The 71,173-nt window shown below is 42.9% G+C and overlaps 3 protein-coding genes and 1 long non-coding RNA gene across 6 annotated transcripts; 3 read left to right on the top strand and 1 right to left on the bottom strand.

The window, feature by feature from the left end:
- Positions 1 to 16,312: 16,312 nt before the first annotated feature.
- Positions 16,313 to 18,514, bottom strand: LOC121630677. The gene is made up of 2 exons (XR_006008574.1): positions 18,095 to 18,514; positions 16,313 to 17,394 (listed from the first exon to the last, which is right to left on the bottom strand). It is a non-coding gene; the product is annotated as an uncharacterized LOC121630677 (long non-coding RNA).
- A 12,455-nt stretch (positions 18,515 to 30,969) lies between these two features.
- Positions 30,970 to 60,837, top strand: galcb (galactosylceramidase b). Of its 3 annotated transcripts, XM_041971568.1 has the most exons (19): positions 30,970 to 30,977; positions 35,132 to 35,138; positions 47,964 to 48,131; positions 48,206 to 48,274; positions 48,352 to 48,415; positions 52,266 to 52,379; positions 52,447 to 52,586; positions 55,066 to 55,104; positions 57,685 to 57,815; positions 57,987 to 58,142; positions 58,221 to 58,345; positions 58,676 to 58,803; positions 58,899 to 58,988; positions 59,068 to 59,157; positions 59,225 to 59,369; positions 59,828 to 60,008; positions 60,081 to 60,244; positions 60,322 to 60,398; positions 60,473 to 60,837. In XM_041971568.1, exons 3-19 carry the CDS (start codon positions 47,985 to 47,987, stop codon positions 60,611 to 60,613), a joined length of 2,001 nt encoding a protein of 666 aa, XP_041827502.1. In that variant the 5' UTR covers positions 30,970 to 30,977; positions 35,132 to 35,138; positions 47,964 to 47,984; the 3' UTR covers positions 60,614 to 60,837. The 3 variants fall into 3 exon arrangements, with proteins under 3 accessions (XP_041827502.1, XP_041827501.1, XP_041827503.1); XM_041971567.1 differs by lacking the exons at positions 30,970 to 30,977; positions 35,132 to 35,138 and having other exon boundaries at positions 47,939 to 48,131; XM_041971569.1 differs by lacking the exons at positions 30,970 to 30,977; positions 35,132 to 35,138; positions 57,685 to 57,815 and adding an exon at positions 55,250 to 55,377 and having other exon boundaries at positions 47,941 to 48,131.
- Positions 32,187 to 42,360, top strand: LOC121631557. Its single transcript, XM_041972564.1, has 5 exons — positions 32,187 to 32,619; positions 37,997 to 38,963; positions 39,332 to 39,347; positions 39,431 to 39,443; positions 40,916 to 42,360. The coding sequence occupies exons 1-5, from the start codon at positions 32,598 to 32,600 to the stop codon at positions 41,677 to 41,679; spliced, it is 1,782 nt and encodes a 593-aa protein (XP_041828498.1). The 5' UTR covers positions 32,187 to 32,597; the 3' UTR covers positions 41,680 to 42,360.
- A 607-nt stretch (positions 60,838 to 61,444) lies between the features above and the next one.
- Positions 61,445 to 69,779, top strand: ak7b (adenylate kinase 7b). Its single transcript, XM_041972858.1, is given in 22 exon segments — positions 61,445 to 61,552; positions 61,633 to 61,791; positions 61,867 to 61,975; positions 62,449 to 62,543; positions 62,637 to 62,747; positions 62,841 to 62,924; positions 64,397 to 64,479; positions 64,561 to 64,651; positions 64,737 to 64,790; positions 64,792 to 64,800; positions 64,889 to 65,038; positions 65,115 to 65,243; positions 65,326 to 65,457; positions 67,132 to 67,237; positions 67,322 to 67,393; positions 67,492 to 67,689; positions 67,797 to 67,846; positions 67,848 to 68,058; positions 68,406 to 68,471; positions 68,474 to 68,535; positions 68,537 to 68,551; positions 68,637 to 69,779. Coding segments are annotated over 22 exon segments (2,103 nt in total). The 5' UTR covers positions 61,445 to 61,471; the 3' UTR covers positions 68,673 to 69,779.
- The last annotated feature ends 1,394 nt before the right edge of the window (positions 69,780 to 71,173 follow it).

Below are 71,173 nucleotides of genomic sequence, written 5' to 3'. Positions count from 1 at the left end.
CGGAGCGTCCAGTGAGTCAGAGCCAGGAAGTGATGTAGACCAACATGGTGGATGTCTGGTTGCTTCTGCTGCTGCTCATACTGGACACATTGTGGTGAAAACCGGATCAACACCAACATAAAACCAGAAACCAGACCAGAAACCTATTGTTGCTCCGTAGTTTACTGGTGGTGAACAAGATGTTTTCCACCCTGACCAATCACTGAGCCGGCTTTCTTCTTCTTTCTTCTTGATCAGCAGTTGTTTCAGGTAATATCGCCCCCTTGTGAGCAGCTGATGTAACTGCATGTTTTGTCCAGGTGGTTGAATCAAACCAAAGGAAGGTTTGACATTTTTCCAGCCAGTCGAACCAAATCCCCGGAACTATCCAGGTGTGAATGTCGGATGGCTTTCGCTTCCTGCCACCCTGTCACACCTGCTCCTCATTCGCTGCCAGTTCCTTCCTGTCCTTCCTCATCTTCCCTGTCCTGGTTTTCTTAGTGTGGTTCATGGTTCATGTCTGAGTTCCAGTTTCGTTTGCAGCGATTTATCTTGTGGTTGTGGGACCCACACGCAGGATGAAGGAAATTTAGATGCATTTTCTTAAAATTAAAAGAATTTTCTAAAGCTTGATGAAATTTATTTTCTGTTTTCAGTTTTTGGGCAAAAAGACTTGTCACCTTAAAAACCAGGATGTATTTATTTGTTTTTCTACAGTTGAATGATGATAAAGATCAGAATGTGAACTGTGGACTGGAATAAAATGGCAAACATCCAGGCTGGAAGGGGCTGTGTTTTCCTGTTATGTTGGCTGTGCTGCAGACAGCGACTCATTCGGAGGCCTGGTGGAGATTAGATGAACTCCTGGTCCTCCTGGTCATGAGGTGATGAATTCAGCGGAGGAGGAGATGCTGCACAGCAGGAATCAGCTGTTCGGGTGTGTTTTTTATTTCAAAAGTAAATGTAAGAGTAAACACACCTGAACTGTTGGTGGAAAAATCTCTACAAACTTTTATAATCACCAGAGGCTGAACTTTATAGAAGAGGCAGGTGTGTTTCAGCTGTGTTTGTCACATCTGTGCAGTCGACTCGACCAGTATAAAGTTATTATTACCGACAGGACTGATGGACGGAGCCACAGAAAGAAGATGGAGGCTGTAATAAAGCAGATTTAAAATATTCATAAAGAGAAGCCAAGTCGAGGAAAACAGCCAGCAACTGGATTTATTTGTGGGTGAAAGAGGCCGAAGCTTCGCTGCACTCGGCTGCTTCCAGGACTCGCAGCTAAGATTGATCTTTGTCAGGTCCGGGAAAATTCTCATTGTTTCTGAGAGAGGCAGTCCATTTATCTGAAGGCCTGCACAGAACCCAGACCACAGAGGAGAGATTTAAAAGTCAACCTAGAAACCACCACACTGATGGGTGTGTGTGGCCAAACACACGAATCAGTCACTGTTTCTGCGCTGAGGGAAGTCTGGCTCACATCTGGGAGCAGAATTTTTAAAAAGGCTCTTAAAGAGGACTGTAAATAATTCCTTCCATCAGACCTAACTCAGCTTTATTTATCATTCTCATCCTTTTCACAGCAACTTCAGTTTTTTCTACAACACATTATTGTGATGATCTTAAAATCTGAAATGATCTGATGCACACACACACACATCATTTCAGTGTGTCTGTTGCATGAAAATCCACCCGCTGTTCGTTCATTCATGTGGGAATTCCCAAAAGCTCCAAAAGGTGCTTTCCTTTTTTTTTTTTTTTGGTTTTGGTTTGCTGGAAAATGGGAATTTTTTTCTCCAAATGCAAGTTGGATACAGAAAGTCTGACCCAACCGAGGATGCATTAAGGTCCCATTTGCTCGGTACTGCACTTTTACAAACTGTGGTGCACCAACTAAAGCCACTCAAGCTGCACCAAATGACAAATCAGAGCGAAAAGTGAAATGTGCAGAAACTCAGTCGGGATCATTATGGAGCAACATCCCCTTTTACTCCTGGATGTTATCCAAAGTTTTAATGTCCTCGTGTTCCCCCTGGAGTGTCTCCAAGTCCCCCAAGGGGTACATGAACCCCCATTTGAGAAACACTGTGCTAAAGAAGGCTGGTGGACCTGCAGGAGAACCTGAACAGTTTTTGGAGCATATAGATGAACTTTTGTGTAATTATTAAAATCAGGTTCGAGCTGAGGACAGAGATGCTGCAGCAAACTTCATGTCAGGTGTTTTCTTTTTTTTTGTGGGTGTTTAAAATGTGTCAGCTTGTTACAGGGATGGAAGAGTCGCCTGCAGTCTGGCTGTGGGAGCGCTGGGATGTGTGGCAGCATGACCAATCAGGTTTAATGAGAATCCATCACAGCCTCCAACATCTAATTTGACGTTTTAAATGTGAAGGTTTACAGCAGAGCAGCTGCAGCACAGATGATGTTCAGATGATTGCAAGCGGAAAAAACACCAGATGATGTTTGACTGTCTGAAAGTCTTTCCTACAGGAATTTGTGAAACTAATGAAATTTAATTTTTTGATACACAATTTCCTTTTCCTATTACGTAAAGTGACACAAAATCACAAGACAAGCAGATGTCAGCTTCTGAAAGAGGAGCCTGTAAAGTCATTGCTTCCTTCTGCGTCGCCAACATCCTGAGAAAAATAAAACCACCAACATTTCATGTGCTGGTCAGTCTCCAGATCTCTAACCAGCTCAGACTCTCTCTGAATGTTTGGTTGCTGCTTCCAGGCTTTTCTGAGCACCCAGCTCCTTCATCAGAGTTTCCTTTCACAAAAACCGAGGAGGATGAAGATGGAAAATGGGGAGCAGAGACAAACAGATCCAGATGATCTAAGGTCCTGTGTGAACTCCCACTTTTTCCTTTAATGTGTCAGTTCCTCTGTGTCATGTCGAGCAAAACATCCCGTTTATCCACCGTTTCTTCTCAGTTTTTCTAACCTGGTGAGCAAGTCTGCAGGAGTCTAAAGAAAAGATTTCCAGCTCCTTCTCTGAAGTACTTCATTTTATTTAGAAAACAGAAACTCTGCTGCAGCATCACACTCAGTCAAAGCTGTCCTGGACTCAAATAAAGACAGAGGAGTTTCTGGAATATCCAGTAACATGGTTCTGGAAGATTCTCCGACCAGCAGAATAACTGGTCGCAGGTGAGGGTGTCAGGATTGGGTATAAAAGAAGCATCAACCAAAGTCGTTCCAACAAGGATGTGTCATGACTCACGACTTTGGTCCAAACTCCATCAGAGATTCATCAATAAGTTCAACAAATATTTCTCAGTGACACGTTGGAAAGAACTTTCAGCGTCTACAGAGCAGATTGTTGGGAAAAGATTCAGGGAGTCTGGAGAAATTCCAGTCCTCAGAGAAACTGAGACACAGACTCAGAAGGACCAGGACCACTTTCACTTACAGTCCAGCACTGGATCCAGAACCAGAACCTGAAACTGGATTATACAAGACAGATATGAACTCTGCTGAGTTCTGTGGACACCAGCTCCTCTCAGATGGACAGAAAGACAGTCGACACGTGTTGTGTGGACAGAAGCGTCCACGTTTCAGCTGCTTTTGGAACAAACTGACGTCTGCTTCCAGAGATGAGGAAGATCATCCAGACTGTTATCAGAGAGGCTGTGATGGTGTGGAGGACTTCAGTGTCCATGGAGGAAAACTTCCTAACTATTCTAAAGATGGGGTTTTGTATGAGATCACAGTGATGTTCAAACAAACCTGAAGCTGGAGGAGCTGCTCACCTGTCTTCAACCTGAAAAAGAAACAGGGTTAAGATTTCAGGAGAAGCAGTGCTGTTTGCCTCTGAGGGTCCACATCAGGTCTCATTCAGTCTGCCATCTGATGCTGAGTCACTAAGTCCTCAGTAATGAGCTGCATCGCCTCTCTGCTCCAAATTACTCCACCGAGGCTGGAAGTGAGGACAGGTGGGAGGAGGAAGACGCCTCCAGGCAGAGTTCTGCTTGTTGAAGCACTCAATCACCCCACATTAACATCCTAAAACTCAGCACTAGCCTCCAGAGAGATCCACACACCCACTGCTGCTCAGCACTTACAGACTCCTCTTCCTCTGAAAGACTGAGCTCAGGTACCCACCTAAAGAGACCACAAAACATCATCCATCTCCATCTGCTGCTGGAAGAGCTTTGATTAGATCCGAAAAGAAACAGGCTGGATATGAAATAATGACTATACTAATTAAACCCAGTAAAAATGCAGCAGAATGAAAAGTAAAATAAAATTAAAAATAAAGATCAATGTAGAAGTTTAAGTAAAATAATGTTTTGTGAAAATGTATGCATGAACGAGTTAAAGACACGTGAGGACGTTTTATCTGAGGAGGAGAAATGTTCCATATTAATGCTGTCGCTGGTTGGAGCATCGACAGGAACACTGAGTTTCTAGAAAGAAGCTAAATATTATTTACATTTAATCAAAGCATTCTGCTGTTGGTCCATCAGCATCTATAAATCCTTCTGACCCCTCAAATGAGGCCATTTTGCTTTGGGGGACCCTACCAGCAGCTGAAATTTGAGTAGTGATCAACAGAATGAGATGGAGGATAAAAGCAGCTGGAGAGCTTCATTCTGAAGCAGGTCGGGTTCAGAGAGGCGCTCACACCTCTGAACGGAGGCTGGTTGGAGTTAGCAGAGGAACTTCAGACATCTGATCAGGATCCACACAGGTCTCCTACCAGGGTGTGCTTTACTGAGAGGAGGATGGATGGATGGATGGATGGATGGATGGATGGATGGATGGATGGATGGATAGATGGATGGATGGATGGATGGATGGATGGATGGATGGATGGATGGATGGATCTGTCAGAGATTGAAACGACAGCCCTGAGTGGCTTTCTGATGTCGGTGATGCGTTCAGGGACCAGAACTTTTACATTTAAATATCATTTCATCTTGAATCTGGCCGTGGGCTGTTTCAGTTTGTTTCATGTGTGTTTACCAATTTTGTTGTCAGTAAACATCCAGACTTTCACTCCTCTTTCAGCTGCAGGAAATCAGAAAGTTCTGAAGATCAAATCAGGACACAACAAAAAGATGCTGTTATGGTTCACATTTCCACCGTGACATGTCTGTGTTTAATACGTGTTTTCACTTCTTTTATCTCACCGTGTTACTCATGCTAAGACTCTGTGTTTAACCCATTTCCTTTAAACATTTACTCCTGTGTTGTGAGTGTCTGGGTCCTCGGTGTTACCTGTTACAGATGCTTCCTGTGTTAGACTTTGATCCCAGTCGTCCATTTTCCTTTCATCCCAACCTCAGCTGATGGCACCTCCACCTCCTGCAGCTCCACCTCCCTCCTGTGAGACGGAGGCTTCCTGCCGGGCCTTGGAGCGCCGCTGCAGCTGAGCTGACCCCACTGTGAGGACGTTCCTGACGATAACACATCCACTCGCTGCGCCTCGCCTTCACACATCTGAGGAAAGAAGCCATTTGATTTCTGCTCTGCTCCCTGTGCTGTTTTTATTTTTACATTCTGCCCACATACTGACGGCTGCTCTGCAAACCGCGGGGGAGAATCAGGAGGAGATGAGCAGAGCTATGAAAAGACAGATGCTCGGCGTGCAGCAGGAGGAGATGGAGGAGGGACAGTCTGAAAGTTGTCGGGCTGTAAATATTTTTCCTGCCAACAATCAGCCACAGACAGCTTTGATAAAAGTTCATATGCAACATTTAAATTAGAAATTTTATTCTACTTAGGACGGTGGAAACAGAGAAGCTGCAGCATCATCCAAAAGAAAACTTCGGAAGCAGGAAGATGAAGATCAACCTCATCATGACATCCGCTCTCAATCAAACAAGGTCCACGTTCTGGTACCGCGTTGGATTCCTTTTTCCTCCAGAACCACCTTAATTCTTGGTGTCATAGATTCAACAAGGTGATGGAATCATTGCTCCTCCCCACAAAGTGTGCCAAGAAAACGTTACACCAGCAGCAGCAGCCTGATCCAAGACATGATGCTTTCATGGACCAACACTCAAATAACCCTAAACTAACTAGAACATGACCCAAAATCGCCGTTCCATCTGCTCTCCAGATGTACTTCAGAACTAAAGGAGACAGCTGGGAGTTTAGCGTCTGCTTTGAGGAGTTTCAGACGTTACTGCTAGGAGGACGCCAGCACAGAACATCACTTACTGGAGAGATTATGTCTCTTGGCCCCTGAATAAAAAACATATCGATACGCTCTACTGGGTTTAATTCTTTAGTGATTTGTAGAACCATCAGGTAAAAAAAAAGAACTCTTTAACCATGAAGCCTAAAATCATCTTTTCTAGAGTAAAAGAAGAAGAAAACTTTGAATCTGCTAAAAAATGCTTTCTGAAAAAACTTGGTTTCTGAAAAGCTTGGAAAATTCTGTCAGGTCCCCCTTCTAGTACCCAGTCATCCTCTTCATCAGGACCACCTTCTAGTACCGAGTCATCCTCTTCATCAGGACCACGTTCTAGTACCGAGTCGTCCTTTTCGTCAGGACCACCTTCTAGTACCGAGTCATCCTCTTCATCAGGACCACGTTCTAGTACCGAGTCGTCCTTTTCGTCAGGACCACCTTCTAGTACCGAGTCATCCTCTTCATCAGGACCACGTTCTAGTACCGAGTCGTCCTTTTCGTCAGGACCACCTTCTAGTACCGAGTCGTCCTCTTCATCAGGACCACCTTCTAGTACTGAGTCGTCCTCTTCATCAGGACCACCTTCTAGTACCGAGTCGTCCTTTTCATCAGGACCACCTTCTAGTACCGAGTCGTTCTCTTCATCAGGACCACCTTCTAGTACCGAGTCGTCCTCTTCATCAGGACCACCTTCTAGTACCGAGTCATCCTCTTCATCAGGACCACGTTCTAGTACCGAGTCGTCCTTTTCGTCAGGACCACCTTCTAGTACCGAGTTGTCCTCTTCATCAGGACCACCTTCTAGTACTGAGTCGTCCTCTTCATCAGGACCACCTTCTAGTACCGAGTCGTCCTTTTCATCAGGACCACCTTCTAGTACCGAGTCGTTCTCTTCATCAGGACCACCTTCTAGTACCGAGTCGTCCTCTTCATCAGGACCACCTTCTAGTACCGAGTCATCCTCTTCATCAGGACCACCTTCTAGTACCGAGTCATCCTCTTCATCAGGACCACGTTCTAGTACCGAGTCGTCCTTTTCGTCAGGACCACCTTCTAGTACCGAGTCGTCCTCTTCATCAGGACCACCTTCTAGTACCGAGTCGTCCTCTTCATCAGGACCACCTTCTAGTACCGAGTCGTCCTTTTCATCAGGACCACCTTCTAGTACCGAGTCGTTCTCTTCATCAGGACCACCTTCTAGTACCGAGTCGTCCTCTTCATCAGGACCACCTTCTAGTACCGAGTCGTCCTTTTCATCAGGACCACCTTCTAGTACCGAGTCGTTCTCTTCATCAGGACCACCTTCTAGTACCGAGTCGTCCTCTTCATCAGGACCACCTTCTAGTACCGAGTCGTCCTCTTCATCAGGACCACCTTCTAGTACCGAGTCATCCTCTTCATCAGGACCACCTTCTAGTACCGAGTCGTCCTCTTCATCAGGACCACCTTCTAGTACCGAGTCATCCTCTTCATCAGGACCACCTTCTAGTACCGAGTCGTCCTTTTCGTCAGGACCACCTTCTAGTACCGAGTCGTCCTCTTCTTCAGGACCACCTTCTAGTACCGAGTCGTCCTCTTCATCAGGACCACCTTCTAGTACCGAGTCGTCCTTTTCATCAGGACCACCTTCTAGTACCGAGTCATTCTCTTCATCAGGACCACCTTCTAGTACCGAGTCGTCCTCTTCATCAGGACCACCTTCTAGTACCGAGTCGTCCTTTTCATCAGGACCACCTTCTAGTACCGGGTCGTCCTCTTCATCAGGACCACCTTCTAGTACCGAGTCGTCCTCTTCATCAGGACCACCTTCTAGTACCGAGTCGTCCTCTTCATCAGGACCACCTTCTAGTACCGAATCGTCTTCTTCATCAGGACCACCTTCTAGTACCGAGTCGTCCTCTTCATCAGGACCACCTTCTAGTACCGAGTCATCCTCTTCATCAGGACCACCTTCTAGTACCGAGTCGTCCTCTTCATCAGGACCCCCTTCTAGTACCGAGTCGTCCTCTTCATCAGGACCACCTTCTAGTACCGAGTCATCCTCTTCATCAGGACCACCTTCTAGTACCGAGTCGTCCTCTTCATCAGGACCACCTTCTAGTACCGAGTCATCCTCTTCATCAGGACCACCTTTTAGTACCAAGTCGTCCTTTTCATCAGGTCCGCCTTCTAGTACCAAGTCGTCCTTTTCATCAGGTCCGCCTTCTAGTACCAAGTTGTCCTTTTCATAAGGACCTCCTTCTAGTACCGGATCGTCCTCTTCATCAGATCCACCTTCTAGTACCGAGTCGTCCTCTTCATCAGGACCACCTTCTAGTACCGGGAATTTTAAGCATGTAGGTACTTTGGTTTTTTCTTGCAGAGATGATGGCACATTTGGATTTTTTTATTCACCATTCACCAGCTTTCAGGATAAAAACATGAGAAAAAACTTGCTTGGATGGTCTTTTTCAATGAGGAATTATTAAACTATCTGAGGTAGAAACCAGGCTGAGGTAGGAAACAAAGGATGGACCTCAAAATGCAAAACATTAAAACTTTATTTATCTTTTCATTAAGTCACTTTTCAGTTTTTTGTGAATGTGTTTTTTCTGACTTGTTTGCCCAAAGAAAAGTTCTAGAACTTGTGTCATAAAAGTGCAGAATTCAGCCCCAATGAAGAAGTAAAAAACAAGACAAGAAAAGACATGCAGACCATATGTCTCCATTTGTCAAGTTTCTATAAGCTGAGGGTATCTCTTTGCTCAAAGGCTGCAGGTCTCCGACACTATACTGCAGAAGGTTTTCCAGCTGAGGCTGGAGATGAAGACAGCGGAGCTGCTGCTACTGGACACCGTTATTTAGTTTTGGCTGGTAGCGGATGTGCTTTTGCCACCGTTGCCATGTCTTTAGATTGTTTTAGTGAGATTTAGTTTACGTAACTTGAAGGCTAGCCAGGTGCTTTAGTTCAATCTGCCGTTCCAGGTTTGCTGTTGATGTTGTTGATGTTCGGAGTTGCTTCTTGACACCCTGCGGGCAAAATTTACACAAAAAGGCCAGATTTCTCCTTCCTGGATAATCACTGATCTTTTCAGAAAATTATTTTAATGATCTTACAAAGACGCTGTTGTGATCATTGAGGCAGAGGTGGAGCTGCTGCCCTCATCAGATTTTGCCTCCATGTTTCGCAATTTGATGATGTTTTTCATCTTTATATTAAGGCCCGTTTATGATGTGTTTTAGCCGGGATTTTGCCTGGAAGGCTTTATGGAAATCTGTGAGAGAACCGTTCACAAATGCCAGAATGAGTGCGCTCACAATAACATTCAGAAATAGAATACGTTCATTCACGTTCACCCAAAACATGAACCAATTCATGAACCATCATTCAATGTGCTCGTTGAGACAGAATATTAATGTTGACCGTGGGCTACCTGGCAGCTAACGCTAACACTGGGGGCTCCCTAGAAGCTAACGCTAACACTGGGGCCTCCCTAGAAGCTAACGCTAACACTGGGGGCTGTCTGATTCATTGACAAAGATTTTCCATCTTACAGTGATGGATTTGGTCACATGATGCAAACATCTGAGCTGAAAGGATTTGACTGACAGGTGTTTATCAGAGTTAAATTATTAGATGGATTTTTCCTGATAAGAAGAAACTAGATCTCAGATTTTCTGTTTTTATTAGATAAATCTGTTTGAAGGAAGCTGTTTGAGCTCCTGATTGCAGATGCAGTTCCTTTTATATAAAGACTTGAGATGTTTCTGTGATTCAGATGGAAGCAGCTTTGTTTCAGCATGTTATCTCCATCTGTGAATTTGTCATTTCTTCATGAAAATGTTGAAAAGGAAGCGGTGAAAAAATGTTGAAAAGGAAGTCTTTGCCCGGCAGCAGTGAAGTTTCTGTCGTCATCTTCGAACATTTTCAGTGTTTTTTAACATCTTTATTTGACAAGCTCCTCAGTTGTCGAGCCGACATTTGCCATCTAAGAGCGAGAAAAGAAATCAGCCCAACTGAAAGTTCATACACACCTTTTGTTTTTACATGAATGACAGGCTGATGGGAAAGTAAACAACCTGCAGAACCACCTTTTTAAAAGCACAAATAAATCTCTCCGTGGAGACGTCTCCTCTCATGTGGCGGGAAGGGAAGTCTGACTTCACCGCGTCTGTTAGGGAATTATCCGGAAGAGCTGACGCCACGGCTTTGTTCCCTGACGGAGTTTTTACATGTTTTAACATTCATGAGATCAGGGGAAGGAAACAAATCCTCACAAGTGTCACTTCAGGGCAGAAATCTGATTTATTCCTCTGGTTCTTAATCTTCTTCTTTCTTCCAAGTTCCAACCGGATCTGCTGGTGCAGCACGTTCCACAATGAAAGAATGGGATTGGGAGAACAATAAAAAGCATCCGACAAAGAAGGTGGGTAAAATAACATTCCCACATCACTGTGGAAGCAGGTTTCCTCTGCAAGCACAGACGCAGAAGTCGGCATCCATTCATAGCCGAGTCAATAAAAGCAGAACCACCTCAGGACCACAAAGACTTTATGACCCTAATGAAACATTTAGAGCTGGGGTGCAGCCCGCCTGCTGAATGATGGCTTCTTCTAACCTGTGGCTCATTAAACATACAGCTCAGTGTCATGTTGGTTTTCCAGGGACTGAAATTAAAGCTGGATTTTACCCATGGAGTCAGATCTCTGAGATGCACACACGGATCCTGTGGACACGCTCAGAATTACACACCAAAGTCTAAAGGCCAATAAAACATGCAGATGAATCTGTTTAATAGTAAATGACGGGTGGCGAGTTTTCTCAGACACAGAGTATAAAGAGCTGCAAGTGTTGGATCCGAACCAGCATACAGGGATTCCTCCATAAAATCTGATCTACTAATTTAAACACAGACATGAAGCAGAAAAACCAGAGAGAAAACCGAGACTGCAGTTTACCGTCTGTTTATTCTCTGTTTACTGTCTGTTTACAGCCAGTTTATTGTCCGTTTAATGTCTGTTTACTGTTTGTTTACAGGCTGTTTATCATTTTTTCCATCTTTTACAGACAGAAATCACTTCAATTCAGCTTTATTTATAGTGTCAGATTTTTCATTCTTTATGGAAACCATCAATCCAAACTCGTCCTTTTTATAATAACGTTGTTCATGTTAAACTAGGAAAACCTCCATCAGGACCAGAACCAGGAAGGAAAACCTCCATCAGGACCAGAACCAGGAAGGAAAACCTCCATCAGGACCACAACCAGAATGAAAACCTCCATCAGGACCAGGAAGGAAAACCTCCATCAGAACCAGAACCAGGAAGGAAAACCTCCATCAGAACCAGGAAGGAAAACCTCCATCAGGACCAGAACCAGGAAGGAAAACCTCCATCAGGACCAGAACCAGGAAGGAAAACCTCCATCAGGACCAGGAAGGAAAACCTCCATCAGAACCAGAACCAGGAAGGAAAACCTCCATCAGAACCAGGAAGGAAAACCTCCATCAGGACCAGAACCAGGAAGGAAAACCTCCATCAGGACCAGAACCAGGAAGGAAAACCTCCATCAGAACCAGAACCAGGAAGGAAAACCTCCATCAGGACCACAACCAGAATGAAAACCTCCATCAGGACCAGGAAGGAAAACCTCCATCAGAACCAGAACCAGGAAGGAAAACCTCCATCAGAACCAGAACCAGGAAGGAAAACCTCCATCAGAACCAGGAAGGAAAACCTCCATCAGGACCAGAACCAGGAAGGAAAGCCTCTATCAGAACCAGAACCAGGAAGGAAAGCCTCTATCAGAACCAGAACCAGGAAGGAAAACCTCCATCAGGACCAGGAAGGAAAACCTCCATCAGGACCAGAACCAGGAAGGAAAACCTCCATCAGAACCAGAACCAGGAAGGAAAACCTCCATCAGGACCAGAACCAGAACCAAGAAGGACGGCCTGGACAGGTTGAGGCTGGACGGGAACAAGGTGTCATCAGGCATTTACAGTGTGTTTACTCTCAGTTTGTTTACAGTATGTGGCCGATGTAAACACAAGCAAAGTTCTGCTTACAAATATCTAACTGATCCTGGAAGGAGGAAAAGCGACAGAAAAGATTAAAATCAAACAAAGCTGGTGTAGTGAAGTGAGCCGTCTGCTGATTTCCTGTCAACAGGAAGTGAATTTAAGCATTTCACAATAAAATGACAAAGGTGCATCTGGAATCTGCTGCTCACCTTCATTAATTTAATCAGTTTTATTGTAAATAAACATCAGTTTGGTCTTTTTATTTGCTGTGGGATGGAAAATGTGGGGATGATACAATAAGTTTAGGCTGCATGTTCCAGTCCTTCCAGCTGTGATTGGTTGTTTGTCTTCTAATAAAAATCCTTCTGATGAGAAGTTGAAGATGTTCTGACTGCTGCGGGCCAGTGAATGCACCATGACGTGGAGATGAAGATGAGGAGTCTGGACGGAGGTGATGTCAAAGTCAAAGTCAAAATTACTTTATTTGTCAATTCTGCAATATGTACAAGTCATACAGAGGATCGAAATTGCGTAACAGATCCCTGATGTTCAGACTGATGTTACATTGGTGAGATGCACCATCAGGTGTTGGTTTTATTCTCAGGGAAATTTCTGCTGAATGATATTTGGCCATTTTAAACAACATAAATGTGATTTTCAGATGGAAATCCAATTACAGCTGACTTATTAAAAGAGAAATGAAGTCACCTCGGCTGCTTTCTGTCCTGCTGTGTGAATAATATTTCAATTTTAAGCTGTGATTTACTTTAGAGGACAAAACTGGAATTTATCTGCTCATAAATATAAACTCTTATATATATATGACTATATATATATATACACAGTCAAAAGGCTCTTTTAATATTCATCAAACAGACAGCAGCACCTGCCGTACCCCCCTTTTATGTCCTGGGGCTCATTTGCACATGTGATGCATGGTGTTCATCGGTGCTCTGTGCGGGGGGCCCACTGAGATTAACAGGATGCTTTGCTTTAAATGAAAATACTTATTAATGCTGATTCTTCCTGGGGGCCTAATAGAGGTCATTTTTCATCAGAGGAGCCCCCACTAAATCGCCCACTACTATCTATCTCTCTATCTATCTATCTATCTATCTATCTATCTATCTATCTATCTATCTATCTATCTATCTATCTATCTATCTATCTATCTATCTGTCTATCTGTCTGTCTGTCTGTCTGTCTATCTGTCTGTCTGTCTGTCTCTCTTTCTGTATTTCTTTTGGACCTGTATGGGTCTTGTAACAATCTGTCTATCATTATCCTGGAATTCCGCAGCGAGAAGGAAAACTTTCGGTTTGTTCCCTGTTTTCGATCAATACAATGTGAAGTTGCCTCGATCCAGTTCATGATAGAAGTTTGATTCTGTTTCGCTTTTACTGCTGTTTATTAAAAGAAATTAAGGAATCATCTGTATGTGCATATGTGTGTGTAAGTAGATATTTTTTGCTCTTTCGATCAATAAAACACTCAGATCTCCTCCATCTTCTTCCTCCTCTCAACTTGGCGCTGCCCGGAGGAAGCGCTGATGCTGCTGAGGTGGAGGACCGTGGGCGGTGCAGCTCAGCAGGGTAAAGATAGTTCCTGGCCCCAGGCAGCGGCAGCGCTGAGCTCTTCTACCTCCAGCTGATCAGAGAGCAGCCTGACACACCTCCCACCGACATCCGGCTCCAACAGCCCTGCTCCGGATCACAGCTGCTGTCAGGGAGGACCTTTGAATGGAACTTCAGCTCCGTCTGCTCTGTGGATCTTCTCACAGCTGATGTAAAGGATCCAGCTCCTCCTATCGCATCCTTTCTCCTCCTGGAGGGGGACCTGAGACAGAATCTGTCCCAGATAGGAGGATGGAGGAGACAAGGGGGCGGAAGTTAGAAAAACAAGCTTGGATAGAAAAGGAAGACCTCTATCATTTTCTCCTGAGCTCTTTCCTTCACTGTGTTGGAAAACACGATGGGATTAAGGAAAGGAGTTTGGAGCTGATGCAGCTGCAATGAGAACCAGAGCAAACTTACCTGTGAAGTTGGTCTGCATAAAGGAAGAAAGCAGAATTTATTACTAACAGAACTTTGTAGAAATAACACACAGATCAACAGTGACCAAACCTTTTCTCATCTCATCGTTCTCTCAAGTCTTGGCTTTCAGGAGAAAAATATTGTTATTGAAACAAACACACAACAGAAACTATTTCCATGTTTCCACTTTTTCCTCATTTCCAGTTATTCCTGCTACTATTTACCTGCTATCCTCACTAAACCAACTCCAGCTCAGCTGCTTTGTGGCGCCACCGTGCATCAGAAACGTCTTCTTGGCTTTATTCCAGCCATAGAGGAGCATTATTTTTCTTCTTTTCACACACACATAGAACTTTCTGCTCACTGGTTGATCTTTGGCTGCTCCTGATTGGACGTTACCGTCAATCTAAGCTCTCTGATTGGTGGAAAGTCTGACAGGAAGTGGCTTCATCATCATGTCCAGGTCTAAATAGAGGTCTCTTAGCAACATAGTAGTGATGGTGATGTTTTTATGGTGAAATGTGATAAATAAAGCTGTTATCATGGATCATTGTGGATTTACCAGATAAAGTCTCTGAATAAAACTACATTTAGTGGCTGGATTGTAAACCTCCTGGACGGGATAGAAATGCTGGAAAACCTCCGTAGATCAGCTAAAAGGTAGCTATCCATCACATTTACCCCACAGAGCTACACACTACCGCTCCTGAGACGCTGGTGAGAATAGAAGCGTTAGCAGCGATCTAATGAAATATGTTCTCACCCCACTGTCCTCACATTATCAGAAACATCATCCAGCATCCAGAAAGCTGCAGCCGCAAGGAATTCTGGGATGGAATCATCTCCTTTTTTAAGGATGCTCTGGTGTTTCCTTAAATAGACAATAAAGGAAGCATCATTTCATGGCTGCTTAGATACCTCCAGGTCAACTCATTCAGGAATGTTCCAGAACAAAATAAACTATTCAATCCCACCAAAGGGTCTAAAAGGAGGCCGTGCCGTCCCACAATGCACTCTGCTCTGAGCTTCCAGATCGGGACGGCTGTGTTCCTCCTGCAGGATCTGCTGCTTTCTGCTTCTCTGTTTGGAATTCTACCTGCGTAGTTCTTATTGTTACAAGTCTGAACATGACATCTGCAGGAAGACCTGGATGGGCTTCATCAACTTCCACAGAAAATAGATCTTCAGGTTTTGGTGACCTCTGTGTTTTTCAGCAACCTTTAGTGTTTTTTCTTCATGGTGTCTGAGCGTTTCATATTTTCTCTGTGCATGTCACATGCTGCAGATCTTCTTCCTGCTGCAGGTGCAACGGATTTCTAACAGAACCGCTTATCACCCAGCTGCTCGTGCACCGTCAGACCTCGGTCAGGAAATGTCAACACAGCTCCCACAAACCACAGCTGCTCATCTCCATCCATCATCTTGGGTCAGATGTGCCGTCCTCAGGCGTCATGTGTTCTGTCTCCTCTCACTTAATGTGATGAGAGATATCACTGAGGTCTTCTCTGAGACCTCAGAACAGATTCTCTTACCAAAGTGTTCACACATCCTGATTTAAAGCTCCGTCTCCAAGTTTCTCTTCAGTGTCTGATGAAGATTAAAACTCTGAAATAATCCTGGAATTTGTAGATGATCTTGTTAGAAGATAAAGGAAACCCTCAGAGCTTCTAAAAGATGTTGAAATGCTGAACAGTTCTGAGTGAAAATAAAAATGAATCCTCTTTTCAGATTGATGATGGGACATGACGGGAAAACTAAAGGGAAGAAGTATCTGACACACTGGGGGAGATGATGGAGGAAACATTGGTCAGGTGAGGCTAAACTAAAGATCAACAACTGTGGAGGACATCCACTGTGGAATTGCTTCGAGCTGTGGGAATAGCACTGATCTCAAATGACGTCACATTTACTCATCAATATTCATGAGCTCCGGCAACAGCGCGAGTTCGGACAAACAAAGAGTTAGCTTACAATGACGACACCTAGTGTACGTGTAGTTTTGGAAGAAAAAGACGTCCCGGGAGCTTCATTTCAGTACAGTTCAATCAATAAACACAGTGTTGTTGAACTTAAACGTTGGTTGACATGTAGAGGCCTCAAAGTGAGCGGAAAGAAAGCTTTATTAGTTGAAAGGTAAGCTGTTTTTAAGCTAGCTCTCGCTCAGTTATTAGTGTTGTATGCGGTGTAACTAGTGTGTTTCACATTTCAGCAGACCTAAACACACTTTAGCCACCAAAATGTAGTAAGAATGTTATAGTAGGAATTTATTTTAAATCTAGGCTATTACCCATCATTAACTCTGACAGTGCAACCCTAACTTGTTAAGGAGCTAAACGTGATATTAAATCAGTTACAGAAGTTAACTCCACTGTCCGAAAAAGTGGCCTGCCACTACCAATAAAATTGTTTTGAGTTATTTTATGGCCAAATAGTCTTTTTCTTATATTTGCCCCTTTCTCCCTTGTTTAAAACTGTGGCCTTCTATTGCTTGTTGTACTAACAAAACTTAACACTGAACAAATAATTATTATGGAAATGGATAGGAATGGAAAACAAATCTTTTTGTGAACAAAAGATGATTTGTTTTGAACGTCATCTTCATTGATGCATTACATGCAAATCAATTTTCCTTTTTTCTACATCGATTTCCATTTAAACCAGTTTGAATTGATTTTAAATCAATTTTCGATTGTTTCCTTACATCCCTAGCAATCAATGAGTCATTCGGTTTTATGGACTTACCCCTTATACCACATAATATACTATGTAAAAACCATTCTTCTTAGACATATTAAAATAATATCAGGTATAGCTCCTTTATGAATTATAAATACAAAGGCAAGATATATTTATTTTCAGAGACATTGTTCTGTTTGATTATTAGATAAATACATTACTCCATGCATTGTGTTTGTACAGATGCCAGCATGCTGTGGATCAAAAATTACCAATTGATCCAGCTGTAGACGGTGGTGCATGGTATAACATCAAAGCTGCATTACAGCGAGGGTCAAGTCCAGCAAATGAGGATCTTCAACCAAGATCACAGTGAACATTATCAGTCACAATAAAAAAAACAAATGCATCTGAAATGTTTTTATTTGAACTTCATTTCTATTACAATTAATGGACGATGGAGTGTTGTTGTGGGTCAATCTTTTCCTCTTTCTCTTTGCTTCAGAAACAGCCTCATTTCTTTGGGTAGGAGCTTTCCTTTTGCGGGCTATTTTCTCCACCTAGAAACAGAAAATGAGTTTTATAAGATAATACCTCATTTGGTTTATAAACACAATCACAAAACAAAACATGACAATAGAACATTGGCTGAGCAAGCTTGGCCTGTTTTATTGACACCCAGCTGACAGGCAGGTCAAAGAAAAATAAATAGTGGCCCATTAGTCTTAATACTTTGGTGGCTTTGAGAGGTAAGGTCTAAAAAGCCTGTGTTACAAAATGTGGAGTGTTCAGCTACTGGATTCCATGACAACTGCCCACAGTAAAGCAGAGTTTATCATCTGTTGTTCATTCTTGTCTCATGAGACTAGTTTGAGCTTCTCATACTCGTATCATTCTGTGATCATTTGTTGCTGAATTACTTCTCCTAAGGTTACCATAGAAGCAAGAGGTAAGCAAAAAAGGGGAAAAGACATCATTGAGACAAAGGAGGTTGAGTTGAGATAACTACTTGAGCAATACTTGAGAAGTGGGATTAACAGGTGGGATCTCACTAATGTCTCAAATTCATCTGAATCCGAGACATTATAATTAATAATAGTTATAATAGTTCGTCCAGTAATGAAAGACAAGAAGTTGCCTTAAGTTCAGTAAAGAGTGGAGCTGTGCGTAGAGGCAATTGTCTGGACAACCAGCTACGGAAAAAGGATATCATGAACTGTATGAATGACCATTCTGCCGCGGAAAAGGCAAAGAACCTACCTGTCCAGATGTTGTTGCTGGTATTGGGTCTGGATCATCAATTGTTGGCCCTTTTCCACCGAGGAAATGCAAAGAGCAAATGTATGTATCCTTTGTCACATTTTTCTCAGTGAATCCCTCCCGTTTACAAGCTCGTACCCAACGTTGGCATTTCTCTGGTTCTCTTCCGGGCTTTGGAAATGGAATGAAAAACACTCCCTTCATATGTTCACGGTCACTATATTGCGAGTCACTTCGGCAGACACCGAAGCAGCAGTGTTTAGTTGTTACCATAATGGTTTTGTTAAAGAAATATTCGGCTATTCGGAATGCAACTTTGCTCGTACAAACACAGTATACACGCTCTACAGGTTGTTTGTCCGAATCCAATATGGCGGCGGCGCCTGCGCAGTACGCTGTTCTAAAAATAGCATTTTGACGTCATTCATGATCAGTCCTATTACTGGGAGGATGCTGACTTGGCAGTGGGTTAGTTACCGGCTCATTTGTACTGTTTCCATTCACCTGCTTATGTTTTTTTTTTTTTTTTTTAAACACGTCTTCTAAACACAGATCCAAGATGGTGAGACAAACCCTTTATTCTACAGACCATTGACCACTGACCACTAACAGGCATCAGCCTCACGCCCAGTCGTGATGTTGGAACAGTTTTTCTCGTCGGTCTAATGTAACGTTTAGTTAACACGTCACATTGCTGTAAGAGTCCGAGCTGCTGGTTTTCCTGCCGGCTGTGAAACATACTGGATGTTTTACGATCTTTCTGTCCTGTTTCACAGGCTGGTGACATCCTCCACAATCACACCTTGGTTCTTTCTTTCTACAACTAAACAAATCTGACAAGACAAAATCCTTCAGAAACAAATCAACACAAGCTGTAACACACGGCCTCTTAATAAAATAACATGGTATCGGATCCGTACTCGGCATCCTCAGATACCTAAACCCCAAGTATCGTAATCAGTATCAGACAGAAAAAAATGGCATCGGAACATCCCTAGTTCACAAATGAACCTTTATGGATAATATTGAAGGGTTTTTACGATTAATCAATCATAGTGTTTAATACCTCCATTAACAGCCCCGCGGGCGCTGGAAACATGGCAGCCTGCTGCTCCTAGTCTAACTAGCGAGGGGTTAAAAGCAAGGGACCAATTTTGATGTGTTTTAGGATATATTCTGACTTCTGATTCTGATTTTTTTCTTCTCGAGGACCGGAGCTGGAAACCCATGTCGTAGACAAAGCGACAACCTGAGGTTGCGAATGGTTTGACTTGTTGGAGGCTCTGCTGGTTTTACAGTCAATCGTTCGTGTCTTCAGCTGCAGAGCATCATCTCTCAGAATCAGTCATGACTACAGAAGCATCTGCCCTTGATTTATCAGTGAGCTAATAAAAACCTAAAATATCATGAATCGATTAAATCATAAGAACTGTATTTAACCGCATCACAAATAGAGACAGTGATGATCTTTTAGAGGTGAAGGACGCTGGTTTAGTTCAGTCTTCAGATGGAGATGATGTACATTCTGCTCTTCTACAGCCGACTAAATAAAACCGGCTAATAGAGGGTGAATGTTAGAGCTGTAAAGTTCTGCCAATATGAATCAGAACCTAATTCCAGCGGTAATGATGTATACCTGGAAGCTGACTCCAGGATTCAATTAAATGTACCATAAACTGCTCAACGGCCTGATTTAAAGTCCAGCCAACTCGAGTTTTACTGCAGATCAAACAGAGATTACAGCATCAACAAAATGTGAAATGTCTCCATCCCACACAGAGAATCAGCAGCCCCCTTCATCAGCTGCAGATGAGGTAAAAACTGCAGCTTGGTTTTTATTCCAGCATTAGACCCTGTCGTTTAAATCCTAAAAGAGGTGGGTTGCTGCCACCTTCATGTTGGTTTTGGATTACAAATTGTTTTCATATACAGTGTTCCAGCTGATTCTGCATGTAGGATTTCAGATATCTGGGTTAAGTTAGTTTTTCTGTGTTAGATTCATCTTGTGGTGTTTCTCCATCTGTTTAGATCATCGATAACAACCTTAGACAGGTTTGATCTTTAGTTTCCTGATGAGCTTCATTAAAGACAAACTGAAGGAGGTTGCTCCACATTATTATAACAGTGATAGTTTTCATGCAGTCTGGGAAAAGAGAAGGATCTTTCTGCAAATAAGTGAAAAACTACTAATGAGCCTGTGGAGAGAACCTGTAGAGCATCCTTAAATTCTGGTCTCCCCAATGAGATCCAGGCAGAAACTGTCAACTTTTGCCTTAATTTGTGCAGCTTCTCCACTTGAAAGAGATGGACACGTCTACACCAGGGGTGCCCAAGTCCTGTACTGGAGAGCTACTATCCTGAAACTTTTACATGCATCCCTTCCCCAACACATCTGAATGAAGTGGTTGAATTCCCTCCTCCACATGTCATTCAGCCCTGCAGAGGCTGGTAACGAGACTTTCATTTGATTCAGGTGTGTTGGGATGCAGGATAGAAGCTCTCCAGGACTGTACTTGGGCTCCTCTGGTCAGTGTTCAACAACTGGATTCAACTCAAAGACCAAACAGTTCTATTCTCTTTATCTTCCATTTATTTTCTAATGCAATTGAAAAAACAATTTAGAATAGAATAGAATAGAATAGAATAGAATAGAATAGAACAGAATAGAATAGAAATACTTTATTAATCCCTTCAGAGAGCTCTCAGGGAAATTTGGGTACCAGTAGCAAAACAACACCAACAGTAAAGCAGGACAAGCACAAGACACAATATATACAGGTACAAAGCAAAATAGAGGCAAATAGAATGCAATAAATATAACAATAATAACAATAAGATAAGTTAAATAAAACAATATAAACAAGCATTGCACACAGTAGAGGTGGTACAGATTCCCAGTTCACTATTACACGTATAAGTTATTGCAACTGTTTGTATGGGTTATTGTGCATGTGTTGTATCAGGCGGACTGCACACCTCCCTCTCCCCCCTCCTTCTCCCCCTCCCTCTCCCCCCTCCTTCTCCCCCTCCTGCCTAATGCAGAGTTGTACAGTTTGATGGCTCGGGGGACAAAGGAGTCTCTGAGCCGGTTGGTCCTACTCTTGGGGAGGAGCAGCCTGTTACTGGTCGGGCTTCTCTGTGCACTGATGACAGTGTGCAGAGGGTGACTGGCATCATTCACAATAGCCAGTAGTTTTTTTAGTGTTCTCCTCTCTGCCACTGTCACCAGGGAGTCCAGCTTCATGCCAACCACAGGTTGTTGTTTGTGCTAACACTACATTACATGACAGTCTCCAAAGCAATTTACAGTGGTTAGGCAGTAGCCTTATATATACATTCATACATATATATATATGTATGCATGTATGTATGTTTCTATGTATGTATGTATGTATGTATGTATGTAAGTATAAAGGCCAACACATGACAACAGGTCTTCATCAGAGTCAGGGTCGCTCACACACACTTGCATTAAATCTCACTTATGAGCTAACCCACTCCCATGTGCATGCTTACCGGTGAACACACAAGGAAAAATATAGAAAATAAATTTTTCAAATGATGAACTTGGAACATGAACTCGTTCAGATTATTGAGGCCCTGCAACAATCTCTGCCTACGTTTCCCCAAAGCTACTTCACACTACAATACCCAAGATGTACTGCACACTCTAGAAGAACAAACACACCGATGCAGAGAAGCTGCAGACGCAGTGTGACCGTCTGACACATTACAGGAAAATTACCTTCTGTCTGAAAATGAAATCTAAGAATTCTATCTAAATTTTGTCGCCTGTGATTTAAAGCAAGTCAGACCATCATCTTCATCAACTTCTAATTTTAAAATACGTGGGGCTGAAGCATCTGCCCAGTGGGAGAAGATATCTGTTATATTTCTACAACACTACCCCCTGCAGCAATTTTTTAGACGATCACCTCCTCTGATGTCCCTCTCAGTAACTTTCTGTACATCAGCTTAGAAAGAATTTTGATCATCGCGTCCCTTTTCCATTAAAACGTGATGCCGCTGCATAATCGGTGTTTTCTGTCCGTGTGTGTGCTTCACCCTCATCCTTGCATCTTCTCCTGGTGCATCCACCAAAAGAAGCAAGAAGCCCTACATTAAGTAAAAAAGAAGTCTGTACCTGAAGAATAGAGCACACTGAGAAGAAGCACATCCAAATCTTTGATTTGTTCTGTGTTTTTATATGTTGTGTAGTTGTCTTGCTTTATGGTTTAGTGTAGATGTTAATGTTATTGTTAAAGGTCCCATATTATGCAAAATTCACTTTTTAATGGTTTTGGAACAGTCATACTGGTCCCCCCGCATGTGTAGGAGACCCGTAAGTGTGAAACTCTTTCAGGCGCTCTCTCTCCCCCCTGCTCCACCTCTAGGGAAGTAAGCGCTGAAATGAGCTTGTTTGAAAGCGTGTACGTTATGACGTCATAAGGGACAATAACCACTCCCCACAGAGCGATGGACCCGTCTACCGGCTCTCAAAGCCCGCCCTCTAAAAATCACCTAGCGCCCAGTGTTTTTCCCTCTTCAGCAACCCTCGTTAGCGGACATGGCTAAGCGACAGAAGCACTGTTCTGTTTGTGGCTGCATAAATGAACACGAAAACGTTTTTTTACTTCCATCCACTGAACCCACGAGGACTGAGTGGATTAATTTTATTTTTGGAGGAAATGTACCCGGAAAATTTCCAAAGGTTTTGCATGTCTGTGGCCAGCATTTCAAAGAGGACTGTTTCCACAACATGGGGGCATGGAAAGCAGGCTTCGCCAACCGTTTGAAGCTGAAGCCAGGTTCAATACCAACTGTCCGTGACACAGCTGGAGAGGTAAGAGCTGGCAGTTATTTTATCGTTTCGGCCTTATTAGTCTGATAGCTTGAAAATATATTAACCTGTCAATCACCTCATGACGGGCGATGCGATGGGCGGAGCCAACAGCTGAGCTGCTCCACCAGGGTTCCGCCCACCATAAACGGCACATTTCTGAAGCTGCTAAAAAGAGGGAGGTGAAGAGAAGCCGCTGCACTCAAACTGAGGGTCGATTTGTCCATACCATGGCGGAAATATTTCATTTAGATATTAATGAATGGTCTCAGATTGGGAATAAAGTGTATAATATGGGACCTTTAATTGCTGTTTTTGGTCTATCAAGTTTGGTCAGTTTTATGTCATTGATTAATATAATCTTTGTAAGACCTGGTCAGGGACCACAGATGAAAACTAGCCCTTTTGCTAAATCTGGTGTTGTTTTTTTAAATATGCCATCTTCCTTACAAATAAGTAAGTAAAATAAAAACAGACAGGAAGCTACTCAGTCTGAACGAACTTCAGATATTTCTACATCCTCTTCCCTGATGCTCTGGTGCTGGGCAAGTTTCTTCTGATTGATTCTGTAGGAGGGGATTTACTTGTGTGGAAAACTCAGCTGCAGTCAAACATCTGTGAGCTGCAGACGGCTGGTTTGTGTTTGTAGAAGCAGATCATCCTGCAGGTCACAGTCCTGCTGCCTCCTGTCATCCAGCTGTTAGATATGATGCTTGAACCTGGTAAACTTTCAGTTTGGAGGTTTACAAAGATCTAATGTAATAATAATCAAAACTGGTGAAGCAGTCAGTGTGTGCACAGTTTATAATCAAACACTGAGTCCAACCAGAACCCGATAGCCACAAACATACAGAACATCACCACAGCATGCCATTCTTCTTCAATTAAAGCAGGTATTTTACAAATAAACTATATTTTCATACTGACCTCTATTCACTGTAGTAACCAAGATTTACAGGAACATTCAATAAGATAAAAAATAAAAGGACGAATAACAACAACAACAACAACAATAATAATAATAATAATAATGAGCAGTGAAATCAGAGACAGCAGATAATTGGTTAAACTCAGCAAATGGGAAAGAAATGGATGAATGTTCCTTTGCAGCAGCTTCTACGTGTCTCTGCAGGACTTTCTCAGTGAATCTGGACAGATGGAGTAGATTTACTTTTTGCTGCAGAGCAAAAGCAAACTTGGAGCAGACAGACTGAATCTTCATATGTTAAACATTAACCATCATCCAGCTGGGACTAAAATAAGAAGCAACCTCCAGCATCTACAGCAGCATTCTGAAGAAACTTTGCTTTCTTTCAGCTTAGCTAGCCCTCGCTCAGGGATCACCAACTCCGGACATCTTGGGCTGTCCTGCAGGTTTTCAATATTGGCTGCAACACCTGCTTCAAATGAAATGGTTAAGTTCTATATAATGATTCCAACGTGAAATGAAAGTCGTCCACTGCTTTGAGCTGACTTGTTGCTGCATGCAGAAGTTAGGAGCTACAAAAGGAGGAGTTACAAACCTGCCACAGTTTAGGCTCCATTTTCGCCTGATAAATTTAATTATTCACATTTTTTACGTTTTAAAACTTGATCTTACAGCTGCATTTCAGTTTAATCCACCTTCTTAAGAATTAACGTGTAATTTGGACATGTGAGAAAATCTCTAAGCTACTGGCTCCATCTGACGGGGGCAGCTTTACGGGGCTTCGTGCAGCAGTTGGAGCTCCTCGTCTGGAAAACCTGAGTTTCAGAGGGTCTTTCACCTTCTTACATCATCCCAGAGGAAGATGTGGATCCATCAGATCCTCCTCTGGGAGCTGGAGTTCTCCCAGCAGCTCATTCTTCTCCTCTCTGCCTCCCCAGTAGGACAAACGTAGGTTTAGAAGATCTGTAGAGACAGAATAATGTGAGAGAAAGAGCCTCCTCCCTGCTTCTATAATGAGGCCATGTGACAGTGATCATGTGACCAACATCAGCCCCACAGTGAAGCATGGGGGTGGTAACATCATGATGAGACAAAGTGCAGATCTGAAGTATTTGTGTGTGTGTGTGTGTGTGATGCCCCAGTGTTTCAACACTTGTTTTTGCCTAAAGTTTCATTAAGGTGTGGTTGTCATGGCAACAGATGGACCAACAGAAACGTGAGCTGCTCAGCTCTTTTGAATAAAACTTTTCAGCAAACAAATGGGATAAAACTGTTCCAGGTTGGATTTGATACCACTGAAACCTGCTGAAAGAATCTGTTTTTAAAGTAACAAAAAACTAGAGACACAGATTCTGAAAAATAGAAAACCACATGAAGGTTTGACTGTAGTTAGAAAAGCAGAGCCAGGCTTCAGGTCCTGACACGAGAGGCTGGAAACCCAACTCGCACTGCTGCTTCTGAAATGTCACCGTATGCAGATACTTCATTTTTACTGGCTGCTCGCTCAGCTTTCAGCCAGGTCCTCTCTGAATCTGGGAGGATTTCCATGGTGTTCAGATCTTTCATTTAATTCCTCAGCTCCATATATTTTTGCTTTGGCTCATCGTTAAGAAATAAATGTTTATTGCAGAATTTAATGGGCATAAAATAATGACACCATCAGCATTTAGACTGGTTCCTGTGTGACTTCTTTCATTATGCAGCTCTGCTCTCTGCTGGGAAAGAAATCTCCTGGGAAAATGAAGGCTACAAAGGAAGAGGACAGAAGTGATGTTTCCACGGTAACTACGGGTAGCTCTCCCAGGTGGATGAGATGCTCATCAGTAGGAACGATGAGGGTGACAAGAAGTTCTACTAAATGAAAAAAAGACTAAACATTGTTTTATAGGATCAGTAACAAAGATGTCCAGTCAGTAGCACAAATCTGACTGAAAACATCAGGTAAATGTTGTAAATTCTTTACCAATCGCTTTAAAATAGTGTTGGAATTTCTGTCAATAAGTTTAAGTTTTGACTTTAACAACTTTTTTTTTTTTTTTAGCATTTTCTTGTTTAGACCCCCTGTAACATAGCAACATGACTAGCAGGAAGCAGCAATGCTAACATGTAGCATAGCAGCATGACTAGCAGGAAGCAGCAATGCTAACATGTAGCATAGCAGCATGACTAGCAGGAAGCAGCAATGCTAACATGTAGCATAGCAACATGACTAGCAGGAAGCAGCAATGCTAACGTGTAGCATAGCAACATGACTAGCAGGAAGCAGCAATGCTAACATGTAGCATAGCAACATGACTAGCAGGAAGCAGCAATGCTAACATGTAGCATAGCAACATGACTAGCAGGAAGCAGCAATGCTAACATGTAGCATAGCAACAAGACTAGCAGGAAGCAGCAATGCTAGCATGTAGCATAGCAGCATGACTAGCAGGAAGCAGCAATGCTAACATGTAGCATAGCAACAAGACTAGCAGGAAGCAGCAATGCTAACATGTAGCATAGCAACATGACTAGCAGGAAGCAGCAATGCTAACATGTAGCATAGCAGCATGACTAGCAGGAAGCAGCAATGCTATCATGTAGCATAGCAACATGACTAGCAGGAAGCAGCAATGCTAACATGTAGCATAGCAACAAGACTAGCAGGAAGCAGCAATGCTAACGTGTAGCATAGCAACATGACTAGCAGGAAGCAGCAATGCTAACGTGTAGCATAGCAACATGACTAGCAGGAAGCAGCAATGCTAACATGTAGCATAGCAACATGACTAGCAGGAAGCAGCAATGCTAACATGTAGCATAGCAACATGACTAGCAGGAAGCAGCAATGCTAACATGTAGCATAGCAACATGACAGGAGAAAAATTTGTGGTGAAAAGTTTGATTCCAGCTCTAAAACTCTGCTAACGTGTTTTGCCTTTGTTTGAAATTAACCATGCTGGTTTCCATGGAGGTGGACAAGATTTATAGTGAAGGATTCACTCTTCCTATCATGAACTAGCTTGGGCTTCATTTCTTTCTGGATCCTACAGGTGTTTCTAAAGCCTGGTACACATATAACGATGTTTGTAATCTTTTGAGATTGTTTAATGGTTCGGGACCTCATACATGAAGATAAAAAATTCAGGCATTAAACAGTTTTGTTCATATTGTGTGTGGTGTGCGCCGGTAATCTACTCACAGATCAACACACACATGACCATGCTGTCCAGCAACTCATCTATAATCTAGTCCTCCAAGCCGGACAAACTTCGAAACGAAGAAGAAGAACCATAGCAATAACCAGCAAAAAAACGAAGAAGAAGAACCATAGCAACAACCAGCAAAAAACGAAGAAGAACCATAGGAACAACCAGCAAAAAAACGAAGAAGAAGAACCATAGCAACAACCAGCAAAAAACGAAGAAGAACCATAGCAACAACCAGCAAAAAAACGAAGAATAAGAACCATAGCAACAACCAGCAAAAAACGAAGAAGAAGAACCATAGCAACAACCAGCAAAAAACGAAGAAGAAGAACCATAGCAACAACCAGCAAAAAATGAAGAAGAAGAACCATAGCAACAACCAGCAAAAAACAAAGAAAAAGAACCATAGCAACAACCAGCAAAAAATGAAGAAGAAGAACCATAGCAACAACCAGCAAAAAACGAATAGGAAGAACCATAGCAACAACCAGCAAAAAACGAAGAAGAACCATAGCAACAACCAGCAAAAAAACGAAGAGTAAGAACCATAGCAACAACCAGCAAAAAACGAAGAAGAAGAACCATAGCAACAACCAGCAAAAAATGAAGAAGAAGAACCATAGCAACAACCAGCAAAAAATGAAGAAGAAGAACCATAGCAACAACCAGCAAAAAACATAGAAAAAGAACCATAGCAACAACCAGCAAAAAATGAAGAAGAAGAACCATAGCAACAACCAGCAAAAAATGAAGAAGAAGAACCATAGCAACAACCAGCAAAAAATGAAGAAGAAGAACCATAGCAACAACCAGCAAAAAACAAAGAAAAAGAACCATAGCAACAACCAGCAAAAAACGAAGAAGAAGAACCATAGCAACAACCAGCAAAAAATGAAGAAGAAGAACCATAGCAACAACCAGCAAAAAATGAAGAAGAAGAACCATAGCAACAACCAGCAAAAAATGAAGAAGAAGAACCATAGCAACAACCAGCAAAAAATGAAGAAGAAGAACCATAGCAACAACCAGCAAAAAACGAAGAAGAACCATAGGAACAACCAGCAAAAAAACGAAGAAGAAGAACCATAGCAACAACCAGCAAAAAACGAAGAAGAACCATAGCAACAACCAGCAAAAAAAACGAAGAATAAGAACCATAGCAACAACCAGCAAAAAACGAAGAAGAAGAACCATAGCAACAACCAGCAAAAAATGAAGAAGAAGAACCATAGCAACAACCAGCAAAAAACGAAGAAGAAGAACCATAGCAACAACCAGCAAAAAACAAAAAAAAAGAACCATAGCAACAACCAGCAAAAAATGAAGAAGAAGAACCATAGCAACAACCAGCAAAAAACGAAGAAGAACCATAGGAACAACCAGCAAAAAAACGAAGAAGAAGAACCATAGCAACAACCAGCAAAAAACGAAGAAGAACCATAGCAACAACCAGCAAAAAATCGAAGAATAAGAACCATAGCAACAACCAGCAAAAAACGAAGAAGAAGAACCATAGCAACAACCAGCAAAAAATGAAGAAGAAGAACCATAGCAACAACCAGCAAAAAATGAAGAAGAAGAACCATAGCAACAACCAGCAAAAAACAAAGAAAAAGAACCATAGCAACAACCAGCAAAAAATGAAGAAGAAGAACCATAGCAACAACCAGCAAAAAATGAAGAAGAAGAACCATAGCAACAACCAGCAAAAAATGAAGAAGAAGAACCATAGCAACAACCAGCAAAAAATGAAGAAGAACCATAGCAACAACCAGGAAAAAACAAAGAAAAAGAACCATAGCAACAACCAGCAAAAAACGAAGAAGAAGAACCATAGCAACAACCAGCAAAAAATGAAGAAGAAGAACCATAGCAACAACCAGCAAAAAATGAAGAAGAACCATAGCAACAACCAGCAAAAAATGAAGAAGAAGAACCATAGCAACAACCAGCAAAAAACAAAGAAAAAGAACCATAGCAACAACCAGCAAAAAATGAAGAAGAAGAACCATAGCAACAACCAGCAAAAAATGAAGAAGAAGAACCATAGCAACAACCAGCAAAAAACAAAGAAAAAGAACCATAGCAACAACCAGCAAAAAATGAAGAAGAAGGACCATAGCAACAACCAGCAAAAAATGAAGAAGAAGAACCATAGCAACAACCAGCAAAAAATGAAGAAGAAGAACCATAGCAACAACCAGCAAAAAATGAAGAAGAAGAACCATAGCAACAACCAGCAAAAAACAAAGAAAAAGAACCATAGCAACAACCAGCAAAAAATGAAGAAGAAGAACCATAGCAACAACCGGAAAACACAACACACAGCATGGAGGAGGATATACAGGGTGAGGGAATGATGGTCTTGGGATTATTGTTAACAGAAAAAGCCAGAACTGAAAAAATAACAGACTGGAGACGGCGTGAACTCGGATTTTATTTTCTTCCTTGTTCCCCAGCCAGCTCGCTCTCTGATTGGCTACATTCCGTGCCGCGTCACCATCCACGCAGTCAGAATGCACAAGTCGTTGACGTTCCTCAGAAATCGGCTCTAAAATATTGGACATTTTCAATATTCCCGAGTGTCGGCTACAACCAGATTATTGGGACAAATCTGCTCGTAACCACAGACCAAATGATGACTGGACAAATCTTACGATGATCGGGCGTTTGTCGTCCGAGGTCGGGATGAGACAAAATCAGGACAAAAACAGCCCAAAAATCGTTGTGTGTACCAGGCTTAAGGTCAGTGTGGGGGAAATCCCTGGATCCTCCTGACTCTGACCATTGATAGAGCTCTCCATTATCATCATCATCATCACCATCGGCCGATGGCTTCCAGAGATATTTAACTGGTAACACCTCTAATAAACACCTTGAAACCTGCTCAGGTTCACTTTTTACCTTCTACTGCAGCACAGTTCCTCATCAGATATTACTTTACTCATTCCTAGGATTACTTTACTCTTTCCTAGGATTACTTTACTCATTCCTATGATTACTTTACTCTTTCCTAGGATTACTTTACTCTTTCCTAGGATTACTTTACTCATTCCTATGATTACTTTACTCTTTCCTAGGATTACTTTACTCATTCCTATGATTACTTTACTCTTTCCTAGGATTACTTTACTCTTTCCTAGGATTACTTTACTCATTCCTATGATTACTTTACTCTTTCCTAGGATTACTTTACTCATCCACAGATTAATTGGTATTTCACTGAAAGTATTGTGGTTTTCTATTAAGAGAAGATAAAAATGTTCTGCTGTGTTCCAGGTGAATTTACTCTGACACAGTAACACGCGTCTTGATTCTTACACGTCTGTAATAATCTGACACGTCTCAGCTTTCTGTAGAGACCAGAATTATACATACAGCCCTTGTAGTTGTACTTCATTTATTTTATGTGTGTCATTTTTGGACTGGAGGCAGAAAAATAGGCCTTGAGATGAAGAGATTTATTACATTAAGAAGTAGCTTGGAAATCTGAGGTTTGTATCCAGTTTATTTATTATTCAGTTTTCATATTGGTGTTTACATAACGACTATTTTAAACGAAAAACTTTTGTATTTAGATGCACTGAACACCATTAGTTTTATCAAAATAAAATGACTTTTGTTTAAATAAGAAAATTAAAAAGTCTAAAAGGTGCCTGAACTATCTCCTGAAGGACACAGATCTCCCCAGCGTTCCCTTCACTACGACTCCAAAAGCAGTGAGATGGACCCAGGGGTTGCAGAAAATACACATCATATGTGTGTGGAGTTTTCGAGCATAGGCCGGAAAAATAGGCACAGCACTAAAAGAGAAAGATGAGCCTGGATTTTATGGAGGTGATAAACATGAAAAAAAAGCTGTAATTGATGAGTTAAAGGATGAAAACATGAATCCAGAATACCTGGAGTTTTAACTGTAGTTCAGACGTAATGGTCCTGGTTCGGGTCCTAAACATGTGGCTGCCTGTGTGTGACGTTCAAGGAACCTTCTTTTATCATTGAGCCAAGCGGTTAGGAGCACCACGTTGGTTTGATGTGTGTGTGCAGACACTGTCTGCTAAACCTCAGCCAACACTGGCATCTAGTGGTCGCTTCTGGGTACTTCATCATGTTGTAGCTTCCAGCCTATTTTTCACCTGAATGAGTCAGAGACGTGAACACCTGTCTGCAGCTGCTGCACCACAGATCAGCAAAGAGAAGACTCGTCATCCCACATTCCAGTTTTTATTTTAATCTCACATGTTCAGACACAGCAGCTGATTCAGGGAAGGACATCATGGTAAAGGAGCTCCTTATTTACAGAAACAAAAGAGTCAGGAGCCAAAAGATCCCGAGAGGTGAGTCAGACCAGTTTTTCTGCATTTCTGCTTCACCTTTCAGGACATCATGTCTTTGGATAGTGGGCGGAAGCCACGCATACACGGAGAGAACCCACGCATACACGGGATGAACATGCAAACTCCACACAGAAAGGCCACGCCCCCCAGGTTCAAACCTCCCCCACAGCCGAGGCTCGAACCAGCGACCTTCCTGCGGAGCTAACCGCCACACCACCATGTATCCTGCACATAAACCAGCAAATTATTATTATTATTATTATTATTAGTAGTAGTAGTAGTAGTAGTAGTAATCCTAGCTGTAGTGATTTTGCAAAGAACAGCAGCAAACTTAACATTGAATTTTATTATTGTTTTATGCTTTAATTGGATTAGTTTTATTATTATTTGTGTTTGTAAAAAATATCAGATGCTCATCTGTATTATTTTTTCTACAAAAGGGGAAATAAATGCAGATTTTATTGGAGCATGTTTTTATATTATTTAATCTTTTTGATAAATTATTTACTCAAATCTGAATTAATTTTCTTTATTTCAAATATATGTTTTATAAAATGTTGAATTTTAGTCTTGATATATTTCTGTGATTTTTATTACCATATTTATTTATTTATTTTAGATTTATAGAATAATTGTTTTTTATATAGATTAAATGTGAATAAATATGGTGAATTTTTAAAATGCAGAAATTTTAAATTTGCTGTATTCTTAATTTTTTGAGTACAGTGAAAACAAATTTAATTTAGCATATATTTTTTCTATGTTTGGCCAGTTTGTTTTTTATTTTTATTCTCGTTTTTGTGACTGAACCAGACACAGATCAGAGCTGTGACGATAATTAATCATTCAGCCAATCAAAGAGGATCTTTCCAGCTCTGTTTACTGGCTGGTCTGGTTCTCAGTGTCCTGCTTGGTTGGTGCTTCTGTTGTTTGTCCACCACCAGTTGCAACGTTGCCAGAGAAACCTGCTGCAACCGGAATTTCACGTTGAGCTCAGGACACGCCAGGAATCTCCCTTCAGCCCTGAAGCCGGCTGATCTCGTCTCTCTGAGCTCTGACTGCCAGCCGAGGCTGCTCAGAGTTTGCTCATAGCTTCCGATTTTAGATTTAAAGTAAATAAATTGTGTATTTGTCTTCGCTGTGTGAGACTGTGGTTTTAGGAAGAGGCAGAGCGAGCGTCCAGGTGTCAGCAAGATTTGAGCTTTTCAACATGTATGGAGCAAGTTATCAAGGTAAGAGACGGAGAGGAGGTCTGGAGAGGGTTCAGGGTCAGATCATGGGAACAGTTTGATTGTTTTCTTCACCTCTGGCTGTGGATCATTTACCTGCAGAGGCTGTGATGCAAACTGCAGGTGTTTGGAGTTTCAGGCTGATTTTATTTAAGTTGGAATCATTGCTTCTTTTCCTAAAGGCTTTATTACGTCTCTGCCTCCTGCTCTCACAGCAAAACATAAAATGTTGTCGTAGCAGAAGTCTTTGCATTTTTTTTAAAGATTGACAGATTTTAGTTTCAAGAGATTTGGTTTCTTAACAGATGGTGAAATATCACCTAAAGGAGACTTTAAACCAAATCATCTTATTTGTCTGACTCAAATTGATGCTAAAACCTTTAAACAGTGACTTAAAATCAGAGGACTGGTGGGGCGGGAGTCAAACCATCAACCTTTTTAAACAAATTCATAATTATTGATGCAGACTAAAGAGTAAGAAGCCAGTTTTCCAGTAAAGGAAACAAAAATCTTGCCTTACAGACACTATGAATATTAGAATATTTGTTGGTTAGCTCCTCTTTATAAAAGAGACTAATAAGCTGCAGCTTGAATGAATTAAACTTGGAGATTAAAGTCTGAAAAGGGTTAAATTTTTAAACGTGAATCTTCTGTAAAGGGATGGTTTTCGATCCAGTTTCAGGTTGTAGCAGAACAGCAGGAGAACAGGTTCCACCTGTTAATGAGGTTCTCGTTCCCCTGAGATCTGAAGGTGTGATACACGAAGGGAGGAACTCAAACTACAAAAACTACTCCTCGGGTCAGACTTCTGTCTGGAAACCATTTGTGTCTCCAGAGCGAATATTTGCTTATTTCTGTGTTAAATGAGGTGATGGAGAGAAACGAGTTCAGCAGCTGGCTGGTTTTAGCCGCTCGCGGTCAGGTAGCCACACCCTGAAGCAGCTTCATGTCTCCTTCCACCTCCCAGCTCCCTCCCAACACCCTGCGGCTTCTGCAGGAGAGAACATAAGGCTCTTTCCGACTGTAGGAACCTTTTGCAGTTCCTATAACCTTTTCAGGAACCAGGCCGTTTTTTTGCGCATTCCGACATATAGGAACTAGGGACCAAAGCCCTCAGTTCCTATAACCATTTTAGTTCCTGCTCCAGGCAGGGTCTGAACGGGGTTCTATAGGAACCCTCATGACGTAGGTGTTTGGTGACTGGTAGCTACGCCTCTTGCCAGATTTCCTCATTTTGTGTCCCCGCCACATTTAAAAAACACGGTTGCACATACGGACAAAAACAATAACAGAGCAAGCGATAAATGGACCGACGAGGAGGTCGAAGCTCTTCTGACCGTCTACGCCACAGAGGATTTTCAGAGAGGTTTTGATATAAAAATATTCCTGACTGTCACGGTTTCTGGGTTTTGGTGGGTGTTTTGATTGTTGAGGATTTTGGTTTTTGTCATGATTAGTTTGGTCATGTTCTTGGTTTGTAGTTCTTATGTTCATGCTTTAGTTTTCATTTTGTCATGTTTGGTTTTTGTTCTCTGGAGTTTATCCCCGTCGTCTGTGGTTCCCTGTCGTGAGTTCCTGGGTAGTAAACCTTTTAACCTGCACCAGTTCTGCCTCCTGCCTGCATTTGGGTCCTCACCTCCGCCGCCATTCATGACACCTGACGATCAGCTCTCAGTCAGAGAACGCGGGATAACGCGAAGCAGCGCACGTAGAAAACTCACACAAGACTACAAATAAATTAAGGACCACGACAACCGGAGCGGGACGAACCGAACAAACAGTAAATTGGACAGTTTGTACCACCGACATGTTTACTCGGGCAACGCCGCAGCAAATGACTCCTGCGTGCGGCAGGAAAAGCCAGTGTGATATGCAGGATACACACACATGTAAATAGTTATTTTTGCTCTGCTGTATTCACTATAAAAAAATAAATGACTTTGTAAAGAGTCTGAAGTTTTCAGTTTGTGTCTGTTAGATGTGCTTTGGCCACATCTATAAAATATTAGCTAATAAAAATATTGAGTAGTTATTAACTTATCACAGCTATGAAATATTAAATAATCCATCTTTGGTCGCTGCATTTTAAGTCTTATCCTGGGTGTAAATTACATTAGTTTATCAACTTTATAATATGCTCCATATCACAGAACGAAGTTTATCATGTTTAACCAAGATCTGACACAAATTACACACCTGTAAACATTTCACCACCCTTTTTATATTTTTACCTTCATATACGCTAAATCTGTGTGAGTATGTCCTCATAATTCTAAACCATAACTCAGTCACAACCAACCCTCCAGTGACGGATTACTCCTTCACCTTTCTACTGATGATTCCATAAAACACACAAAGCTTAAAGCAGATGATGAGATCTTTATTTTGCACATAACACAAAAAATGAACAAATGATGCATTTTCTATGGAACATTTTCTCTTTAAATGTGTACATCATGTATACATGTATATTCTGTCTGTCGACCTTCCAGAACATGATGCTTATTATGAAGAGGTGTGTTGTGATTAGCTGGAAGGTTGGAGGTAAAACATCCAGGCTGTTCTCCAATGTTCAATGAGCTGCAGCAACGTCTGAAACGCAGAACATGAGTTACAATAAACCCGCGGTCTGAAATGTTTACTTATAAGACACGTATACAATCGGCGCATGTTTAATAAGTTAAACTTACACGTCGTCTCCTTTGTCTGCGGCGGATCTCCTGCTGCTGGATTCTTCATCTTCTGACTTTCAGGAGCCTTCCAGCCTCGAAGTGAGACACCTGATTTTATAGTCCATCAGTAACATCTCCATCAAGCAGAGCATGAACACTACGATCTCTTCCTTCTCCATGTTAGCTTGCCATGTTGTTTTGTTTTTAGCGGGTTTTGTTTTGTTGTTATGTGGCGCTAAAGTCACACGTCACTGTCGCAGACGTATGCGTCACATCGGTCCCGCTACCGCCCCCAACTCATGTACGAATGAAACATGAAACAGTTCCCCTGGAGAAGGTAGTTCTTAGAACTAGGACAGTTATTAGAACTGCGTTCTTAGAACTTCTCTGTCGGAATGCGCCTATTGAGCCTGTTGATTTTTTTTGTTCAGAAACAGCTGGTTTCTGAGGATTGAATGATCCTATCATGTCCTGATTGAAACTAAAGAATCAGGATAAACATGTTAAATTTGATGCACAACTTTTTCTTTATTTAGCTCTGAAATTTACTACATTTAAACTTTTATATTTCCTGTTTGTCCACTCCGGGCTACTGTAGGAGCGTGATGGTGCAAAGCTGGACTGTGTGGAAATGATCATTTATAGCACATTTACACTAAATCCTGGTGTGATAGATGAAGCAGGTGGTGGAAACCTTCCTCAGAGGTTTTCTCCATATTGACATGACAGCATCACACAGTTGCTGCAGGTTTGTCGGCTGCATCCATGATGAGAATCTCCCGTTCCACCACATCCCAAAGCTGCTCTACTGGACTGAGATCTGGTGGCTGTGGAGGCCGTTGGAGTCCAGTGAACTCATCGTCATGTTCTAGAAAGCAGGTGGAGATGATCTGAGCTTTGTGTCATGGTGCCTGAAGGGGAAGGAGAGCTTATTCAACCTCCTGTTCCCTTGTTATCTCCAACTAGTCACCATGCCACGTTGGAAGTCTCTTAAATCTCCTTTCTTCCTCATTCTGATGCTCAGTTTGAACTTCAGTAAGTCTTCTTCACTACGTCTACATGACTGTGATGCTGTCATGTGATTGGCTGGTTAGATATTAGAGTTAGCAGAAGGTTGAACATGTGAAAAATAAACCTTTCTTATCTTTGTCTTTAACCTAATATGATACTGTCAAGTGGGAGATGTGATGCTCTGAGTTGACAAAAACAGCCACATAAGATAAAATAAAGAAATTTCCTTCTAATCAATCCAGACAAACGCTTCTGTTTTCATGTGACACACATAACGCCGCCCTGCATGATGAACAGTGTACAGGTGAAACTACAAAAATATTGCATAAAGCTTCATTTATTTCAGTAATTCAACTTAAAAAGGGAAACTAACATACGTAGAGTCATTATGATCATGTCTTACATCTTATAAAAACTCAAAAATCTAAATCTCAGAAAATTTGAATATTACATGAAATAAAAAAGGATATTGAATCCAGAAATGTGACCATGTGAAGAGTCTAGTCCTGCATATGAACCCAGTTGGTCTGAGCCCTTCTGCATGGACTCCTGCCTCCATGCGGTGCGGCATGGATGTGGTCAGCCTGTGGTCCTGCTGGGTGGAATGAAGACCAGGATGCTTCAAAGCGGCCTTCAGCTCTTCTGCAAGGCTCCGTCTCATGTGTCTCATCTTCCTCTTCTACGCGTTCAGGTCTGGAGAGTCTGCTGGCCAGTCCAGCCCAGTAATCCTTGGTCATGAACCAGGTTGTGGTTCTTGTTGCAGAGTGGGGAGGTGCCAAGTCCTGCTGGAAAATAAAGTCCACATCTCCACAAAGGAAGCATGAAACCTCCTGGTAGACTCTGCATGGACTAATAAAGCTCAGTGGACCAGCACCAGATCACATGGCTCCCACATCACCACCCACTGTGGAAACTTCACGCTGCACTTTAGGGTCTTGGATTGTTGCTTCTCCAGTCTTCCTCCAGACTCTGGAACCTGGATTTCCACATGAGATGCAGAATTTGCTCATCAGAAAAGAGCTATTTGGACCAATGCTGAGCAGACCAGGTCCTGGTTTTTTTAGTCCAGGTGAGACGCTGCTGATGTTGTGTTGTGTTCAGGAGCAGCTGGACTAGAGGAATACGAGACGTGAAGTCCAGGTCCAGGTCCAGGATCCGTCTGTGTGGTGGCTCTGGAAGCTCTAACTCCAGCCTCAGTCCAGTCCTCGTGAAGCTCCCCCACATTTCTGAACGGCCTTTTCCTGACCGTCCTCTTCATCTGCTTCATCCCTGCTGGTTGTTCCAGCTTTTCCTTCCACTCAGCTTTTTATAGATGAGTTTGATGCAGCACTTTGAGAGCATCCAGCTTCTTCTGAGGCTTTCCCTCCTTGTACTGAAACAGACTGAGACCATCTAGATGCTCAGGAGTCCTCTGCAGGTGTTTGGATTAATCAGCTGATTAGAGTGCAGCTCTTAGAGGCTCCAACACTGAACCTTTTCACTATATTCTAGTTTTCTGAGATTTAGATTTTTGGGTATTTCATAAGCTGTAATTAAAAATGATCAGCATTATAACAAATAAATGTGGGAAATCTCTCACTTTGCATATAATGAGTCTATGTAATATGTTAGTTTCCCTTTAAAGTTTAATTACCGACATAAATTAAGTTTTGCACGATATTCTGAGTTTTGAGTTTCACCTGTATTTCTTCCAACAGGGTTCACGGCTGGCATAAATCCAGATGAGAGGAGGATTGTTCTGGTGGGGAAGACCGGAGTGGGGAAGAGCTCGGCAGGAAACACCATCCTGGGGAGGGAAGCCTTCGAGTCAGATATGTCTCCAGCTTCGCTTACATCAGAGTGTCAGAAAGCCAAAGGAGACGTGAACGGCCGGAAGGTGGCCATCATCGACACTCCGGGGCTGTTTGACACAAATTTCACTCAGGAAGAAGTGCTGACCAGGATCAAGATGTGCATCTCCCTGTCTGCTCCGGGTCCTCACGCCTTCCTGGTGGTCCTGCAGCTGGGCAGGTTCACCCAGGAGGAGAAGGACACCGTCCAGATGATCCAGACCACGTTTGGTGAAGATGCGGCGAGGTACACGATGGTGCTGTTCACACATGGAGACCAGCTGAAGAAGCAATCCATCGAGAGCTTCATTTCAGAGAGTCCGGACCTGAAAGCCCTCATCCGAAAGTGCTACGACAGATACCACGTCTTCAACAACGAGGTCAAAGACCCCCAACAAACCAGCCAGCTCCTGGACAAAATCGATAAGATGACTATGAGTAACAGTGACAGCTACTACACCAACGACATGTTCAGAAGAGCGGAGGCGGCCATAGAGATGGAGAAGGAGCGACTCCTGAAAGAGATGGAGGAGAAGAAGCAGAGGGAGCTGCAGGCGCTCCGAGCCAAGTACTCCGGACAGACCTACCACAGGGAGGAGACCCGGCTGCACGTGCGATACCAGTATGAGGCTCGAGCCCGGGCCGAGAGGTCAAACAACTTCACCGCAGCGCCAGCAATCGCCATAGCAACGTCCTGCGGAGCTGTCGTCGGAGGAGTGCTGGGGGTCGCTGGAGGTCCCATCGGTGTGGTGCTTGGAGCCGCTGCTGGAGCTGCTGTTGGAGCTCTGGTTGGAGCTTTAACTGTGAGGGTCTCCGATCGCTGCCACGTCCAATAGCTGAGGATGATAAACCTCTTCATTTATACCTACATATGAATTACATAGGCCAGGACTGAGAAGTTAAACATTTATATTCCATGTTTCTGAGCTGTGGATGCTCCTTCTTATTCTTAACATGGACTTCTGTGAGTTAGAGAGAACAAAGTTTGTATCTCTGAACTGGACAGATTGTTTTGGAAGAGAAAACCAAACACAGTGATCTGATCCTGCAGATGGAGAAGAGGATGATGAAGAGTACAATCACATGACGAAGCTCCCTGATCTTTGGACGACACGCCTGGCTCAGAGTACAAAGACTGCCGTGGAAAACCCCTGAGACACACTGTTTAATTCCCAAACGTAACCAGAAATCTGTGAAATCCAGTCTGACTTCTCATAGTGTAAATCTGAATTCCTGAAGCTTCACTAACCACGATGCTGTTTTCTTACATAATTACACAGTTTTTTCTGTTTGATTCTGTAGACGGCTGAGATACGTAAGATGTTTACTGCTGTCTGTGGAACTGGAACCAACTTCCTTTCCCATCTCAGGAATCTGCTCATTCAGGTTCTCATCACGCCTCATAAACCCTGTTAGAGGAGCAGTGTGCTGGAAATAGTGACACCTGGTGGTGAAAATGAAGACTGCAGCCAGCTGTTTAACCCTTACCTCTCCTTCCACATGCAGGAGCAAACACGGTGACGGACAGATCCTGTATTTGGTTTGTGTGTTGACTCGTAGAAACGTGGTGACGTCTCCATGACAACCTGCACACACTGTAAATATAACTAAAGTATTTTCCTGGAAATTTAATTCTTAAAATGTTAAATTTCACATAATCTTCCAAAATATTTTCTCTTAATGAAATAAATGGCCGTCATATTAATCTAACCAGATAAACCGCTTAAATTTGTTAATCTTTCATCAGCTGCTTCCTGTATGAGACATTTACACAAATGGTTGGAATATTTGTACATTAAGATTAAAAATGCAACAAAATAAAAAGATGTCAAATAAACATTATTTAATTTAAAGCGTTTTATTGTAATTTTTTTATTTTTCTTATGGGTAAGTGAATAGTATCTGGGTCACCAGTAAGGAGCCATGCCTCCACTTCTGGGTTTACTGGTTTAATAGAAGAATGGAAGAAGTAATGGAGAGATCTGAAAGCTCACTGACTGGTTCATCTGGGGCATGATTCAAGGCTGGGAGGAATAGATTCAGGGTGGGGGGTTCCATCTCAGGTTGTCAGCAACCCAGAGTTGAGATGACAAAAGGATGAGAGACAAAGGGATGGATGGATGGATGGATGGATGGATGGATGGATAGAAGAAGAGATGAAAGAATGAGGGTACAAAGGATGGATGAGGGAGAAAAGATGAATGGATAAGAAAGGGAAAGCAGGATGTAAGGATGGGTGGCAAGTGAGGGAGGGATGAGAGAAGGGGAAGAATAAATATGTGAGGGGGATGAATGAAGACAGGAATGGGGAAGGGAATTTGGGAGAACAAGAGGAACAGAGCTGAAGTGGTGAAGCAGGAAGGAGAAACTCTCCAGGTGATCAGAGGTGGAGAGGCCTGGTCTCTTGATGGGGGCGTGGTCATGCAATGGGGGCGTGGTCTCTTGAGCTGAAGTTAACAAATTACATTCATTTAGTTATCAGGTTAGTCTCAGGTTTGAGGAGGTGATGTTTTATTGATCGATCTCCCCATCGTGGGTGAAACTGGGTTTGGTCCAGTTAAACCATTAAAACCTTGAGCCTTGAGTCTGGTTATACGTTATGTTGAGGAGTGTTAGCGTTGGGGTCTGCAAGCATTCGGTAAGGTTTGGTTGGACAGACCGATGACCTGCTGCACTGCAGCGTTTACTGACCAAACTGCTGCTCTGGAGTTTAGAGTTTCATCCAGTTTGAGCCTCTAAATAACAATAAGCTGACACCAAAGATGTGGCTGTGTTTCTTGTCTGCAGGATCTCAGAAGAAGAAGAATAACGATGCGCTCCGGATCGTTCTGGTGGGGAAGACCGGAGGAGGGAAGAGCGCCACAGGGAACACCATCCTGGGAAGAGAGGCGTTCCAGTCGTTGGTGTCCCCGACTTCCTGGACACTTCAGAGTGAGATAGCGGAGGGAAACGTCGGAGGAAGACGGGTTGCCGTCGTCGACACTCCTGGTCTGTTCGACACCAACTTCAAGGGAGAAGAAGTGCTGAAGAAGATTGAAAGCTGCATGTCTCTGTGCACACCTGGTCCCCATGTCTTCCTGGTGGTCCTGAGGCTGGGCAGGTTCACCAAGGAGGAGGAGGACACCGTCAGGATCATCCTGAGCACGTTCGGTGAGGACGCCACCAGATGCTCGCTGGTGTTGTTCACTCATGGAGACAAACTGAAGAAACAAACTATTGAGCAGTTCATCTCAAAGAGTGAAGATCTGAACAATTTCATCCAGGTTTTTCTCGGCAGATACCACATCTTCAACAACGAGGTGAAGGACGATGAGCAAGTCAGGCAGCTGCTGGAGAAGATTGACAGAATCATCATGGACAACTGTGGAGGATACTACTCCAAAAAGATGTTCAAGAGGGCCAAAAAAGCGTCCAAGAAGGAGAAACAAAGAACATCAAAGGCTCTGAGTGCCACAGAGCAGCACAGGAGGAGCACCCTGAGAGCGGAGGTGGAGCAGGAGGCAACTTCAGCAGGACGGGCGGAGAAGGACAACAAATGTCTTCTGCAGTAAGGAACAGAGAGGGATGCAGTTTCCAGAGGCAGGAGTTTGTCACTTGGCTTCAGTTTGCTCCTCCAGGAAAAGAAGGATGAAGGAAGATCAGATCCACAACTTTAAATGCATCTCAGTTATTTCAATAATTTTATCTGACAAACAACTGATTGTTCACAAATGTATGGTGGCCCTGAGGTTCAAATCACAGCAGTAGCCAGAACATATGGATGATGATGCAAGTTGAACTTATCCTGCTCGTGTACTTATCTGCTTTACCTGACCCTGATACGGACGTGTCACAACACGGGCTGTTCGCCTGACAAGGCGACCCAGGTGTTCTGGTTCTATGGACCTGTGTGGACGGTCAGGTGAAACAGACGGAGGCACCAATCACAGTCATGGATCTGGAGTCAAAGCAGGAAGGAAAGGTTTGAGTATATATATATAAATATATATATATACACACACATAGTAAATGAGTGGATTATTTCTTTGTTGTAAAGATGCTTCTTGGTAATAAATCTTCTATCGTTGGACAGTCTGTTTATTTCCTTTAAATGGAGCCACATTTGTCGGATGAAGGTTGTGGGTTGTAACGTTTGTATAAAAAGGACCTCTGCATGAGCAAAAGTTCAGTAACTTTTGCTTTTAAAACACTCATTTCATTCAGTGGTTTTAACAGCAGGATTGTCCTTACTCACTAGCACATAGACTCCATCTGAAATTCAGCAGAAAATTTCCTGAAGATGTTTTTCCAGAAGCTGCTGGTGCAACCGAGCACAGAGCTGTGGGTTCATCACCATCACACGCTGCTGGGATGGAGATGCTGGTTTACAGAGAACTGCTTTGGTTCAGGAACATCTGATGTCCATCGTGTCCTCTGTCTCCACCAACAGACTACTGATGATGAAACTGAGTGTGGCGTCTCTTCAGCCGGTTCCACAGTTTCCCAGCAGACGCTGCGATGCTGAAGTGATGTTGATGCGTTTCTCATGTTACGCCGCTGTGTGCCGGCTTCCCGTGCAGGTTGACGTGCTGAAGGGAATCTGCTGAAGAGCTAGAAAACACGGCTTTGGTATGAAATAAAGGGCAGACTGGTGAGATCAGAGACAGACAGACCCAGCCTCTGTGGCGGGTTTACACCTCTTATCATCATATAATATTATATCCAGGCTGATCAAGGACATAATAATAGTTTATGAGCACATAAGCTTGCTTTTATTGGTGCATTTATAGAGAATGAAAGGTCTTCTAATGTGTATGTGATCGGGGATATGAATGCAAATATTTTAGACAAAGGTTCCTTTTTTGCAAAGTATTTAAATGATTTTTGTGTTGATAATAAGCTAACCCTATCTAGTAGAGTCCTCCTGCCAAACCAGAGTTACACCTACATAAGCGAAGCATGGCACACTACATCGTGGCTGGACCACTGCATTACTACAGATGATGCTCATGCCGCATTGACAGGCATAAAAATTCTTTATGAAATGTCTATCTCTGATCACATTCCTGTATTTATGTCCATTAGACTGGAGCACATACCTCTTATGCAGATTGTAAAGAGTACTAAACACCAACACTTAGATTGGTCCACTCTTTCGTGTGAAGATAAAGGCGATTATTGTGCTCGTACTGATGCATTGCTAAATGATGTTACAGTGCTGAAAGAAGCTTTAATGTGCACAGATTACAATTGTGCTAATGAAGTACACAAGAAAGATATTGCTTCTATGTATTCTGACATTGTATCTGCATTGATTAAAGCCAGTGAACCATACTATGAGGGGAAGACAAAAAGAAAAATAAGGCCTGGATGGAGCATTTATGTATCTGAAATACAGTCAGAAGCTCGTGATGCCACTAGGTCCTGGGCAATAGCAGGAAAACCCAGACAGGGGCCTTTATTTGATCAAAAAAAATGTGCAAACGCAAAATATAAATATGCAATAAGATATATCAGTAAAACTGAGCAAACTATTAGAGCTGATTCTATGGCTAAAAATCTTTTAGATAAGGACACAAAGGCGTTCTGGAAAGAGGTGAAACATATTAATAATTGTAAACCCTCTTTTCCGCATACAGTAGATGGAGTCTCTGGATCTCATATGATTGTAGAGATGTGGAGGAAGCACTATTCCAAACTCTTTAATTGTGTCCCTAGTGCACCTTATATTGTACATAATGTTGACTCTGCTGCGCCCATCACAACACATGAAGTACATGAAGCAATTCAAGGTCTATCACTAAACAAATCCACAGGAATGGATCAAATTTCTGCAGAGCATCTCAAATACTCTAGTGTAAGATTGTCTCCCCTCCTTGCACTATGTCTTTCTGCCTCTGTGGTGCATGGTTTCATTCCAGACTCAATGATGAGAGTGGAGTTAGTACCTGTGCAAAAGGACAAAGCAGGGAAAGTGGGCAGCTCTGAAAACTATAGACCCATCGCTCTTGCCAGTGTACTATCAAAAGTATTTGAACATATCTTATTGAGGAGGTTTAATCATCACATAGAATCTACAGATAATCAGTTTGGCTTTAAACCCAAGCATGGCACTGACATGTGTATTTATGCTTTAAAAGAGCTACTTAGCAAATACAAAAATAAGCACTCTACTGTATTCATGTGTTTTTTAGACGCCTCTAAGGCTTTTGATCGTGTAAACCACAAAATGCTATTTCACAAACTGAGTCAAGCCAATGTACCAAAATATCTTATTCGCTGTTTGTCCTATTGGTACGCAAATCAGACCCTGCATGTCAAATGGGACAACTGTGTGTCTGAGCCCTTTCTCATTAGTAATGGAGTGAGACAAGGTAGTTTGCTGTCCCCAATTCTGTTCAATTTTTATATGACTGACTTGTCTAAAGATCTGAGCAAGTGCAGAACTGGGTGCATGGCTGGAGAGACTGTGGTCAATCACCTTATGTATGCAGATGACCTGGTGGTCTTTAGCCCTAGCTCAGCTGGTCTTCAGGAACTGCTTAATGTGTGTTCTGTATATGGTGAACAAAATGATGTAAAATACAACACTGCTAAAAGTGTCATCATGATATGTCGCACAAAGGAGGACAGAGATCTTGTGTTCCCTCACTTTAAATTGTCTGGAAATATTCTCACTGTTGTTAATACAGTAAAATATCTTGGACATATTATGTCTGATTCTTTATCAGACGATGAGGACATGTATCGGCAGTGCAGAATGTTGTATGCACAGGCCAATGTTTTGTCTCGTAGGTTTGGCTCTTGTTCTGTTGGAGTGAAAGTAACTTTGTTTAGAGCTTACTGTACCCCACTATACACAGCTCATCTGTGGGTGAACTTTAAAAAATCTAGCCTACAAAGACTGAAAGTTGCCTATAATGATGCCCTGAGGCTTCTGTTAAAAAAGCCCAGATGGACTAGTGCTAGCGAACTGTTTGTGACTCACAGAGTGAACACTCTACAAGCCCTTCTAAGGAACCTAATGTTTAAATTTATGTGTCGATTGAATGCATCAGAAAATATGATTATTCTATTGTTGACAAATATTAAATACAGTGCCATCCGCTATTTCTCTGATCTGTGGAGACACTGGTATAATTGCCTTTTAAAAGATTGAGGAACCTTTTATCGTATTATGCCCATGTTGTACATGTTATTTGTTTGTCTGTCTGTTGTTTCTTTTTTTACTATGGACCATGAGTCCGCAATAAAGAATACTACTACTACTATATCAAGTTTTCATGTTTTAATTAGTAAAGAACTTCTTATAAACTACCCAAATAAAGGCTTACACACATAGTGTGAATATATTTTTCCAGGGAAAAGGCTGAAAATTATGTTTTTTGATCCCTGTGGAGCAAAATAGCAAAACTGTTTCCTTTGACAAGGTCTTTCAGCGTCCTGAGAATCATGTGGCAAGTTAAAGCATTGATGTTGCTTATTTATGGTCTTGCCTCCTTTTGAAGATCTTGCAACAATCAACGGGATGCATTTTGGAAATGTACTGCCAAAAATGGCCGTGTTTCCTGGAACAACTCAAATAGAGGCTTAAATAAAACACGGCTGAGAGACACATGAAAAGAAGCCGATGGGATCAGCATGCTGTGAAGCACGGAGGAGGAGGTGTGATGGTTTAACCAGCAGTAACACATCATCCTGTCTGGTTGGAGGAAGTGGAACATCATCAGCATTTCAGCGGGATGGTGATCCAGAACGTACCGCTAGGTCCTGTCAGGAAATGTAAAGAACTCTGTAAAACACTCAGACCTGCAGAGATCTGAACTGTGGGCAGCTTAGATATACAAACATCAGAGTAAAGATTCATTAAAAAATCATTTCTATCAAGTTATAACAGAATTTTCAGTGGTTTGCATTTTGGTCCACAATGACATGAAAATGAAAGAATGAATGAAAAGTACATTATTAATTGTAATGATGGCATAGTTTAACCATCACAGACTTACAGTGTGTGCAGGTTGTCATGGAGACGTCACCACGTTTCTACGAGTCAACACACAAACCAAATACAGGATCTGTCCGTCACCGTGTTTGCTCCTGCATGTGGAAGGAGAGGTAAGGGTTAAACAGCTGGCTGCAGTCTTCATTTTCACCACCAGGTGTCACTATTTCCAGCACACTGCTCCTCTAACAGGGTTTATGAGGCGTGATGAGAACCTGAATGAGCAGATTCCTGAGATGGGAAAGGAAGTTGGTTCCAGTTCCACAGACAGCAGTAAACATCTTACGTATCTCAGCCGTCTACAGAATCAAACAGAAAAAACTGTGTAATTATGTAAGAAAACAGCATCGTGGTTAGTGAAGCTTCAGGAATTCAGATTTACACTATGAGAAGTCAGACTGGATTTCACAGATTTCTGGTTACGTTTGGGAATTAAACAGTGTGTCTCAGGGGTTTTCCACGGCAGTCTTTGTACTCTGAGCCAGGCGTGTCGTCCAAAGATCAGGGAGCTTCGTCATGTGATTGTACTCTTCATCATCCTCTTCTCCATCTGCAGGATCAGATCACTGTGTTTGGTTTTCTCTTCCAAAACAATCTGTCCAGTTCAGAGATACAAACTTTGTTCTCTCTAACTCACAGAAGTCCATGTTAAGAATAAGAAGGAGCATCCACAGCTCAGAAACATGGAATATAAATGTTTAACTTCTCAGTCCTGGCCTATGTAATTCATATGTAGGTATAAATGAAGAGGTTTATCATCCTCAGCTATTGGACGTGGCAGCGATCGGAGACCCTCACAGTTAAAGCTCCAACCAGAGCTCCAACAGCAGCTCCAGCAGCGGCTCCAAGCACCACACCGATGGGACCTCCAGCGACCCCCAGCACTCCTCCGACGACAGCTCCGCAGGACGTTGCTATGGCGATTGCTGGCGCTGCGGTGAAGTTGTTTGACCTCTCGGCCCGGGCTCGAGCCTCATACTGGTATCGCACGTGCAGCCGGGTCTCCTCCCTGTGGTAGGTCTGTCCGGAGTACTTGGCTCGGAGCGCCTGCAGCTCCCTCTGCTTCTTCTCCTCCATCTCTTTCAGGAGTCGCTCCTTCTCCATCTCTATGGCCGCCTCCGCTCTCCTTCAGCATCTTCTGATGCTACTTCCAGCAGGATAATGCACCATGTCACAAAGCTCAGATCATCTCCACCTGCTTTCTAGAACATGACGATGAGTTCACTGGACTCCAACGGCCTCCACAGCCACCAGATCTCAGTCCAGTAGAGCAGCTTTGGGATGTGGTGGAACGGGAGATTCTCATCATGGATGCAGCCGACAAACTGAGGAATGTTTTCACCACTTTGTTCCATCTATCACACCAAGAATTAAAAAGGGGATCTGAGCCGGTTTCTTTACACACTTTTAGGAGGAGGACATTAAATAAATGGCTCAAACTAATTAATATTCCAAGAAATTATATATATATATATATATATATTTTACATGTAGCAATCTATAAAAAGTGACAAATTAATATTTTGGTTTTTATTTTCAACTGTCATAATTAAACTTTTTTGAATAGTTTATCCCTATTTATTTACTTTTCCATTTCATTTTATTTATTTAATGTTATTTTATTTTATTTATTTAATGTTATTTTATTTTATTTATTTAATGTTATTTTATTTTATTTATATGAATGCATTAGTTTCCTTTTATAGTTTCTTCCTCTGATCAGTTTTTTGGAAACTCCTGAAATCTGAGAAGGAAAATAAAATAATTGGTTGCTGCGTCATCACGTGACCGCTCAGCAGCTCCGTCATGTGACCAACAGGAACCGTGCTTATAAGTGAGCGGCACCGCGCGCAGCTACGTATCCGAGCTGAAGGTATGGATGAGCGGCTGTCTGCGGGGCTCCTGTCCGCTGTCCTCCTCTTCCTCCTCGCGGAGTCCTCCTCCGGACAGACGTACCCGCTGAGTGATGGAGGAGGTCTGGGCAGACAGTTTGACGGGATCGGAGGGTTGAGCGGAGGAGGGGTAAGTCTATCTTTCACTTCCTGGTCTCTTTCCTCATCTTCCTCATCTGACCCTTTATCTGTGTGCGCGAGCAGGCGACGTCCCGGTTACTGGTGAACTACGCGGAGCCGTACCGCAGCCAAATCCTGGACTACCTGTTCAAGGTGAGACCGGAAGCAGCTGTACTGTACAGGTTGGAGGAAGTTCATAGTTTTTATGTTTATGTTTGTGTCGCGTGCAGCCAAACTTTGGAGCCTCTCTGCACATTCTGAAGGTGGAGATCGGAGGAGACGCTCAGACCACAGGTGAGTCATGTGCTTCTTCCTGCATCACGTGACCACATCTGTTCACTGTCAGGAAACAAGACTCATGTGACTCCGTCTATGGCAAGCCGTTTTAACATTTAATAGTTAAACATGCCTATCCAGTCTTAAATACAAAGATATCACCAACGTAATTTTGACTAGTCATTGTTACATTTGGACTAGTCAAAATGTCAGTTAGAAATATCTTTAATTCAGTTTAGACTAGTCACAATTTACAGTCATGATATCTATAGTTCCGTTTTGACTAGTCAAAGCTCAGTTACAGATATCTACAATGAACTTTACCTTCAACTCGTCACATATCTTACACAAAATAGCAGATATCTATAACTGAGTTTTGACTAGGCAGAAGTGAGATTAAACGTCATTTTGACTAGTCAAAGCAGATACACGATGCCTTTTTAACATTTAATACAAGATCTGGATATGTAATACAGATATCTGCAACCTAGTTCTTCCTAGTATAAACTTTAATGTTAGATATCCACAACAGCATTCCTCCTATCCACACTTCACATTAAGGATATCCACTACGTCATTTCTCCTAGTCAAAATGACATCACGTTCTCCATTCATTTCTATGGGTGACGTCATTAGAGATATCTGTAATTCAATTACGGATATCCACAGTTTTAATTATGGATATCCTTAACAGAACTATGACTATCCATAATTGTAGTTTGAGATATCCACAATATGATTTTGACTAGTCATTACTCAAGTTAAAGATATCTAAAACTCCTCTTAATTAAAGATATCTGTCATAACTTTTATAGATATTCAAATGTGTGTTTTAACTATCAAAAATGTTTTATAGATATCTTAAACTGTCCATGTGACTAGTCGAAACTAAAATAAAGATATCTTAAGTTGTAGTTGTGACTAGTCATAATGTATTTTTAGATATCTGTTATTGAGTTGCAGATATCTTCAATCATTTTTTTATTAGAGATATCCACAAGAGGAGATATCTTTAACAACTGTTTTGCCTAGTCAGAAACAAATTATAGATATCCATGCACAGAATTCTTACTAGGCGAAATTACATAACAGATATCTGTAATTACAGCATAACCGCGTAACGGGGCTATATAAAATCGACCGAAAAGGATTTTAGCGTTAGCAAAGGTGTAAAATGATCAAAAGTTCAGTAAATTTTTTTGGGACTGGGCTTAACTATACATCCATAGACTAGACAGAAAGGAGCCTGACACAAGAGATAATTAATTAAATTTATTTGAGACTACTAAACTTGCCAAACATTTACTCTCGAATCCAGCAGATGGCGGTAATACTAAACCCCCATAAAACATCACGAAGAAGAAGTTTTGAATGGTTCTGACAGCTTTGACTAGATAAAATGACGTTAAAGATATCTTTAATCTCACTTCTGCCTAGTCAAAACTCAGTTATAGATATCTGCTATTTTGTGTAAGATATGTGACGAGTTGAAGGTAAAGTTCATTGTAGATATCTGTAATTGAGCTTTGACTAGTCAAAATGTAATTATAGATATCATAACTGTAAATGTGACTAGTCTAAACTGAATTACAGATATCTCTAACTGACATTTTGACTAGTCTAAATGTAACGATGACTAGTCAAAATTACGTCAGTGATATCCGTGTTTTTGTAACAAAATACGCAATTACAGATATCTGTTATGTAATTTCGCCTAGTAAGAATTCTGTGCATGGATATCTATAATTTGTTTCTGACTAGGCAAAACAGTTGTTTAAAGATATCTCCTCTTGTGGATATCTCTAATAAAAAAATGATTGAAGATATCTGCAACTCAATAACAGATATCTAAAAATACATTATGACTAGTCACAACTACAACTTAAGATATCTTTATTTTAGTTTCGACTAGTCACATGGACAGTTTTAAGATATCTATAAAACATTTTTGATAGTTAAAACACACATTTGAATATCTATAAAAGTTATGACAGATATCTTTAATTAAGAGGAGTTTTAGATATCTTTAACTTGAGTAATGACTAGTCAAAATCATATTGTGGATATCTCAAACTACAATTATGGATAGTCATAGTTCTGTTAAGGATATCCATAATTAAAACTGTGGATATCCGTAATTGAATTACAGATATCTCTAATGACGTCACCCATAGAAATGAATGGAGAACGTGATGTCATTTTGACTAGGAGAAATGACGTAGTGGATATCCTTAATGTGAAGTGTGGATAGGAGGAATGCTGTTGTGGATATCTAACATTAAAGTTTATACTAGGAAGAACTAGGTTGCAGATATCTGTATTACATATCCAGATCTTGTATTAAATGTTAAAACGGCTTGCCATACTCCGTCAGGTAGTTGGATCAGGGACAAACTAGACTCAGTGATAGTTATACTGCAATTCATGGTTTGAGAAACTGGACAAACATGCTTTCTTTTACCTGCACAGGTGTGGTTGTTTTCATGTTCAGAAAGCTTCCTGTACAAAGATTATTTTCTCAGACATCTGATTAAAAACCAGAAGACTTAGCTTTCCAACAGCACTTGAACGCAGCATCTGTTTGTTTGACTGCGTGCACCTGCACATGCCAGCTGATCTGTGTGAAATGGTCTTTTTGTAATTTATGCGTCCATCACGAGCGCCTGCCACGACTACATCTGGAGGACAGAGACAGCCAATCAGAGTGAATCATCTTTAAAACTCAGGAAAATGTCCTGTAAGCGGGCAGATCAGAAGAAGCTGAAGAAGAGCGTTATTATTGATTAAATGATTAATTCTGATCAACTTAAGAGGCTGAGCTTGGTGGTGAGAGAACCGAGATTTCGTTGAGCAGGAGGACAGAACAGCAAAGGTCGTCCAACAAGTGGAGTTTGGTCGTCCTTCGTTGGTGTTTCTGACACTGAACGATGAGAATCTCGTTACATGATTGTAATAAATCTTCATCGTGTAAACACACAACTGTAAACATGTCATGATCAGACAGATTTCAATCGGAGCACATTTGTGCGTGTAAACGTAGCTACTGATGCTAATTCGTTCAGCTGTAGAATTAATGCATTTATTAAATGATGCTTTCAATGAAATACAGTAAACATGGACGCCAGTGCAGACCTGGACAGTTTCGGGCCGCCGTCTCTCAGAGACCCTTTCATGTCCACAGACGGACAGTAGTCCACGTCGCAGATGTCATCAGACGGACGACCGGAGAGGACGTGAGCGCTGCAGCCCCGGTGTCAGGGCATTGCCTCCCTGGTGTTCGTTGACAGGAAATCAGTGGAAGCGTATTCCCTGATCACGTGCCAGCTGTCCGGCATCGCTCTGGTTTCTTTAAGGCCGACACATAACCCAGTTCACTTCACAGCTCTCTGCACTCCGGGAGCTGTTTCGTGCATGTACAAGTGGCGTATACATAAATTAGGAAAAGGGTGTGTTAATACTTTGTTTGGTCTTAGCGTGTAGATTTACATGCATGTTTGCACTCAGATTGTTTTACACAGTTTATAATGACTTTATTACACATCTGTAATCGTACTGAGTCTAATTTCTCTCCATATTTATCAGAAACAACTGAAACTAGAAGTTTTACAGATCAGTTTTATTGATCATTGATTATATCTTAGTGCTGATTGGCAGTTTACTGGTTTGGTTTGTCATATATTAAATAAGCACATAGAGCGGTGTGATGTGTTCATGTTAGAATTAAGTTGAGCACTTAGATGAATAAACACGTCTGACTTAAATCCTGGAGTCGGTCGGAGTCTGAGACGTTCGTTAAACCCGTCAGTTCTGCAGATGTGTGTGTGAAAGTCGCTGACAGAAGCGCGGCGTGTGTGTTGCTGCTTTTCAGATGGAACCGAGCCGTCACACATGCACTATGACAACGACGAGAACTACTTCCGTGGCTACGAGTGGTGGTTGATGAAGGAGGCCAAGAAGAGGAACCCGGACATCATCCTCATCGGTGAGCCTCGTCTCTGCTGCTGCATGTTGGTCCTCACTGCGTCGTAAACTCAGATAATCCTCGGCAGGTTTACCCTGGGCCTTCCCTGGTTGGGTGGGCCATGGGAAGAACTGGCCCTACGACTTCCCAGACATCACTGCATCGTACGTGGTGAACTGGATCCTCGGTGCTAAGAAGTACCATGACCTGGACATCCAGTATGTTGGGGTGAGTCGTCCTCTGCCTCCACGAACATGAAACCAGCTGAGCAGACCTGGACACAGATGAGATTCATTCATTGGTTCAAAAACCGTTTAAAATTAGCCAATTAAATCTGTTGTATTGAAAATCTGTAGATTTTAAACGGGTGTTTACTTTCTGTTTTAAGTTCACACCCTCAGGCCTTGTCCACACATACATGCGTGTTCGAAACAAAGGCTGCATCCACACAGATGAAACAATTTAGTTTCTAAAAAGGTTTTCATGCAGGCAGAAAGGTGCATCCACACAAGTCCAGTGAAAACACTGTAGTATGAACAGCAGGCCTGTAGGTGGAGCTGCAACGCTGCCAGAAATGCACCAGAAAAGAAGAAGAAGTCCGCTGGCAACATAAGAGGAGAAGAAGAGGGAGGTCTGTGCATGTTTTCTGAAGCCCGCTTTATGCTCCTTTAATAACGTAAGCGGGTACATCCGTTTCATACTCTAATGCAGGGCTACTCAATTCGGTCCTACGAGGGCCGCAATCCACCAACAGGTGCAGGGATACATGGAAAACCTACTGGATTGCGGCCCTCGTAGGACCGAATTGAGTAGCCCTGCTCTAATGCGTCCCTTGCATTAGCATGGTTGTTAGCCAGTGCGTCCACCAGAGGGCGGTGCAGAGTTCAGAGCTCACCTCGAACCTCTAACCTCAATTTCAGATACCAAACATGGAGACAGTGGAGGAGATCATGATGTTTATAGTCAGAAAGTGGCATAAAATGAAGCAGAGCAGTAGCCAGCGGTAGTCTGTACGGCCATTCATTTCATCACCTCTTCTTCTTCTTTCTTTTTGCAGGTCGCACATCAACTGTACTGCTTAACACTGCCCCCATGGCTTCTGGTGGTACTACTCCATTTGCTCCGTCAAGGTGCGCATCCGCAAGGGCCCCAAAAAGGGACAAAATTATGCGCGTAAAGGACGCAGAAAACAAAAGTGTAGAGCATAAATGGGTGACTAGGATAAATGCATCATTGGATTGTAAAAAAACTTGTGTCTAGGTTGGTCACACGGAAAGGAAAAGGGCGGCATTTTTACCGACTTCCAAATCGCCAGTTCTGTGTCTTCCACCTTCATCTGGGAACACACCCGTCTGAACAATCAGAGGCTCCTCACCACTAGAATTATGGCTTAAAATGGACGTCTCGCATTCAGCTTCCATCTCTCAGCGCTCTAAAACCAGCTCGATACAAGTACTCCATGCTTCCACTCTCCTGAAACAAAAACACACATGTAGTAGAGTTTTATGGATGGAAGGGGGAGCGTGCTGTATGCTGTCTAACGAAGAAGAAAATCATAGACGGCTTTTAAACCTGCCGCGACTCGCACGTTTGTAGCTGTTTAATACATCACCCGTTGAGCAGCTCGGACTACACGGAGTATATTTGTTATATCCGCCACACCAAATTAAAAGTTGGGATCATTGTCTGAGAACGTTGCTACGGGAGATGATACTGTTCCTACAAGGGCGATGTTTCTGGAACTTTATCCTGAAACAGGTTGTTGTTAAACGTAGTTGGCCTTCCTGGCTTAAGATGATTTTAAAGGCCCATTTATGCTCCAGCAGAAGATGAACTTTTCATCCATGTTTCGGATGCTTTCCCAGAAGAGCAAACGGAGCATCACCACCTGTGGGGGGCAGTGTTGAACAGTGTAGCCGACGTGCAACCCAGGGACAAGAAGAAGCTGCAACGTATTTATTATCCGTACAGACCACCACCGTCTACTGCGCTGCCTAGGTTAATTGACTCTAAACTCTCCCTAGGAGTGTGTGTGAGTGTGAATGATTGTTTGTCCCTATGTGTTGGCCCTGCAATGGACTGGTGACCTGTTCAGGTGTACCTGCCTCTCACCTGTTAATGCTGGGATGGGCTCCAGCTTACCTGCGACCCATAATGAACTAAGCGGTACAGAGAATGAATGAATGAGTAAAAGTTGACTCTTGGGAAAACACTTTCCAGGGGGGAGATTTGTGGATCCAGCTTATGCTGGTCCTATGTGGACAGGATACCGAGCATTGATTGGCTAACAGCATCAGATTGTGCAACATAAATTTCTTTTTTGTTTCTTTAGCAACAGCAGATGTAGCCAAGATGGTGCTGACGCTGATCTTAACAGAAGCTTTTAGGTGTTTGCATATAAATATGGAGTTAGTGACTGACTGTACTGTAGAACATATAGGAGGCTGGGTTTTTGTTCAGCCTTCTGATTGGCCAGCATGGCTTCAAAGGCGGAGCTAGATCCCCACCTTCTGGTTTGGCTTCTGACAGTTTTTGGGAGAACGTAGGAGGAAAAAATCTGTTTTCTAGCTGTGTTTGTGTGGACGTAGCCTCAGACTAAATGTCTGGAAAACAAACAGGTAATATTTACTGACCTGGTAAAGGTGAGAACTCTAAAACCTGAGCTGATGTTTGATGAAATGTTTCCTCTTTTTTGTTTGTTTTTTAGATCTGGAATGAGAAAACTTTTGACGTCCAATACATCAAGGTAACCGCCCCTCTGTCTTGACTCTGGCTGTTAGATGTGAGTAAGTCCACACTGGTCGGGGGAAGAACAGCCACTTGCATTGAGCTGGGATGTTGTTGTTGAGGTTCTCTCTGGGTTCCTCTGAGAGCCTGTGTTTGTTGCCAAGGTGCTGAGGAACATGCTGGACAGAGCCGGTCTGCCTGCCGTCGGCATCATCGCCGCAGACGGCGACTGGACCATCGCTAATTCATTGATCTCTGACCCGTATCTTAATGATTCTGTTGAGGTGATTGGGTAAGTACAGCATCCAGCATCATCACCTGTCTGAGCAGAGTTTACTGAGATGAACGGGATGCTCAGAAGGTGAAATACCTGCCGAGTTCGGCTTCTCTCTTCTGGGAATCTTTCCTTCTGTAACTCCTCAGCTGAATGTTTGTGGCTGTTGTTCTGCTGGACTGTGTGAGAAGCTTCGGTCATAAACTGACCCAGATGTAGGCTGGAACACGGTCTGATCATGTGACAGAGTTAGCATCATGTCCAGGTCACTAATGGGGGTTAATGGACTCTGCTGTGAGCAGCTGCCATCATGTCAAACATTTACAACTTTATTAAAGATTCATTAACAGTCATTTAGGTTTAGCTGGGTCAAACTCTTGGTTTAAACTGGTTCCGACTCTTGGTTTGAACTGGTTCAGAAACTGGTTAAGACTCTTGGTTTGAACTGGTTCAGAAACTGGTTAAGACTCTTGGTTTGAACTGGTTCAGACTCTTGGTTTAAACTGGTTCAGACTCTTGGTTTGAACTGGTTCAGACTCTTGGTTTGAACTGGTTCAGAAACTGGTTAAGACTCTTGGTTTGAACTGGTTCAGACTTTTGGTTTAAACTGGTTCAGATTCTTGGTTTGAACTGGTTCAGAAACTGGTTCAGACTTTTGGTTTAAACTGGTTAAGACTCTTGGTTTGAACTTGTTCAGACTCTTGGTTTGAACTGGTTCAGACTCTTGGTTTGAACTGGTTCAGACTCTTGGTTTGAACTGGTTCAGAAACTGGTTAAGACTCTTGGTTTGAACTGGTTCAGACTCTTGGTTTGAACTGGTTCAGAAACTGGTTAAGACTCTTGGTTTGAACTGGTTCAGAAACTGGTTAAGACTCTTGGTTTGAACTGGTTCAGAAACTGGTTAAGACTCTTGGTTTGAACTGGTTCAGACTCTTGGTTTGAACTGGTTCAGACTCTTGGTTTGAACTGGTTCAGAAACTGGTTAAGACTCTTGGTTTGAACTGGTTCAGACTCTTGGTTTGAACTGGTTCAGAAACTGGTTAAGACTCTTGGTTTGAACTGGTTCAGACTCTTGGTTTAAACTGGTTCAGACTCTTGGTTTGAACTGGTTCAGACTCTTGGTTTGAACTGGTTCAGAAACTGGTTAAGACTCTTGGTTTGAACTGGTTCAGACTTTTGGTTTAAACTGGTTCAGATTCTTGGTTTGAACTGGTTCAGAAACTGGTTCAGACTTTTGGTTTAAACTGGTTAAGACTCTTGGTTTGAACTTGTTCAGACTCTTGGTTTCAGCTGGTTCAGACTCTTGGTTTGAACTGGTTCAGACTTTTGGTTTAAACTGGTTCAGATTCTTGGTTTGAACTGTTTCAGACTCTTGGTTTAAACTGGTTCAGACTCTTGGTTTAAACTGGTTCAGACTCTTTGTATGAGCTGGTTTTGGCTTGTTCTGTTCGTATCCTTTGCACATCTTGCATGTTTAGATAAAAGCTCGATTCAGGTTGCCATTGTAAAATTTTTCGGGCCAGCTCAGGGACAGCTGATTTCAGAGCTTCTGTTCAACTCGTGTCTGTAAGTTTTTACCCGGCTGCAGATGGGGGCAGCCTGGAAACCGAGCCGCAAACACTCACTGTGTGAAGACTACAAGTTGTGTTCAAGCGTTTTTTTTTAAAAGTTTTATTTCTATTTTAACAGTTAAAAGGAAATTGCCTAATATTTAGTGTTTTTTGGTTTAGTTTTGTTTGGACCTCACGATAGTCAACAATAAAAACAGTCGACAACGAATGTAGCTGTCAAAAAAAAAAAAAAAAACCTACAGAGTGAGACATCGTCTTCTTTTCTTATCTCTGCTGAGAGTTGCACATGCGCAGTAAAGTCCTCCAGGGGAAAAATATCACGTCCGACCAGGGAACAAAATGGAAGCACAGGACGTCAAAAGTCTGAAATAACTTCATGTTAAACTTACAAAATAAGCTAAATACATGTGAGGTTTGTAAAGAGGACCTTGTGTACCATGGAAGCAACGCTCAAACATTTAAAAACGAGGAACATCGGACTTACATAACAACCTCATGTAAGATTTTAAAGCTGAAAGTGAAATAAGAGCCATTTAATAATCATGACCTACAAAATCCGATTGGTCGACTAGTCGTTTTAATAGTCGGTGACTAGTCGACCATCAGAATGTCATTAGTTGCAGCCCTAAACCTGAAGGAGTTTACGTTCAACATACGAAGAAAAACGAAGGTGTTCGTTTGAACTCGGTTTGTCATGGTGGCAGTGCACGTCAGGTGTTCGGAGCTGTGAATGTGTGTGTGTTCTCTGAACCAGCTGCTGCGCTACACTCTGGATAAGAGCGGTCTGGAGGGGGTCCGGATCATAGCCAGCGACAACCTGTGGGAGCCCATTGCCCTGTCGCTGCTGCTCGACCCCGAGCTCAGCGCAGCCGTAGATGTGATAGGGTAGGAGCCTCGTGTGTGTGTGTGTGTGTGTGTGTGTGTGTCACAAGACGGCACCGTTGAGTCTGTAAACACGTTTCCTTTACTAACAAATCTTTAAGCCCTGACCACACACACTCTGTGTATACACACACCTGAGGTGTTTCCCTCACCTGGTTGCTTGGTGTCCCTCAGGGTGCACTACCCAGGAACCATCACCGTGGATCAGGCCCTGAAGACGCAGAAGAAGCTGTGGTCATCGGAGGACTACAGCACCTTCAATGACGAAGTGGGTGGAGGCTGCTGGGCCCGAATCCTCAACCAGAACTACGTCAACGGAAACATGACCTCGTGAGGAAGCACACGAGCACACACGCTGCTGGGTCTTCTGGGACCTGAATCTGAAGGTGTCTGTGATCCGTCCTGCAGAACCATCTCCTGGAACCTGGTGGCGAGTTACTACGAGGAGCTGCCGTTCGGCCGGGACGGGCTGATGACGGCTCAGGAGCCCTGGAGTGGAAACTACGTGGTGGAGTCCCCGATCTGGATCACAGGTCTGACACAGATGCTGGTTAGAAACTAAATGAGTGAAACATCTGAGTCCATCCTGGTCTGAGGACAGTTTCAGGCTGTTTCCTGTCAGAAACAGATGAAAGGAAAAGGTTATGTTTTAACGCTTGGCCGAGGTTTTCCACCTCAGCAGCTCAGAAGCAGAAGCATTAAAAGATCTTTTCGTGTGCTCTGGTTGGCGAGGCTAATTTATTTCTCCAGCACTCCACAAAATGGAACCAAGATTTCTGGATTGATCTAGATTGAACAGATCTGCCATCTTTCCAAGGGGCTCCGCCATCAAACTGCTGCTGACGTCTCCTAATCTTTCTCAGCCCACACCTCCCAGTTCACTCAGCCTGGATGGACGTACCTGCAGACTGTTGGGCATCTGGAACATGGAGGAAGTTACGTGGCTCTGACTGATGGGAAGGGAAACCTCACTGTTGTCATAGAAACCATGGTGAGTTGAGCTGGCTCTGAAATGTTTTCTGTTATTAAAGACGTTGATGATGAAAGATGATGACAGGAAGTTAAAAACATCTGTTTCCTTCTCAGACTCATGACCATTCCGTCTGCATCCGCCCTCCTCTTCCTCCCTTCAACGTAACTTCTCAGACTGCCACCTTCCAGCTGAAAGGATCCTTCGTAAGTTCGAAAGAGCTCCTTGACCGCTGCTGTTGTTGCATTAAACCTGATTTTTTTCTTCTTCTGCTTCTTCTGGAAGGCCTCCATCCAGCAGCTGCAGGTGTGGCGCTCTCAGTTTGACTTCAGGAGCCAGAAGCCGTCCTTCTTCCAGGAGATGACCCCTGTGAAGGTAAAGAATCACGTGTCACAGTCTGAGGAAGATGCGCAACACGTTGACATGTTTGTGATGAATGCAGCTCGTAAATGGATCCTTCACTCTGAATCTGGCTGAAGATGAAGTTTACACGGTCACCACCATCACCACAGGAAGGAAGGGGAGCCACCCCGACCCGCCTCCATCAGCTCGCTTCCCTAAAGTCTACAAGGACGACTTTGATGCTCGTGAGTGAAAAATGACTCATCGTTTTCACACAGTTTCACTTTATTAGCAGAGAAAACAGAAACATTCAGATGATTTAATACAAAATATAAAAGAAAAACAGGTTAAAAATATCTTTATTCTTACTAACCCTCAATATTTACACCACATTATTTATGTTTTAACTATTTAAATTATTTTTCAAAAATATCACTCAACTAAAAATAAATATTTTTATTTTAACTGAGAAAACTGAAAATAAAACCAAACTGAGTCCTGCTGTTTTCTGGGACGGAGAATAAACATAGATGAAATAATTAAGAAAAACTGAATAAAAACAATGAAATCTGCTCTGGTTCCGTAAACTCGGACAGCAAACGGCTCGGAAAGAACCGGACATGAATAAATAGGTTGGACGGTCTCGTGCTTCTTCAGGTTTAAGATGTGAAACAGGAAAAATCTTCTCCGTGTGTTCGTACAGGAAATCCTCCGTTCTCCGAAGCTCCGAACTTCGCTGATCAGACCGGCGTGTTCGAGTACTTCATGAACCTCACCGACCCCGGACCACACGTCTTCACCTTCCGGCAGGTGGTGATGGAGCGACCGATCACCTGGGCGGCCGACGCCGACCAGACCATGAGCGTCATCGGAGACTATCAGTGGTGAGACGTGTTCTCGGTAGAACCGCGCCGCTGTCCGTAGAACTTCAAAACCAGCAGGTGTGTGTGTTTCAGGCAGAACCTGATGCTCACATGTGACGTCTTCATGGAGAACGAGAAGAGCGGCGGCGTCTTCATCGCCGTCCGGGTGGACAAAGGAGGAGGGGTGGTCCGCGGCGCCAAGGGAGTCTTCTTCTGGGTCTTTGCTGACGGTACCTACAAAGTCACCAATGATCTGGGTCAGTCTCGTCGTCCTCATCAGAACTCTGATCAGTTTCAGAACAGAGTGATGAACGTCTCTTCTGTCCTCTTTCAGCTGGACAGACGGTCCTGGCAGAGGGACAGTCTGGTACCCGAGCATACGCCTGGACCACGTTGTCACTCACTGCAAAGGTAAGCCGACATTCTGGGTCGGAGCTTCATGACGACAGGAACCGGGTCAAACCTGTGTGACGTCTGTCCTGCAGGGTCAGAAGGTCATCGGGATGCTGGATAGAAACCAGCTCTGGACGGTCGTGGTTCCGGGTCCGAAGAACGGCTGGGCCGCGATAGGGACGCACGCATTCGAACTCGCTCAGTTCGATAACTTCGCTGTGATGGCAGAGTAAAGATGGACCCGAGTGTTCTGATGACACACATCCATGACGTAAAACCAAGAGGACACACACCTCCAACGAAGAGACCAACGTACTGCAACACTGACTCTTTAATGTGAACAATTTTAATGATTTTTGCACTTTTGAGTGTTTTCTACTGTTTTAAATGAATGTCCAGCTTCATGAAATGAAACATTAATTATATTAATTAAATAAAGAACCTGTTGGGACTTGAATCAGGTGGGGGGTCATGTGACCTGGAGGTATTTCAGAAGTCTGCAGGTCAGTCATGTTTCACCTGGAATCACTCGTCATGTTATGTCCTATCAAGAGGCTTTAATTGAATTAAATAACCCATCAGTACAGCGGTGTCCTTATCGCCAGTCAGAGGAAGGCTGAGTAACGATGTTCACTATGAGCAGAAGGATCCTCTTCATGACTGGAGATAGTTTTACATTTTTACATATAAATATTTTCTTCAAAACCTAAAAAAAATCTGAAAATTCAGAAAGTACACGTTTTTGTACATATTCGTGTGTATTATATATATATATATATATGTATATATATATATAAATATATATATATATATATAAATAAATATATATATTATATATATATATAAATAAATATATATATAAATATATATATATATAAATAAATATATATATATATATATATAATATATATATAAATAAGAAATATACAATAATTTTATAAAATGTTAAAAAAAAAATTAGAGCCCATGTGTCAATATTAACAACAAAAACGGTTTCTGACGCTACTGTCGCGCGCTGTCTGTTCTGTTGTACGGTCTCTATGGCAACGCGTCTCCTACAGCGGCGCAGAAACCGGAAGTGAGCAGGTGAAATGGCGCAGAAGTTCCCACCGTCTCCTAAAAGAGTTTTCCTGAACCACATCGACTCGTTCTCGTCCAGGAACATCGCGGAGGTAAGGAAGCGCGAGCACGTCTCCGATCAGAGGATGACGACCGTCTGTGACGTCACGCTGCGTGCTTTGTTCCCGGTCAGTTCCTGTGTGAGTGTGTGATCGGAGGTCCTGCCGAGGATGTGGAGCCGGATGAAGAGGAGGAAGAGAGTGGGGGGTCACACAGTGCTGCCTTCCAGGTGGTCGGAACCGTTTCTGACGGATCCAGGGAGAACAAGACGCGCGTGCACGAGGAGTACCTTGTAAGTGCACTGATCTAGACGGGCGTGTTTTTAACAGCTGAACGTCATGAGCAGGTTCTGTTGTGTTTCTGGAAGAATCTGGACAGAAAGGAGCTCCTGTCCAAGCTGATGAGGTGTGACGTAATCATCTATGACGTCACGCAGCACGCGGACCAGCTGGAGGAAGCTACCTGGGCTGTCGGAGGTAAGAAGGGCTCATCTTGCAATCATCATAATTTGGTTGATTTTACTTCCACCATTCAGAGGTCTTGAAAGGGCAAACCTGTTACAGTTCCATTTCAGTTCAGTTTAACTTTATTTATACAGCACCAATCCATGACAAATTTATCTCAACATTCCAGTTCAGTCCAGTTAAAATCCAGTTAAAACAAATCCATCATATGAGTCCAGTTTTTAACTGTGTTCATATAAAACTGTTCATAATGACCTAGCTAAGGAAAACAGGTCTATCCTCCATCCTGCTCCAAACTGGGAGCCGGTTCCACAGAGAGGGGTCTGATAACTGGAGGCTCGGCCTCCCGTTCTACTTTAGAACCTCTGGGAATCTCCAGTAAACGTTTGCAGAGATGTCTGCAGCCTGAGAGGAACTCATCTGTTCCACATTAACAACACAGTGATGAAGATTTCAGAAACGACTCCTCTTCTTTTCACTTGCAGCTCTCCACAATCAGATCCGCCATGTTTCTGGACCGAAGCTTTTCATCCTCGTCTCCACGGTGATGACCTGGGCCCGCAGCAAACCGCTGGATCCCGTCAGTGACTCTGTTTCAGGAAAAGTTGTTTGTGTGTTTGTAATCTGGTTGCAGTGACTGATCAGTGTGTGCGTCTGTGTGCGTCTGAACCAGGATGATCCGAAGTTTCAGTTCACTGATGAGATTTTCTGGGGCAGAAGATCTCATCCAAACTTCACCCGGCACATAGATCTGGAGAAGTTGGTGGTCAAACTGGGGAAAACGGTGCGTTCCTGTGCCAGATGTTCCAGATGTTGGATGTGATGGAGCAGACGTTTGACTGCGAGGTGTCTGACCGTGTTGCGGTCGATGTTTCAGGACAGAGCGCTGTTCTCCACGTACGTGGTGGCATCAGGACTGCAGTACGGGAGAGGAGAGCAGCTCTTCCACCACTTCTTCAAGGTGAGGTCTGAAGACCAGTCTCACCTGGTTCAGGTTGGTTCCTCAGCAGGAATTCACGGTTATGAGTCGAACATTAAAAACAGGAAAGTCGCTCGGTTGTTTCTTTACTTTTAGTCATAAACACTGATTTGAAAATCTGAAACGGTTTTATCTTCTGAGACACAAAAAAAAGATGTTCTGGTGTTTACGGTTCCTGAAGTGGACTTTAAATCCTTTTTATGGCAGAACTGAATCAGTTTATTTTCTACACCTGTTTAATCCAGTTTAGGTTTAGAAAGAGGCGGAGCCTATCCCAGCTGGGGCAGGCACACCTGGACACATCAGATAACCACTCACTCTCTCCTTGGGTTGGTTTAGAACCACCTATTGACCTAACATGGTGTTTTTGGAGACCTGGAGAGAACACACAGAAAGAATCTGCTGGGATTAGAACCAGCAACCTTTCAGCACCACCTGCAGAATACTGAGGATCAGTATAATAAACCTGAGACGCATTTTAAAGAAATAAGGGTGAAAATGCTGACCAGCTGCTGGATTTTTACCTTTTTAGGAAAATAGGAAACACTTCCTGACTGTGGATGATACAGGGAAGTGATGTGAATCCAACCACGACATGTTGGGATGTATAAAAATGGTAAATGGTCCGTATTTATACAGCGCTTTACTGTACCTGGAATGATACCCAAAGCGCTTTACATCATACATCCCATTCACACACACATTCACACACTGATGGCAGAAGCTGCCATGCAAGGTGCTCAACCATGACCCATCAGGAGCAATTTGGGGTTTGGTGTCTTGCTCAGGGACACCTCGACATGACGGGCAGAGGATTGAACCTCCCACGCCACCCACTGAGCCACACCGCCATCACGTTGTTATTTAACTCCAATTCCAAAAAAGCTGGGAAGCTGTTTGTAAATGTATTAAAACAGAACCATATTTTATTCCTAGTAGAACACAAACAATATATCAGCTGCTGAAACGGAGACATTTTAACATTTGATGGAAAATATGGGCTCATTTTGAATCTGAACAAAACTGACAATTAGTAAAACTGTTAGTATTTTTACGTGGTACCAGATACTCCCTCTTTGGACCTTAGTGGACAAAAATGTCCCACTGACTTCCATTAAAAGTCCATATTTTAATCTCAGTGCTGAAATGCTGACATTAAAGAATGCAGGTTTTAATCTGGGAGAACGAGGCTGAATTATTCTACACAGCATGTAAATGAATGAAATTACAGTTTCTGAAACCTTTTATCTACTTGTGAAAATACAAATGAGGCTCATTTTATGTATTTCTTTTATACCTAGACCTCATTAGATTGGGTCCTGCTCTAAAAACACACTTAACACTTAAACTCTGGGCTACTGCGGTCGAGGTCTCCATGAAAAGCAGTGGGAATCACCCTTTAAACTGGGACGAGGGTTAAATGAAATGACTGGTGCAGACGGTGTGTTTTCTAGGAATCCTGGCTCGGACGTGAAATATCTGTGTTTGGAGACGGAAACAATATCATTCCCATGATCCACATCAGAGACCTGGCCAGGTGAGGCACACACTGATCATGTGATCATGTCTGAACCAGCCTGATGACGTTGATGAACATCACGGTTCCGTTGTGTTCCAGCGTGGTCCAGAACCTGATCCAGCATCCACCCAAACCCTACTACCTGCTGGCTGTAGACTCCTCCAGCAACACGATGGAGGAGGTGGTGAAGGTGAGATGTGATGAAGATCTCTGTGACGTCATCATCGGACTGGAACCTGACTTCTGTTTTCTCCTGCAGGCCGTTGCTGCCGGAGCTGGGACCAGGAAAGATCCAGAAGAGGCCGTTTGATGAAGCCTTCCTGATCCGGGGACATGAGCGTATGTGTTGCTGTTTGGCCTGTGTTGTACGGTGGGCGGCGGAGGATCGGACTCACGTTTCGTCCACCGTGTTGTTTCCTCCTGACAGGTGATGGAGGTTGACTCCATGCAGGTCGACCTTCGGATGAAGGCTGTTTACATTAACCAGCTGTTCTCCATCAGCTGGCTGTGTGAGTCCGGTCTGGTGAAGAACGTGAAGCTGGTGGTGGAGGAGTACCGGCAGACCCGAGGATTGCTGGTGGGCACTACGGCAGACATCTGACTGAAGCTACCAAACACTAAGAGCTGCTGTATGACGTGTGTTTCCTCTGCAGCCGCTCCGTGTGTGTGTTCTTGGTCCTCCTGCCGTGGGGAAGACCTCCATGTCCAAACAGATCTGTGAGCGCTACAAGCTCCATCACCTCACGCTGAAGGACGTCGTCTCAGAGACCGTCGCTCAGCTGGTGAGCCGCCGCCGCGCCACACAATACGAGGCTGCTGATCGTCCTCTCTGACCACACACACATCTCCATGTTTATCCTTCAGGAAGAGGCTGTGAAGAATCCGATCCAGATGCCGATCCAGACTCAGTAGGTAAACAGCTCAGAGCTGCTCAGCATCCTGAAGGAAGGCATGGACCACGATGGAGGTTTGTTTCACTAGAAGAACCAGTTCATGGTCCAATCTGTAATGATTTCATGTCAACCATAACCATCAGATTCCATCCTGAGAGACGACCTACCGAACATGATCATCCATGTGATACATCTCGTGCTGTGTTTCATCAACAGGTCGAATTTTTCCATCCATGGAAAAGAATAAAAACATTTTAGACAGCAACAGATATTCATTCACAAAAAGTCAGTAAATGAGTGTTTGATGATCATTTCCTATGATGTAACAATAAATCTTCTGCTGTTGGAAAGTCTGTTTTATTAATGAGGAAACCCGTCTGTAGGAGGAGCAGTCGAGTTGTAGCCATGAAAAGTTTTCCAGCTCTTCACTGATTCCCTGAACCAGCTGATTCTGCTGTTGACTTTGTTTGGTGTCATTTAATGGACTAGATTTGCAAGTCTGAAGAAACGAGACGTGTTGGTAGTTTAACAATGTCTTACCAAGCATGGAGTCTCACGGGACGATGCATACACAGCCACACACAAAGGGCGGTAAGATGTCCGTTTAAAAATCATGTTTCGTTTGGAACTGTGGGAGTCCAACTTACCAGGGATGCAGATTACCTTTAAAAGGGAAAATAAACAGACTTTCAAACAAAAGAAGATTTATATACAAGAAGCAAAGATAAAGTTATATGTAGATTCATGAACGGGACTTACATCACCATCTTATAAACTATCTCATTTAAAGTGATGTCAAAACAAATTCTTAGACTCACAATTAGATCAAACTTGAGGGTTTTCCAGTCCATCTCCAGGTTTGGACCACATTCAGGTTTTCTGGTAGTTTGTTCCAGATATCAGTGTCAGAAAACCGAAATTGCTTAGCTTTGAACTCTTGGGTGGAAAGCAAACTGCTGCCAGATGATCGTAGAAGTCTGTGGCTTATATGGGGTGAGCAGATTGGATCTGTATTCTGGACCAGAACCAGAACCAGTGCAGAGATGTGAGAATGTTTCTGGTCTTTTAAGGACAGGAGCAGCAGCATTCTGGATTAGTTGCAGGTGACTGTGATTTTCTTAGTGAACCTGTGAAAAGTCATTAGAGTAGTCAAAAACTACTGAAAAAAAGATGACAAAGTTCTTTTCAAATCATGCTGAGTCATCAGTTTCCCTTATTCTAGATCTGTTCTTCAGGTGGTAAACGGCTGATTTGGTTCCTGCTTTAATATGTAGAAATTTAGCCAAAATGACAGAAAATTTCAGATTTATCTTTACTTAGGCTGAAGGAAATTCTGACACATTCAGATATTGATTTGACCGAGACACAAACGAAGCTTCATCTGGACCGACAGTCCCCTGGTGAGACAGTCATATAGAGCTGAGTGTCGTCAGCATAATTATGATCAGATATTTGGTTTGTTTCCATGATCTGAGCCAGTGGGAGCATGTAGATGCTGAACAATAGGGGCCCAACATGGAGACATGGCGAGAACCACGTCATCTTTGTTTAAGTAGATGTGTAGTTACCACTGAAAACGAGTAACTTCCTTTCTTTAAGTAGGTTTCAAACCGTTCAGAACCAGACTGGAGATTCCCACCCAGTTTTTCAGACAGTCTAAAAAAAAAAGAAAATAGCTTTTTTTTTCTGATTCCAACAATAAGTGGAGTTGCCTTGAAATGCAGATTCTGCTCCAGTTTCCCTTAATGTCTTCTATTCAGGAGTTTCAGAGGAGCAGCTGAAGGTCCTGCAGGACAAGCTGAAGTCCAACCCGTGCAGAAACCAGGGTTTTGTTCTGGACGGTTTCCCTAACACGTATGAACAAGCTAAAGATCTCTTCTATGGTGAGACACATGCGAGGCTGCTCATGTGTCAGTCAGGATGAATACAAGTCATACATGAAAAACTGCCTTCTGTTTCTTCATCAGCAGAAGAAGTAGAAGAAGAAGAAGAAGAAGAAGAAGGAGATGGAGCGTCTCTGTCCAGGGGGGTGATGCCAGGTCTCTGACCTCCACCTTCATCACAGTCCTTCAGCTCTGAGGTTTCTTCAGTCTGATTAAATGTGACTTCCTGTTTCCTGTCCTGATGTTGGCTGCAGAGTTCGTCTTGTCTCTGGATGCGTCAGACTCCTTCCTGACCTATCGAGTTATGGAGCTGCCTGAGTGGCTGGTTCAGGAGCGCCACTATGACCCGGAGCGCTTCCCGAGGCGACTGGCCACCTACAGAGAGGCTACTGCGGGCGATGACACCGTCATCAGCTTCTTCACAGATGTGGATGTCAAGCCTCTGCTCCTGGGTAATCCGTGAGCACGGCTGCATCATGGTCGCCTGTTGTCATGGCAAGCCTGCCGTCATGGCCGCCTGCCGTCATGGCGTTAAACTGATGTGTGTTTATCTGTCTAGAAATCAGCAGCAATGAAGAACCCGGCTGCTCGCTGCTGATGCAGAAGGTCTTTCGACACTCTGGGCCCCCCCAGGACCTACAGCCCCAGCAGCCAGAAGGTAGAGGAGGAGGAGAGGAGGAAAGCTGAGGAGAGGATGAGGAGAGAGGCCCAGGAGAGGACAGAGGAGGAGCAGAGGGAGGAAGAGGAGGCCCGGAGCAGGGCTGCACGCTGGGAGGAGTGGGTAAGCAGAGACCTGGTTCAGACAGGTCACCTGAAACCAGGTGGGGGTGATGCTAGTGAGTCACGTCTGCTGTTTATGTATGAGCCACATAGCTGATTTGTTTCGTATGTTATCAGAAACTTAACTTTAGCATAAGCCTACCTGACACTTTTAGAAAAGAACAGGCATGAAAACATGAAACCAGCAACCCGGAAAATCCCATCATGCACTGAGAAAGGCCAAACTCATCCGCAACGGAGCACAACCAACGCGGTGTTTAAACCTGACCCTGTAGGACAGCTAGTATGTCCTACATGATAAACAAATGGCAGTCGGCTGGGGGGTCACAGTAGAACCACGGTGTATTGACGGGTCTGTGTGGTGTGTTAGACCTGGCGTTTGGAGGAGCGCGACAGCAGGAGGAGTCAGTGCAGCTGGAGGACCTGACGATGCCCATGAGGACCTACTTGATGAGTCTGTCATGCCCACGCTGACCCGGGGTCTGATGGAGTGTTACAGAACTCAGTCCCCAGCGGACCCCGGTGGACTTCCTGGTACTAGTTCTGCATCAGGCTCTGCATCTCAGCGACAAGTCGTTTACCTCCTACTAACGATGTGGCTTCTGGTGTCTTGTTTCAGGCAGAGTTCTTGGTTAAGAACAACCCCTGTGGATAGGTCCTCAGTAGACCCCCGGCTGCTCCAGCCTTCCTTAGATCTGTATTAAAGTGAAGTTCTGGTGTTGGACTCAGACGTTTCTGTCATTTAGGATGATGATTGGGTCTCTGCTCTGTTTTCTGGTCCATTCTGCTGGGTTTCTGAGGAGCCAGAAGCTCATTAGGAATGTTTATTCCTGATGAACCAAACCAAGAAACAAGAACCAGACCCAGACTAGACCCAGATCCAGACTAGAACAGACCAGACCCAGACTAGAACAGACCAGAACCAAACCAGAACAAGACCAGACCCAGACTAGACCCAGACCCAGACTAGAACATACCAGAACCAAACTAGACCCAGACCAGACCCAGACCCAGACTAGAACAGACCAGAACCAAACCAGAACAAGACTAGACCCAGACTAGAACAGACCAGAAACCAGACCAGACCCAGACCCAGACTAGAACAAACCAGAACCAGACCAGACCCAGAGATGGACCTGACTCGGTTCCTGTTTTGTTCAGGACAAAGCTGACAGAAGAAATGATTGAATATGGATTATTTTCTAATCTAAACCAACCTGTAGAAGCTGGGGCCTTAAACCTGGACCAACTCAGGTCCATCTCAGAATAAAAGACATTCCAGATCAGACTTGGACTTTTAGCTGTTCCGTCCACAGCAGAGTCACAGCAACATGTGACCATCCGCAATGTCGATGGGAGTTCAACCTGCAGCCTTGAACCAGCAGGTGTCAGTGTCAGATCACCTTCAGACAGGAAGGAGTCTCCCTCACTGATTAGGGGTTTTCCATCCATCAGCCTGAGCTGCTCCATCCTGGAAGTGAAGATGAGGAGCACAGCTTCATCCTGCTGCAGGAGTGTTAACTCAGAGGTGGAGTTTTAAACTCCAGAGCTGAGGATTCAGACGTTTCATCTGCATCTGACGGAGCAGAACTAAGACAGAAAACAGAACCCGGAATGTGGTCCTCCTTCATTTAAACTGAATTCATCACATGTTGAAATCAGCTGTTTCAGCTGCATCGCCCTCTGGTGGCTGAGAGCTGGAACTGCAAGAGGAAAGTTTATTTTATTATTTTAAGTTTTTCATTAAATAATCTAAAATGCAGGCGGCTGTTATTTCTTTTCTTTATTTGTGGAACTTTAAAATTTTGTGAATCTGATGCAGAAATGATTGGATGGGTCGTGAGGTTAAAATCACATCCCTGCAGAGGAGAGGAGCATCTTCAGGGTCAGCAGAAGTTTCAGCAGACTATTTCCTCTGCAAACACCTTCGCTTTTCTGTTTCTGCTTCTGACTGAAAGTTCAGATCTTAATGATTTCTGATTCGTTTTGTTAAATTTAGGTTTACTGGAGTAAAGTTGCCCCATGTAAGTTTACTTTCATGTGAATGTTTGGAGCTAAAATAACCGGTTGTTCATCATATTCTAGTGTCCAGATAAAACAAACTGGGGGTCTGCTCCAGGATTTAAAACTACATGACTGGAACAAACTAAGCAGTCGTTTCTCTGATAAGCTTAAAAAATGTTCCAACTTGATAAATAATGTTGATCCCAGTTGTCCCAGTCTGCTTTTTATGCAAATCATAAAATACTTTTGTTGAAGTTCTTTCTCAGTTATTTGCAGACCTGTCATCATAAACTGGTTCATAGTCAACATTTTTCTCTTTACTGTCGGCCTTTCTAAAACCACTTCCCTTTCAGTTCTTGATATGAAAATTTAACATTTTCTTTGAACAAGTCCAGCACCTAAAGAGTTAAAATATTTAAAATGAAAGTGGCAAAAACAAAACTTTTAGCAGCACAAACCATTCACACCAGTTTTTTTCCTTTGGGTGATGTTGGGATGGGAGCTTTGATGACCCTGAAGACTTCTAGCATCTTTAAAATGATGGTGGTGCTGGATTTGGACTCGTTGATGCATATATGTATTTCTTTTTTTAAATTCTCTCGATCTTCACCTGTTGGTTTTCTCTCTCTCTCTGTGTGTGTGTGTGTGTGTGTGTGTGTGTGTGTGTATGTGTGTATGTGTGTGTGTGTGCAGTTTGGTTGTTTTTCTCCAATCCAATCATTTCATTTTCATTTCTTTACTCTATCGTTTTATTGTTGGTTCTGATGTGGATAACTGGCCTTGGTAGTCTGGTTTTCACACCTGGACTCAGTCACACCTGGACTCAGTCACACCTGGACTCAGTCACACCTGGACTCAGTCACACCTGGACTCAGTCACACCTGCCCTTCATCAGCCATCAGCTTCTTCAGGATAAATCCTCCCTGATTTCTCTCTGATGGTTTAGTTTCTGGGTTGTTCTTCCTTCATCAAATATTTTCTCAGATCAAGCCTCATAAATAAAACAATAAACTGAGAAAAGAACAGAAAATTTGTTTATATAAATTCAGAGTCAGTTTATTTTAAAACAAGCTGATGTGCTTCAGTCAGACTGAGTTTCGGGTGGTTTCTCAGTTTCCGTCTCAGGTCATGTGACTTGACTTTGTCCTTGAA

This window comes from Melanotaenia boesemani, chromosome 20, assembly GCF_017639745.1.
Source record: "Melanotaenia boesemani isolate fMelBoe1 chromosome 20, fMelBoe1.pri, whole genome shotgun sequence".
NCBI classification, from domain to species: Eukaryota; Metazoa; Chordata; class Actinopteri; order Atheriniformes; family Melanotaeniidae; genus Melanotaenia; species Melanotaenia boesemani.
This window is presented reverse-complemented; position numbering and strand designations above follow the sequence as displayed.

What these genes read in the sequence shown, in the direction of transcription:
- LOC121631557 (XM_041972564.1), top strand. Translation starts at nt 32,598, where the DNA reads ATGTATGGAGCAAGTTATCAAG. An exon ending in GTATGGAGCAAGTTATCAAG is followed by an intron (nt 32,620 to 37,996) that starts GTAAGAGACGGA and finishes TTCTTCCAACAG; the next exon opens with GGTTCACGGCTGGCATAAAT.
- galcb (XM_041971568.1), top strand. Translation starts at nt 47,985, where the DNA reads ATGGATGAGCGGCTGTCTGCGGGGCTCCTGTCCGCTGTCCTCCTCTTC. An exon ending in CTGTTGTCATAGAAACCATG is followed by an intron (nt 58,804 to 58,898) that starts GTGAGTTGAGCT and finishes TTTCCTTCTCAG; the next exon opens with ACTCATGACCATTCCGTCTG. An exon ending in TCCAGCTGAAAGGATCCTTC is followed by an intron (nt 58,989 to 59,067) that starts GTAAGTTCGAAA and finishes TTCTTCTGGAAG; the next exon opens with GCCTCCATCCAGCAGCTGCA.